This window comes from Aythya fuligula, chromosome 7, assembly GCF_009819795.1.
Source record: "Aythya fuligula isolate bAytFul2 chromosome 7, bAytFul2.pri, whole genome shotgun sequence".
Taxonomy (NCBI): domain Eukaryota; kingdom Metazoa; phylum Chordata; class Aves; order Anseriformes; family Anatidae; genus Aythya; species Aythya fuligula.
In genome coordinates, this window is record NC_045565.1 from 18,059,843 (window position 1) to 18,129,786 (window position 69,944).

Below are 69,944 nucleotides of genomic sequence, written 5' to 3' on the forward strand. Positions count from 1 at the left end.
AAATAAGATTTTTTTTCCATCTGTTTCTCAGATGCATTTGACTTCAGTTTCCTCCAGCACGTACTGCACCTGCTGTCCTTGGGTTTGTGCAGAGACTGCCTACTTACCTTGCTTTTGCTCTTAGTCCTTCCTTTGTCTCCCCATTGCTCAGTTCTGTTTCAGGTTTACTGCAGTGAGCACTGTCCCTAAAACTCTTGGTAGGGAAACCAAGCAGGTGGGTGGTAGTGAGGGGACCCACTCGAGGGGCTCGGAGAGGCTGGTAGCCAGGCCTCAGTCTGCGTCCCTACTGCTGTTTGCTGCCTCAGAGGTGCAGTTGGAAAGCACTGCTCCAGGTACAGCACTGTCTGGCTGCCAGCAGCTTCTGGTATACAGACAGCAGCCTGTCCATGCCTCCCATGTGGGCACATGCTGCTGCAGCGTCCCTGCACTGCTGTTTCTGTTGGGTGAGAAGGCCTCCGGTTTGACAAAGAATTGGAGGGGCAGGAGGAAGGGATCCCTGGGCATGGAGAACAGAGCTCTAATCCCGTTGCAGATAACATCATGTCTGTAGGCTAGGCTTGTGTGTGTTTGGGGGAACTGGAGGGGCAGAGATTGTTAGGCAGTATTTGTTTGTAAAGCCACTTGCTCTGAAGATAATGCTTGCACTAACTTCTATTGAGGGAGCAGTGTGAGTCCCCACAAAGTCCTTTCCCAAAGTGTCTTTGAAGCCAAGAACCCATTGAAAGGAAGAAAGGCCAAGAGAGGGGATTAGTTTGTTCAGCAGCTGTGAATTTCAGTGGGAGGCTGATGAACTCCAAAGTCTTTGTTGAGATTTTTTTTTGTAAGGAGCCCTGCTGGAGGGAGAGACCCACACGGGGGCCGCGGCCTTAGACAAGAAGGAATCCGAAGCGGCAGGGAGCTGTAAACGGGCCACAAGGACTTTTCCCAAACACTTTTCGGAAAAGGTGTTGTGAAGAGAGCGGAGGGGGATTAGCATGTGAAATGACACTTTCCATTGACTCCACAGAGGGGAGGGGAAAAGGGCTGGCTGGCTGATTTATTAGCATTTTGTTCCCTTCTCTTTTCTGCGCCCCCAGCAGCCCCCCTCCCCTTGCTCCCCTCCTCCTTGAGCCCTCTAAAGAGGTTTGGATTGGAAAAGGGAGCGGGGGGCTGCCTGTTTGTGTGTCATCTGGGCGAAGGTGACCACCTGGGAAGCTGAATGTAAATATTTCTCCTCTGAGGAATGCGCCTTCATTAAAGCGAAATGAATACATGGAAGCATCCAATCCTGCCACACAATGGCAGCAGTGCCTTTACTGCCTAGGGCTGCTTTTGCTGGGGAGGGGGACCCCTCCGGGCCCCGACCCGCTGCTGAGGTCAGCACATTTTGCAGCTGCGGTGTCGCCATTTTGTCCCAGAGAAAGAAGCATGTGGCGGTGGGGCCCCTGCTCCCAATGCTCCCAACGCGCCCTGTGTGCCCCCTCGCCCCAGCAGGCCTGGGGAGGGATGGGGACGCTGTTTCCCTTCGCCAACTGGCGTCACCCTGCCCGGTGGGCGCATCCTGGCCTGCGCCACAGTCTTCACAGGGCACTTGTGTGGGGCAGTGGCACAGGCGGGGGGGGAAGGAAACAGCTTCCACGGCTTCCCCTTTTCTTCTTTTTTGAAGCTGGCTGTGGAATGGAGGAGCACAGAGGGACAAGGGGTGGAAGCTGTCCTCTCTGCCTTGCGGTTGCCCCTAAGCTAGCCTGTTCTGAAGCTTTTCTCTGCTAGGTGACAGGCTCTCTACAGCTCTCTACTTTCCTGCATAAGGATGCATCCCCACCCTGGGGAGCAGAGCGAGGTGGTGCCAGAGATGCAAGGGAGACCTGGGGCAAGGTCCTTGTGTTAATAGGAACTTTGTGCACACAGCTGGTGGCTTGTGTCTGGAGCAGAAGTGTTTCAGCTTTCCCTGAGAATAGGCCAAGATTTTTTTTTTCTTCAGTTTTTGAACTGCCAGATTCTTGCTTCATGTGAATACTCTTGCTCTGGTGGGACCTCAGCTTGCCCTAGGTCTGAATTCCCAGCCCCATCAAAATAGCCCTGAGATGAAGGGGATATTTTATAACTGAGACACACATACAGACTGTGGAGTGTCTTCAGTGTGTCACCTCTGAAATGGGCACTTGGGCCTCTATCTGCCCCCTCTCACCTCCTTTTCTTCTCACAGCTGCACTGCAGTTTGAGCTCGCCTGAGGCTGCATCCAAGAGAGCAAAGCCTTTCCTATCATGGTAGGGGTGGAGGTGGAGGGAACTGGTGAGCTGTCCTTGTGCTAAACAGATGAGTAAGTGGCTGTGTTGTAGTCTCCAGAACTTTAACTACATACATCTGCACATGCAATTGGACAAACAAAACACCCAACACAACAGCATTTTGCAAGCACTTAGCTACTGATTTATTGCATTGGCTATTGGTTTACAAATATTGACTACAAGACAGATCTGATGGCCAGTAACTTAGCTCTGCTGGCTTCTCATCTGTCTGAAGGACACTTCAAACAGCAAAGTCAAGTATAAATTCATAGCCTGAGGAAGATCAGTGTGATGATGCAGTAAGTCTCCTCAGGTCCTGCTTCTTCTAGCCTCTTCCCTGCCTACCTCAGCCATGGCAAGGGAACAGAGATGAATCAAGCAAATCTTCCTGCTGCTTGCTTAGCCTATAGAGTATATACAATATGCCGTGGAGGAAAAAATGTTATGTATACATCACAGTAACTGTGCAATAAATTAAACTTCAAAGTGCTTCACTTTCCTATTTACAACACCATTAAATAGAAACTGACATTTTCTCAGACTAGGAGGAAGTATTTAGTTAGTTAGCTGGCAGGGTAAGAGTGCTCAGCAAGTACACCAGGAACTGGGGAAGGGGCTCAGCTGGCAGCTCCTCTCTGGGAGAGATTTGGGAGGGAAAAGGGACTGGAGAAGTATGAGGGCATCATTATGGCACCAGTCAAGGGCTGGGGTGAAAAGGGAGGCCAGACCTGGAGGCTTTGAAGATACAGAGGAAGCACATAAAAAAGCAAGTGATGTGACCCCTTCTTAGGACAAATGTTTAATGGGCAGGTCAAGCAGCAGCTTGAATTTTGCTGCTGCTGTCTCAGTTGCAAAGTGAAGCATTGGAGAGTTTAGCAGAGCTGTGAAGGGATGGGAGGTAATGCTGTGGGCCTCACAGAGGCTGGCTCACTACAGGAAAGAGTTGCACACCTTTTCTCTTTCCTCACAGTGCAGGGCTTAATAAAAAGCAGTAACGATTTTATTTTAAGGCTTTTTTTTTTGTTGTTACTATAAGCCTCTTCTGTTTTAGGGTATACCACTCTGAGTGGCCCACGTTTAGTGGTACCATCTTAGCTTCCTCGTGTTTTCATGAGTATTGATCTTGTTTGCTTAAAAGCCCAGAGCAGCGTGAGCAGTACTTGCTTGGGGAACAGAAAAGCTGAAAGGAGCAGGAGCCACAGAGACCAGCTGCGTTTTCAGCAATAAAAAGAGTCACTGGATAGAGTAAACTTGTGTTGAAGGGCCCAAATCTCACCTGGTTTTGTCAACACGAGTGTCCCAGAGGTCATCAGCCCCTGCACTAGCAGGAAATGCCCTGTATGGCCAAGGCCCAGGGGAGCTCTTCTGCTTTGTCCAAGCCCCAGTAAGGTGATGCTGGGTGAACAGGCCTTGCTTGAGAATGAGACAAAGCTAACCCCAAAGGAAATGGTGCCAGGGGCTGCTGGGGAGGTGGGGAGGGAAGGAGAGGAGGGGCAGAGAGGACCGTGGAGGAGCAGGGGGCAGTTAGAGCTTTCTCTTGAGCTTGCGGCTGGCCCCACCACCCCCGCTCCGCTCCCGCTTCTCCTTGCGGACGCAGAAGTACTTGGTGACCCTTTTGCGGCACTGCTCGCATCTCACAGCACAGCACCAGTGGAACTTGCAGTTACAGCTGGACACCATCTCAGCCCGCCTCTCCTCCACTGCTAGCCCGCAGTCCCCACACAGCCGCCGGCAGCTCCGCTTCTCCCACTTGCTGAGCGCCTTGCCTCTCTTCAGGCACTCCCTCCCCTCTGTGCCCAGCAGCCCCAGCGTCTTGTTCTCCAGGCAGTAGTCAGGGGAGTCTTCCAAGTGGACCAGCTCCTTCTTGGAGATGGAGCTGAAGGTCTCGGCAATGGCACCCCGGCTGGCAGCGCTGTTCCCTGCCCCCTGCAGCAAGTCCACCTTCAGGGCCTTGTGGTACCTCTCCTTGAGGTAAGTGCCCACCTCCCGAAACTCAGGCAGCTGCAGCCAGCAGGTCTGGGTGGTGCAGCTCCCCGACACGCCGTGGCATTTGCAAGTCCGCTTCATGGTCCCTTTGACGGCCTGCAAGATGAGGAGAGAAAGAAGATGCAGGAAAATGCCCAGAGGGCTCACGGGGGTCATTTCTGTGCTGCAGCTCATGGACAGGTCTGGCTCCAAGCTTGTGGAGAGGTCTGCCATGGCCCCTCCTTGTACAATAGCCCTGCCCAGGGATGGTTGGTTAAAAGTTCAGGTTTGCTTCTCCACAGTACTTTACCACTTGAAGAGTGAGAAAGGACAGCAAGAAGGAGTTAGCAGGGTAATCACGGAAGGTTTGCTATGTTAGAACAAACACTCATGTCAGTACTGCTACCCTGCCTTCCCCTCTCCTCAGCAAGGTAATTATTTCTCCTGGGCTTTTAGCCACAGCAAACAGTGAGTCTCCATAGCGAATGACCAGAGCACATCAAGGATGTGCTTCCAGGTCTGGAGGGAGGGAGGGGGCTCACCTTTCTACCCGCCTCATTGTTATGCAGGTTCATAGCAGCTCTGGCATCTTGTCCAGTCTCCAGGGCATCCACAAACTGCTTGGAGATGGCTTCCCCAAAGCCCACGTTATCACTGCAGCCTCCCCATAGCCAGCCTTGCCCACCTAGGAAAGGAGATGAGATGTGCACTGCCAGGGAACCAGCCCCTCACCGTGCTGTGGCCCTAGGGATGAGAAAGGGCGATCACCAGAAGCAATGGGATGGGGAATGGAGGCTGGGGGACAAAGCCAGCCATTTGCCCAGTGGTATTTCCAGTTTCCCTCCCCCTGTGCTTCTGCCATTTCTGCTGAGACCTGGGCAGTATGTGGCTCATGCAGGAAGTGAAGGCACATGTGAGAAACCCAAGGATTTCCAGGCTTTCTATAGAACAGGATTCAGAAGCTGTTAATTATCATATATTAGAAATCTTAAATAGATGAGGCTTTGGGTCTTTAATCACCTTCCCTCTAAACATGACTTTAACCAGACCAGTCTGAAACCATACAGCGAGACACGGCGGGTACTTTTGCTAATCTAGTGTGGGCTTGATAATTTAGCTCAGCTGCCTGGAAACACATTGTGCGGTTTCTTCTTTTCCTCCTAGAGAAAAATACCAGATTCTCTGGGAAGGTTTGAAATCTGGAATATTCTGACCCTTGTGTGCCTCAGTGGTACATTGTGGGCGTTGTGTTTTAATGGCCTTGTGCCTCTTGTCCCTGAAAGGCCTGGCCCTTGCCTGGGTGCCCTCTTGCAGGGAAAGGCGGTGGTGTCTCATGGGAGGTGGATGATTGCAGTGGATGATGAAGTCCAAATCAAGAGCTGGGGCCGAAGGGAGAATGGAAACATTTAACCAGCGCAGAAACAGCAACCCAGAGTCAGTGTGGCAGCACGTGGAATTGAACTGTTATGTTTTGGACAAACCCAAAAATTTCCTTTGCCTGCCAAGTTTTTAAGTTCGCAATGGAAAAATTTCATGAAAAACAGACGTGTTTTGGGGAAAGGAAGTGTAGCATGACTAGCTCAATTTTCCAGAGAAGATAAAATTTGTTGTGTCGTTGCCCAAAAGTCTTGCTCTGCTAGAGATGGGCCATCCCAGGCCTCTGACACCTATGAAATGGTGACTGTTTTAAAAAGTATTAGCCAATAAAGCAAATTACTCAATACTGGGCACTCCAGTGGAGTTTGTCACAAACTGACACGCACCAACTGCCCAGTACAGTTAAGAAAAAAAAGGCTTTTAAAAGATCTTGATAATTTAAAAATCTCACTTTTTTCTTTTCAAAACAAAATGCCCAAATTTCACTGTTTTGTGTGAGAGCTGAGGGGAGAGACAAAGTGGTGAAGCCCTGGGGTTCCACACCAAGGGCTGTGCAGCAGCTAGAGGCTGGGGACAGCAGGGATGGGGATGAGATGAAGGCTGGGCACTGCCAGTGTTTCTCCTGACTGTGATCTCATGTATCTGCCGCACTGATGAAAGCTCCTGAGGCCTATAAATGCCATCCTGCATTCCCCAACAGTAATTCTGGTGGAATTGTGGAGGAGAGGAGAGCTTCCTCCTGCAGTCTGGGGCATGACAGGGGGACCCCAGCTTGTCTGTCCTTACCGAGCTGCCCATTGCGGGAGTCATCACAGCCGCAGTTGTCAAAATCCCCCAGGCTGCAGTTCCGGGTCAGTGTGTACATGACGCCTGCAGAGCTGATGGCATGGACAAAGGCGGTTTCTCGGTTTGCTGTCAAGTGGGAAGACAAGGAGAGCAAATGTGCTAAAGATTTCATGGCAAGACCAGTGTTAGAAATGACTCTTGCCATGCAGGAGACTGGGTTGGGTGAGATTTGCAATGAACAGGGAAGAAAGGATACCCTATATGTTAGATTAGCTTTGTCTTGGCTTGAACCACATGAAGATGAAAGCTGCCAGTCTAAATCCAAAATGACTTGTGCTATTTCCAAGGCTGTGGATGAGTTCATCACTTGGCTGTCGTGGGAGCTCACCAGAGGGTATACAGCACAGACAACCAAATGTCCCCTTCATCTCACTGATACACCCCAGGGAGGAAGGGGCCTTCTCCCTCAAGCCTTTTCTTCTGCTAGACACCAGCCCAGACTGACAGGGGCTCAGTGTGGAGCCCATACCTGCCCAGCAACATCTGTGTGGTGTTCATCAGCTAATGTCACTGGGCCTTTGGCTTTCATTTAACATCAGCATGGGCTGTGTCTGAGCAGATAACCTAGACAGGAATGGTTCTGGGACCCTCTCCCCATCCCAGCTAACACTGGATTTCTGCACCAGGTATCTCTGACGTCACAGCCTCCTGGAAGCTGTGGGGAGATTTTCCTCCTTCTCCTGCTCCTTGGCCAGAACACAGCCTCCACAGAGCTCTGTCTGCTCACTTCACTCCCATCCCTCTGTTCATTGCCCCATGCTGATTCCCAGCCCTGAAGGCAAGAGGCCCCCCTTGGGCATGGTGTGTCCAGCAGCCCACACAGGGGACAGGTAGGGCACTCCTGCACCATCTGGGTCTTGGCTGGTCCAGAGGCAGCACTGGAGTTGCAAGGCTGCCTTGCCTTGAAGCTAAGTCCCAGCACATGCCTGATGGGTGAAGGGGCCTCCTGGAAGATCCCTCCTGAGCTTTCCCAGGAGAGGGACAGCCCAGATGGGAATGGAGCAGGAAAGGAGGCACATGGGAAGAGAGGAGGGGCTGCTGGGCTCTAACCTGTGGCAAGGGGGTCCCGGTAGTGGTGTCCAATGCTTTCCTTACCGCTGCGCAGCCCGCCGTGGCTGGAGAGCTGCAGTGCCCTCTCGGGGCAGTTCCAGCGGTCCCAGGCGAACTGGAACTTGCACTCCTCGATGCCGCTCTGCGCCCCGGCCGCCACGCTGCTGGAGTAGATGAGATAGGCCTAGGGGCAGAGCAGCAGGTCAGGAGGGGGACGGCATCACCCTGGCACTGCATATTGTGGGTCCTGCTGCTGTGGGGTCTCGATGGATGGAGATGTATGGTGCAGAGCACCAAACTCCCTAGGAGGCTGGCATTCAACTGCAAAAGACCTGTGTGCCATCTTATTGAGACAAGATGTACTGAGCTGAAGGGCTGTCCTGGGTTTGGTTCCCCTGGGGTCTGGCAGTTGCCAGCAGCCGCAGGAAATGCATTTTCTGCTGTGCTGGGTCAGAGGCTGAGCCTCCTGGCAGGGAGAAGGCCAAATGGAGCTGTTGGCTAGTAGCCATGTTAGGAGCAATGTGCTGGCCAGCCCTGGCAATGGGGAAACCCTTCCCTCTCCAGTGTGAAAGGAGATGGCTTCTAAAGATGGGTTTATCAGGAGGAACAAAAATCTGGGGGTGAATTTTACAGCTGGTCCTGGTTAGGGAAAAATAAGACTCTAAAAGAGGGATCCAAGGAGGAGGGGAGTCAAAAACACCAAACAAGTTCCTGGCAATTCCAGCAGTGCTCATTGGGGAAGCGTGTTTTGTAGGGCCACAGAAAGTGTCCTTCCAGCTGGATAACCATGGGTCCTGATGCTGACTTGATCAGCGGGAAGCAATAGATGGCAGGTGAAATCCTCACCTGATGTCAATAGACCTATGTCCAAATTCTGACCCCAAGCAGCTTAGGATCCCAGGCTCCTTTGCTGAGAGCTGCGGCTCTTAGGAGGGTATCCCTGGCCCTCCCATGCCTTGTTGCTGGAGTCCTGGGGTGAGGGGAGCTCTGGCTGAGGCTGGATGGAGAGGAGTGGGAAGGAGGAGCCACCCCCCACCCCCTCCCCTGGGTTTAGTGGAATCAGGGACAGAGATCAAAGGGATTTCTCTTACCTTGGGGCCCGTCATCAGGAAATTATTCACTGACCTGGAAGACAGAGACAGTGTCAGCAGGGAGGGGGTGACGGCGGAGGGGCCTGGGGAATGCCTGGCATCCCAGGGCTCTCCTCTCAGCCCCGCAGCCTGCCTGGCTCCTGGCTGCAGGCACCTCTGGTCTCTTGGTGCCTCCTCCTTCCCCCTGCCTGCTCCCCCCTCCAGGTTGGACCCTCTCTGCCTGCACAGCCCCAGGGACCTCCTCTTCCCCTGGTCCCCATGGCTGCACTCTCCTCTGTCCTCCTCTCCAGAGCAACTCTTCAGCCCTGCTGTCTGCACCCCTTTCCCTCCCCACTGCTGCAGTCCCCTGTCCTCTATCACCACTCCTTCCTTTCGCTCTCCTTCTCACAGCTGCCCTTCATACCAATTCCCCCATCTTTTTAGCGCTTCCCTGCTCCCCTGCCCTTGCTTTTTGCCATAACCAAACGCTGCTCAGCTTAACTCAGGGTAGTGTGCGCCCAGCCCCAGGAGATGGGCCGTGCCCCACGGCCTCCTGCATTCCTGTGAAGCCAGCTTTGGCAGCCCATGCTCTCCTCTTGCTTAGCCCAAATTAAACTTTGATGTTTTCCAAGTGAAATGTGAAAAAATGAGATGAACAGTTTCCAGAGCTGCCCTCTTGTAAGTATTCCTGTGAAAATTTTATTTCTGCTACTGTTCATGGAAAACTGCCACTATTCATATAAATTAATTTTTCTACTGAAAATATGTGAGGTCTGCTTCAGTAATCTTAAATTTGGGGCTCCGAAAATCTTCAGTTCTGTGAGCCTCATGATCCCCCTGCTTTGCTCTGTAGATCAGCAAATTCTACTCCTTTTACAGAGGGGAAAAAAAATTAAAATGTGGGCTCTCTTCCTAAGGATATTGCAAAATAAAGGAAAGCATCTCTCATATTTATTTTTTGAATCACAAGTTTTTTGTAACCAATTTCACGCTCTTCTGGCATGTGGTTTTTGCTTGCCGTGACACAACATTTTTAACCGGTTCCTCCTGCCTCCAGGTGGGAGGGGAGGAAAAAGCAAAACAGCAATCTCTTCTCATTGCTCCCACCTGAGACTGCCCTGCCCAAAAGGCCACACCGTGCCCCATGAGATCTGCTGCCTGCCAGGGTGACTGCAGAGCCTGAGCTGAGAGCAGTTTCCCCCTTTCCTCAGGCAGTGGTGGGATGTGACACTGTCCTCAGCAGGGACTGAGAGTGTCCTGAGCTTCTGGTGTTGCTGGGTGGCAGCTGGGGGCTGCTGAAGCTGAATGAAAGCTTTCAGCAGGTTGGTGTAGGATCACCAGCTCCTCAGCCAGGTCGCTGCCAGGCTGCAGGCTTGTTAAGCCAGGCTTGCTCACAGGCCAGCATTCATTGAGTATTTCTCCACTGGAAAAAAATCCCCGCTGGCCTCCCCTGTTCCCTGCAGCCTTGAGCTCCTTTCCCTGCACCAGCACAACGATTTGTAGGATTGTGCTGGAAATCATGGTCACTGAAACCATCACAGTCTCTTTCTCTAGCAAGAAAGGCTGTTTGGATGCAAGTGGTCTGTCAGTATCAAGAGCATGTGTGGTGCTGTGACCACCACGAGAGATCTGGAGGATGCAGCTCAGCTATGCCTGGCAGAAAGGACCAACAGCCAACCCCAACAATCCCTAGCCAGAAATGAAGCAAGAGGAGGGAGGCTTATCCTACGATCAACTCATTCCAAATCTTCAGGTTTGCAAAATAACCCTCATGACTATTTCTGGTGACTGCAGAGAGCCTGTCCTGCAGGCACGCTATGGCTCTGAGGAGATGGGTGCATGCTGTACCCCAGGGGAGGACACTGAGGCTGGAGAGGTGATGTGAGCTGATTGAGACCTTGCATTGAGTAACAGAGCAAAAAGCTGGAGCATAAATTGAGAGAAATTGGGCTCTTACAGAGCCTTAGCACTGAGAACCCCAGGGCTGGCTTGGGCATCCCAGCAGTGCAGGCGAAAACAGACACTACCACCCCAAGCTGGGGGAAGAAGTGCAGCCATGTGGCAGTCCCCTCAGCTGGAGCTGCCCTGACGGAGATCTCAGAGGTACACCACAAAAAGGAGGGCTAAGGAGGGCTAGCTGCTTTAGCTCAGTCAAAACCACAAGAAACCCGATCATTGCTATTACTCACAGTTCAGGGGTTTAAAGAGCTAGCTTGCAAAGTTTCTTTTGGCAAGTCTACTTTTCTATTTTCCTTTTTTTTTTTTTTATTTTGGAAATGTATCCATATGGATGAAGATATGGGAAAGGCTCCCCCGGGTCAAGGTGGGAGGGGGCCGCGGCCAAGGCACAGTGTGAGAGCAGCAGGCCCTTTCCTTTGTTTCAGGCCCAGGATTCAGCCCCAGCTGTTCTTCAGGCCCGGTGGGTGCTTCGGCATGAAGCTGATGGCTATTTTGCAGAGGAATTTTCCTCTGGGAGCCGCTTCTGCATTGTACAGCTAATTAAATATTTCCTGGGACTTGGAGAGACGGCATCTGTAGCCGGGTGATTAGAGCATCGGGTGACCTGAATCACACAGGGGCATGAACCTGGGGCTTTTCAGGCTGTGTAAGCTCTGTGGGTCCCCATCCTCGCGCAACTGGGTAGCAGCATGAACAAGTTATTTTCCGTCTGTTTTCCCTCCTGTCCTTTGCCTTTTCCTTAAGAGCTTTGCCGTGGGGACCACACTAGCTTGCTTATGATGGTGTTGGTATGAATCTGAGCCCCTGGTAGCAGCTGTGAGAAAATTCTGCTAAAATGCCCTCGTGTAGGCAAGATCTAGGGAATTACAATTCCTCTCTTATCTGGCCTTTGTGAAACGAGAGACATCCCATCTGCACGGCTTCCTACTTCTTTGGTAGGGAAAGGCAAATTCACAGTGTGCAAGAAGCATTTGTCTCAAACCTTTGCGGGCCTCATCTTGGACTAGGAACATCTGAGAAGTTGTAAGGGTGGCTTTAGGAGGAGGACAGTAATCCACGGGTTCAGGGTTTACAGAAAACCAGTCTGCTAGCAGGCGTCAGTTGACATAGCTGCATTGAAGCAGTGGGTCTGTTCCTCCCAGGATAAACCTCAAGGTTCACAAAAAGGCCAAGTTCAGGATATGCCAATTCACCATCTGCAGCTGAGCAAATGGAACGGTAGCAATTTCCCAGTAGGATATTCTGAACGTTTTTATTAAGTCGGGGAGACAGAAGGCATTTTCCCTGAGCTCTCCGATCAACAGGCAGGCACGCTGCTGCGTGGGTTTGCAGCACTTAGAGGAGTAAAGGATTTCTTCAGATCAGTATGCTTCCCCCCCACACACACACATATAATTCTTGCAGCTGCAAGTGCATTCAGGACAAGGGGAGATGGGACAGTTTGAATATTGGGGTACTATCTGCTGAAAAGTGGGCCATTGTATGGCTGGAAGTTTTCTTACTTATGCTGAGAGGGAACAAAAGGTAGCAATGGAGACAAACTGTTCACTTTGTCCTCGACCATATGATATAGCTAAGAAAAATGCATATGTTTTTCTGGATATATTCTCTAGCAAGGACAGAAAGCCATTAAGCCACTCATGCCCCAGAAGTAGTGGAGTGTTGGCAATGCCACTGGAGCCATCTCTAAAAGGCAAGTAGCATAGAAATGCATCTCTCTTTGATTTTGTCTCTGTAACATGATTTGTTTATTATTTTTTTAATATTTTCTAGCTATCTAATACTCTTTCCCTCCACCTCCAAACTCCAGGATAGCATTGCACGGATGGGAGCAGAGCACAGACAGACCTCAGTAGGCAGGGAGTGGGGTCCCGCTGAGTGCTGCAGCCACCTCCACAGCCCACACAGGGCACTGGGCAGGGTGTGCTAACTCTGCTCATCCTGAGAAAAAGCAAACCTAGGACAAGTGGTGTTTCATTGCATCTGGTATTAGAAAATTATCTCAAAGCTAACCTATAGCAGAGGTTGTCTGTCACATGGTGTTGGGTTCAATAGGAAATGATGCCACCAAGCATCTGTCCCATTATATTTTACACATATCAAATACTAATAAGCCTCTGATAATTTCTACTCAGTTACAGTGTTACCCAGTAACACGCACCCTGCTCCTCAGTTTAATATGCCCTGAGAGCCTTATCAAATCTCTCATTAAAGAACTTGTTTGATACCTGATCACCCACTGACACTACTCTGCTGCTGATTCAGATTTCTCTCTTTAGAAAATGATACAGCTGTATTTAGATCTTTACTGTCATTGTTTTAAATGCAGAAAATGGATACAATTTCACTTTCAACCTGAATTTCATCCTCAAGCTATTAGAAAACCAGCAACACCAGAAACTAGAGGCAAACCCATATCTGAAGTATAAAAAGCATTTGGAAACAAGTTGTGGCATTAGAGGTTGTTACATTATTCCTACAGGATAAGAAACTGGGAGGTAACTCATTAACATTTGAGGTTTTACATTTGTTATTTCATTTCTCTCGATTTTCTTATATTTATTAACCTTTTAGTTGCTAAATACAACCCTGACACTTTGGTGGTCTAGAAACATGTTGACCGTTCCACCTAGCTTATATGGCAGAATCTAATTCACTATCAGAGAAGGAAAGTGGCCACATATACAAAAAGCATTTATTGTTGATCTAAATACCTCCCCCTGCCCTGCTCCCAATTATAGTGATCAAATCCCAGAAGGAAAAAAAATAAAAAATATCTTGTTGCGTTTTAAGCACTTAGATCAGATAAACAGCAGAAATTGCAAGCAGGATTATTACAATTCCCATTAACCTTTTTTTTTTTTCTTTTTTTTTTTTTTTCCTCCTCTGTGAGAGTTAAAGGACAGGATCTGTAATATGATAATTTCAAATAAAGTTTACAATTTTCCTTTCTCTCAGGAAACTATGACCTATGAGCAAGATGCTGAGAGAAGAAGAGCTATCTTGAGCTATAAACTTTTCTTTTAGATAAAACCTTCTGAAAGCCAAGCAGGACATTTAGACATCCCACTTCCATTGAAAATGTCTGGGATTTCTGTATTTCACTCCACTGCATGCACTGAAAATTCTGCCCTTTGAACTTTTTCTAACCGATGTTGATTTATTTTTTTCCTTTTAATGTATTTTAAAACTATTTATATCGGGGAAAGTAAGAGACATATAAAGGGAGAAGGAAAAGAACAAAATAAATTCAGTATGAGTTTTTGCCTAGCTTTGCCTTTCTGCATAACATACATATTCCCCTTGCTCAAGAAGTAAAATTTAGCCTGAGTTTGCTACTGTATCATAATTAGAGGTATACAAGGGAGAAGAAAACCTCTGAGAGAACACAGATTTCACCCCCACCCTAGCAAGAATGAGTTCCCACTTAGTCTTGAGTTTCCCTTTCTGTAATTTTGTTTTTTCCATCCACAGTAACAACTCCAGAGATCTGCTATGGGGGAGGCAGGGGATTTAAGTAATTGAATGGGAAAAGACTTTCCTTGCTGTTAGAGATAAGTCTGCGATCCACTGAGCAGATTCCCCGGGGCATCACAGAAAGGGAGAATAAAGTTTGGGTACTCAGTAGAAATCACTTATGAAAAAAATACCTAGAGCTCGGTCATTTGAGTCCATCTCTGCCTGAGCATGGGATAGATATACTCCACAAGGGATGATACAAGGACTGATGCAAATGTAATCTCTTTCTGTTCACCGTTATAAAACATTTCTAGAAATAATATAAAGCAACTCTGAGGATGAGCAATAGGTCGTCAGGAGATAGCCACAGGTTTATACCCAGGGGATGCTTCTGATGGGTCCCAGGTGGTTGGGAACCAAACCATAGCAATTTCTACACCAAAAGCTTCTCCCCAGGAAACCCTAATACACGAATTTCAGACATGTAATCCCGACCCTGTGCCTGCATCAGACTGATGCTCCTGTGCATCGAGCTTATCCCTGCTGTCTCTGAGCTCTTAATCAGGGACTGTCTTCTCTGGGGAGAATAAGAGAAGCCCCATTTGATTTGGTTAAGATAAGAGGCAAGCAGACAGTGAGCCTTTGGAAAACCAGAAATCCCTGACTGTCCCAATGGGATATCTCCCCAGTGGGAAGTGAGGGGCTAGATCTTCCACATCTGCTCTTGGGACATCCACTCCAATTTACCCCAGCTCAGGATCTGTCCCATAGAGTAACTGCTGGGAGGTGAGGGGGGAAAAGGGAATTCTCTGCTTAGATCAAATGTCTCTGCCAGTGGTTGTCTTGGGACTTAGTTAAATATCTGGTCTCACTAAAGAGCTGAAGAGAGCTATGTGGAAAAGAGGGGAAGTTTAGGAAGGTGAAGAGGAATATCCTTAGGGTCTCTGGGAAGGACACCTGCCTGCGACACAGGCTGAGGTGCTCTCAATACTCACCAGGCACAGCAGGGTTGGAAGAAGGGAGTGAGGAGGAAGATGCCCAGATAAGGGTCCATGTGAAACATAAAATCCAAGTAAAGAGGGAGAAAGGACATCCTAAAAAATAAAAATAAAAAATTGGGTACCACCACCAGGGAAAAGAAAAAGAAAAAAAAATGCAACAAAATTAGGGAAGGGATGGAGTTATTTTCCACCCAGCGCTCCTGGTGTGATGAAGAGGCGCATGCCCCCTGAATCCCAACTTCTGTGAAGGGTAACCAATCCTAAAGTAAGAGCTAAAGGGGGTTGGTGAAATGGAGCCGCAGAACTTCCTAAGAAGAGATTATCTACTTAATTAAAGATTTTTTTTTCCCTAAGTCCTTCAGCCAATCAGGACTCAAGTGCCAGAGAGAGATTGAACTGATGAAAAGAACACCCCAGGTTCCTCGAAGACAAATGCACCACGAAAGGGATAAGAGGGAGGGAAAAGGGGGGGAAAAGGAGAGAGAGAGAAAGAAAAAGAGAGAGAGAGAGGGAGAAAGAAAGAGACAGCAAATCCCTTAAAGCAATCACTAGACTCAATCTCCACGGCTGCTGCCTTGCCTCTCTGTCCCCCGCTAAGGCAGCAGGAAGGGCTGCTCGCTGTGCCCTCACCTCCTCCTGCCACGGAGGCACCGCCAGCAGCTGGGTGCTCTGGCCTGGGGGCTTGGGGATGGCCCACCTGTGCCTCATCTTTGGAGGTGTCAAGGAGAAGGATGGGGACAGCAATATGCAAGTATTCTCCCTGCCTCAGTCTCCCCCAGAAACGTAAGGGGGATCAGGGCCAGTTTAGGACTCCATCTACTCCTCCCTCATCATGGACACCTGCCCTTTCTTCCCACCTCCTGTTTGCAGTATGCCATCTCCGCCCTGGAAGAAGGCCTCTGGCTAAACCTTCCCTCTCGCCCTCAATTTCTGCATTCAGGGTGTTCTGTGAAGTGCATGCAAAGGGATCTTGGGTTTGGGAGAGTTGGTAGTCACTCAGTGAGCTGTTATCTCAAGCCAAGGGCACCCAGCCCATCCCTCCTGGCCACAGGGGACACGTTGGTGTCACACCACAGCCACTCCAACCAGCCCCAAGCCAACAGGATGGGCCTCAAAGCCCTAGGAACATCCTCTGCACCAGCTCACGGTCACATCTCCCTGCCCTATGGGGTCCATAGGGAAGGTCATTTTCTATCCAGGACGCCAGCCAGCCCAGCATCTCACTGCCTTCCCTTCTCTGTGCCTGTGATAAAACTAGCAAAGCTGCCATGCAGCCACCCCAGATATCTTTCAGACATTCTCCATGCTGCACAGCTGATTTTTGTGCTGTGATCAGCCAAACAATGAGACCCATCAAACTCATTTCACTCAAGGACCAGCCCAGGGCAAGGATGTGGCTAGGCTCCCAAAATGGAGGAATACCCACGGCTGGTGGCTCCATCCACACAGCCAGCAGGGACTTGCTCTCAGATGCCCTTTGGCAGGTCCAGCTGGGCACAGGGCATCATGTGCAGGCAAAACACTACCTTTGCCCTCAGTGCTTTCGTGGAGGGGGCAGGAGGGGGCTCGCTGTTTGCAAGCACCCAGGTGAAAGGAAAATGCAGCCATCCTCAGCTTACCCCAGGGCCAGCTGTGCCTCCCAGGTGCATCCTAGGACAGCCAGGCTGGTGGTATTTGCACAAATTAAAGCCCAACTCCTAGAGCCACAAGAATTTTAAAAAATAAGGTGTTATATATACTAAGAGCTTGAAAAGATATATAGTAGAGGCTAAACCTCCAGAAACTGAAAGGTAAGGGGAATAAGCCCAATTATTTTTTCCATGTTGAACAAAATTTAATGGTTTTAGTGACATAATCATGACTCTGAATGGGTCTGCTCCTTCAGGGTAAGCCGGGGAGAAAGAAATAGCACAGCCACTAGGAGCTTTCAAAATATGTTCTGCATTTGGCAAGCGTTTGCAATAGCAGGAAGAATTTTCAGCTGCTTCTTGCAAGTGTCCAAAGGCTTGTTTCTGTACACTTGAACCACGGTTTTCTCATTCCATGGGTCCAGCAGCAACAGCATTTTGAAACTGGGCAAAACTTCAGTCACATCTTGACCAACTGGAAAGGAAGGATGTACACCAGCTCTGCTGGGGTGAGTTATTTTTATTTACTCCATGACAAATTAAGTAAGGGGATTGCAGAAAGGAGGAAAAAATAATTGTAGGCAGATACAAAATAAAAATGGGGAATTTATGTTTTTAATATCTGATTTCACAAGAGGCAGGCAGGCTTTCCCCCAGGCTCACACAAACACTGAGAGCACCAGGGTGCTTTGGAGCCAGCAGCCTTCCCAGTCAATTTCTATTTTCCATCAGATGCAATAGTAACTTTCCCGTAAACAAGCATGTTCTTCAAGCCAAAGAGGCTGGAGGCAATGCCTGAGGAAAAAAAAAAAAAAAAAAAGTCCCAAACATTTTTAAAGCACTTAATTACTGTTCTTAAAGGCTGTATAATAGAATCTTTGAGGTAGTCTCTAAAGAAATGGGATGCAAAATTGTTTTATAATGTTCACCAAATTTTGTTATTGTTACTAACCAAGCCTCTGTAATTTTTCTAAAATGGGTCCACAAAGCATTAAGATACATTTTATAGCCAGAGAGACTGGTATATTATCCCATCTGACCCATTGTCTAACTCAAATCCCATCTGACCTTTGCATGGAGTTCTGTAATGTGTGTTTGAGTATTTGCTCATCTTTCAGAAAGGCAGGCAGGCTTTGAGGACAACAGGAGATAAAGGAGCTACCACCACCTGTGGTTTGCTTACAGTTTTGTTTAAAAACAAACAAAAACATAAACAAAACACAAATATAAGATGTTTTATTTTCCAGAGTACAGAGAAAATCTCAACTGTCTTTAAAGAGCTTGTAAAAGTAATCACAGAAAACCTAAAAAATAAAGACACTAACACTCTTACTGCTTTTCACCCTGATAACAACACAACTGATAGAAGTGAAAATGAGGTTAAGAAGTGGGGATAAAAATTCCAAGACTGGCTCACAGATATCTCAAAATTTTCTTGGCATCAATGCAAAGTTCCCAAAAGGACAGTTTTTTTTTGTTGTTGTTTGTTTGTTTTTAATAAAATAACCATTAAAAAGATCAGGGATAAAAAATAACTATTATAAAAGATACATGAAAGATATCAAAATAAATAAATTGATCATGCCTAGGGAGTGAAGAGAATTCACTCCTGAAAGAGCTAGAAGTCCCAGGAAGGTCTGCTTTCCCAGAGCAGTAAGCAGACTTTGACTGAACTGAGTGCAACTTTGTCTTTTGCACCAGCTTAAATCCGTCTTCAGCAGTATCTTGTGCTTGTCAAAGCATCCACAAAGGCCCCCAAAAGTGTACATATTACTTGCAATCCACTGCTGAACTTGCCCTGTGCTATTCTGCTCCTGTGGTCAAGTGATTCCAGAAACAAAGCTGGGGAAATTTAATACCTTTTATTAGAAGGGTTGTATGCACAATGCAAGAAGCTAATACATATTTTTTGTTTGTTTGTTCTTACCATTTTGGCTTTGGAGAGGCACAAAAGGTGCTGGTGTGCCCAGAAGCCTGTTATTTTTATTTTTTATTTTTTTTTTTTTAGCCATATCAACCTAAGATTGTGCCACTACAGATGGTATTGACACACCTGAACAAGCAAATGGCTGCATGACCTCTTCACTGTAAGCTTGACTTTGTAACCTTCATGCTTTCTATCGCTGTTCCCTGCATGGTTGACGCACACTGAGGAGGCTCCCATGAGGTCTGCTTGTGCTTTACCAATATTAAATCTGGCCTCATTTTTGCAGGTTCTCCCTTTGGTTCATGCAGGGACAGTTCAAGGGGCACTATTGCAGTGACTAGGCTGGGGACTGGGAGGAGACCCAAAGCCACATCTGAAGCTGATCAGTAAGACTCAACAGTGTCCCAGAGAAAAGGGGCAATTTCTAAGCTAACAGCTTTTCCCCCCTCATTTTTGTTTCAGAAAAACCTTTTCCTTCTGACATCACAAAGCATTTTCCATCTGCATCTCTTGAAGAGCCTCAGCAAGACAACTAGCATGCTTTTGCCTTGTGCAGAATGCAAAGCTGATGTTGTGGCCAGGAAAAACTTTAGGAACAGATCTGGTCTCCTGGGCCTCAGGCTTGGCTCCAGACTTCATCTACCTGGTCTGGTGTTCAAGTCAGCCTGGCTCAGGGGAACTGCAAAGGTTTCCAGGGAGAAGTCCTCCTTAGCCATCACACTTAGAAGGTGGCTGTGCCCAGGAGCAAGGGAGCTCAGAGCCCTTCAAAAGCTCCAGTTCATCAGCCTGTGCTACCATGATTCCACTATCCCATATTATAACAGTAGAGGGTATTTCCTGTGAATGGTCTTCACTTGCTGTGGCAGTAACTTGCATGGGCTCACACTTTTACCCCACTCTTTTGAGAGTCCAGAAAGCGAGTGCAGGTGCAGAGTATCTGTTGCCAGCATGCTCTGAGTGGGCACCAAAAGGGACAGAAGTGCTGAGGGGTGTGTACGTGTGGATGAACCACCTCTTGAGAATCACAGGAAACTCTGTGTGTGCATTTGAGGGGGGAAGAGAGGATGCTGTCCCATCGAAGGACCAGCAGCATCAGCTTGGAGAAGCAGGACAGTCAGGGTGGGAGGGGAATTATGTGCAGCACTCCATGAAGGTGTAATTAGGAAGAGCAGGACTGAGTGAGTAAAAGCACATTCCTTACCAGCTGGCAGGAGACAAGATCACCCTGGACATGAGAGGGACCATGCCAGCTCCCAGCTCGAGCACCATGCCCCAGCTGCCTGCCAGCCGCACCTTGCTCCTGTCCCTACACACCTCAAAAGAAATTTGGGCTCTCCCTGTGGGACCAGGAGCACACGTGCTGCTGCTGCCTGGACACAGCCACTATCTTTCAGAGGCTTGTGTGGGCCACCACAGACTGAGTCACGGGGAGTCAAAGATACCCTGCTGTAGTGGCCTTAGGGCTAGTAGCTGGAAGGGAAAGGTCTTTGGATTCAAGAGGTCCGGAGTGGACAAGAGGATGAAGCAGGAAAAGCAGGAAGGTGGCCCAGCAGAGCAGTGTAAATAATGGCTAATGGGTGTCTTTGACAGGCCTGAGGAACCCGAGAAAACTCTGCATGGGAGCTGCTGAAATAGGTTCCTCTTGCACCACAGGCATGCATTTTGTTTCCTCTCCAGACTCCCTGTGCTCCCCTCAATATTATTACTATCAGCAATATTTGGAAACAAAACCCCATTTCTAACTGAGCAAAATCAAGCCCTTTCATTAAGAAATCTGCCCCGTGGCATGCTTTGATCTTTTTTAGCTGAACCCATCAGCGAGCTCGGCAGGAGCTGCAAATAGCCCCGGCCGGCTTACAGCTGGCCAGCCTGTGCTGGAGCGATTTTGCTTGTCTCTGGTGCCGAGACTGATTGGCTTGGAGTCCCTTTTGTAACACGGGCAGGAGGAGCTTTATCTGCGGGTTTTACATGATCCTGTGATCTTTTCCTTCACTAATTTGCCATGCGGCCTAATGAGCATGCAGAGGCATGTGTCGCCCCGGATGGCTGCAGGCCTCTGCTCAGCAGCCGGCAGATGGTGCTCCCACCTCACCGCACTGCACCGTGTCCAGGCTTTGCAGGGGATCCTGGCATAAAAAACCTCCCCTCTCCTCCAGGCCACAGCACCTGGAGCCCCCAGCAGGGGTAAAACCCATGAAAAACTGAGAGACGTCACAGCAGAGGAGCAGAGACACGTGCGGAGGGCTAGCAGCAGCCTGACACGTGCTCTCTGTGGCCACCACACGTGTCTCATGGCACTCATCCCTGGGCAGCACAGTGGCTGCTGCCGAGTCCTCTATGGACACCTCGGGAAGAGCCAGGTGCTCACTGACCCTCAAGAGGGAGATGGATGCTCTGTACATGAGATCAGGAACCACATTTTCACGCTCGTGCCCCCTGATAGACCCTAGGAAGACCCCCTAGGTCAGGGGCCCACAGTCCTGGCTCAGCTGTTTGCCCTAAAACAGTAGTAAATACTGTGCTGGCACAAGCCCAGTGAGGTCTTTTTCTCTTTGCCTACGGATGACTAACATGACTAACCCTCGGCATTTACCCGCGATGAGTCAGGCCTGCAAAATCATGAGACTGGCTTGAGAATAATACACAGTGAGAGCTATTTGTGTCCAAGCCTTTAAGGTACTCTTGGGGCTTGTTTCCTCTGGAATCGGCAGGGCTGGGAACATGCTGTTCTTGCAAATGAAAGGCAAGCTGAGAGTCCTGAGCTGCAGGCAATGAGGCTTTCTGATGAGCATCAAATGACAAAAAGCTCGCGATAGATTATAGGAGGCGGGAAGGCTGAGAAGGCATACAGACCTCTCTGAGTTGCCCCAAACTTGTTGAGTGGGGGTCCTGGCTGTTTGCACGAGAGATCTCGTGCATTCTGTGTTCATGCATTAAAATAATGGATCTTTCTTGCTCTGTCTTTGGCCAAAATCTTCTCTTGGCTTTCATTGTGTTGCTCATTTCCACCTTGGGAGTGGCTGCACTTCAGCAATGAGCATCAGACCAGCCTATGGGGTGTTGTGACTCTCTGAGCTGTAAGGAAAGCTGAATCCTTTCCTAATAAAATCTAGGGCTCAGGTTCTAGCTCTAGCGTCAGTGTCCATTTGTACCGACCAGGATCATCTCTTCTGCCAAAATAGTCAGTCAGCCCCAATAAAAGGTGATGATCAGGAGTTTGGAGGCTGAATCAGACAGCTGGGATGAAGAAACAGCTTCAAGGCATGCAGGGTAAACTGGCACCATGTATTACAAATCCTTTGCAAATACCATTGCTGACAAAGACAGAATCCAGATCCTGTCAAAATCCTAAGTACGAGGCACTTTTTTTGATGGTTGTTAGAAAAATGTTGTGGACACTGTTGTTGGACAACCTTGACCTCTGTTCTAAATGTCCCAAAAAACAGGCTGCTACATAAATAGCAAAGCAGCACTTTTGTTTGCCTGTTGGGAATAAGACCCTTGGCTTTCATACTGTCAACCTGTTTTCCCCACTGATGAAGGCTGCCAGAGAGAGGAGTGTTGTTGAAGCATAATGCTTTCTGAAGGAGGTATTTCTCTTCCTGTCTAAAGGGATGCGGCTAAGAGCATGGGCTAAGGCCTGATGAAGATGAACAGATTTTCCTTGAAGCCCTAAAAAGAAGACGTCCAGAGACTGAAGGAAAGAGAAATGTGGCAAGAAACAATAACCCTTTGCTGAGTGTGAATGTTGAAGCCCACTTAGGAAAGAGGGATTCATTCTGGTCAGGTGCTGCTGAGGGGTGTCAGTACGTGACAACAAACTGTTCTGGCCATGCTACATTCATTTGTCACAACTGATAGCAGTCAAGCTTGCTTGTACCCCTGTTTTACAAAGTCATTCGTGTCTGACCTCCATCACAGCAGCATCCAAAGACATGGTCCAATACAGCCTCCCAGTACACTTATGAAACATCAGCTGTTGAGTGGAGGCTGGCAAGTGCAGCATGGCACAGGTAACGACTTGCCCAGAGTCGGGCAGTGAGGTGATGTATCGTATGATGCATCTGAGCTCAAAACAGCAGAGCGGAGCCTGCTACCTGGGAGAGGAAGGGGAGTGAGGTTGCTCCCTACACCATGTCAGTGCTGAGACAGGGAACCCTACTGAGGTGGATGCAAGGCCACCTCAGTAGGTGAAATGGGAGACTTCTGGTCAGGGGCTGCCTGGGGCTGAGACCTTGGTGAACTGGGATGGCACCCTACTGGGCGCAAAAGAGGACCCTACATGAAGTGAGCTTTTCCCAAGCACCAGAGTTTATTTGGTGACCTGAATCTGGTCTCAGAGCGCAAATCAACAGTGATGTCGCACCGGTTTTACAGTAATACATGCAAAGTAGGAATGAGCCCTGTGTTTACAGGACAGAGCACTCATTACACCATCCATGTCACACCAATAGAGAGAAGGCAAAAACAAACAAACAAACAAACAAAAAACAACTGCTACCACATTAATCCATCACCAGGTGGTATTTTCTGGAATTAGGTATTTTATGTAACTTTGTCATTACCTGTTACCACCACAAAAGCCATGCTAACTCCCAGTTTCTGCCAGCCTTCATAGCAGTTGTTCAGAAGAAGAATCCCACCCTTCCTCTGCTCAGCTTTCAGAAATATGGCAAAATGATTCAGATCTCGTGTCATCAGGGTGAGCGAAGAGTAAAAAATACATAACCCTTGGTGGCAGTGAAAGCACGAGCTCGGGGAGTGCGGTCCCTGCAGTTCCCTCTGCTACACGGGGATGGCGATGCTGTCTCAGCTCTTATTTCAGCCGACAGTGCACACTGTGCGCTCTGTGAAGGGCTCTTTTTTTAGCACCACAGGGCGTGCTGATAGATGATTGCACATGACAGGAGTCATTCTTACAGCCAGAGTCTGTCTGCTCTTGCTACGTCCGAAGCCTTGCATGCAGCTGCTGGAACAGCCCTACCCGCCTGGGTTCTGTAAGCAGAGAAAGAACAAAATGTCTTCAGGAATTAAGTGTGGCTGGTTTCTGTGAGGCTTTTTTTTTTTTTTTTTTTTTTTTTTTTTTTTTTTTTAATGCCTATTTACAGACTGCATCAGTGATTGGTAGGTGGTGATGCTCAGGGGAGAGAGCACATCCTGCTCAGGAAACAGGGTCTTCTAATTCCAGCTCAGACTTTGACCATGGATAAATTATTCCCTTTCACATGCCCCAGTCTTCCTCCACAGCCAAAGTGTCTACTTAAACTATAAGCTTTTGGAGACAGTGAGTATCTTCCAGTGAGGGTTTGTAGAGCACCTGGCAAAATAGGGACCTTTATCTTGATTGCAGCTTTCACTCATTATCTTAATAATAAGCATCAAAGTCTTCATATAAATTAATTTACCTGAACACTCCCTTGGCATTATTGCCTCTAGATCATGTGTGATAAGAAATGATGGAGGAAACTGTGTGTGTGTGTGTGTGCACGTGTGCATGTCAGTGTGTGTAAAACCCCTTTCTGAGTTTGGTGTGACTGGAGGTGTGACACCTGGGCTGTAGGCGGAGGTGACTGCCCTCCAAGTGGCAGCACTGTACCTCAGACGTGATGTGTGTGCCATCTCCGCTGCCTGCTGCAAGATTTCTTCTGTGTGGGAAGAAGGAGTCAGCTCCTGGGCTTGGATCCCAAAGGATGATTTTTTAGCAGTTGTGGTGGTTCTCTGCAGAGAGCACCTCCTCAGAGAGTGGGGCACACTGGCACTGGAGGGTGAGCTGGTACCTCCATTACACATGGCTACAAGGGATACTGGTTGATCCATCTGATAAAATAAAATTAAAAAAAAAAAAAAAAAAGGAAAGAAAAAAGGTTTGTGCAGACAGGGAACTCCAGTCCCTTCCCTGTTTTTCATTGTTCATTAGAAACATCACTGGAAGTAGGAGGTGTCAGTTCATAAGAGAAACTCCCTTTTGAGTAAAAGAAGCCTGGCAAAGGACTTTTTAAACAGGGACATTTGTCATTTTTCTATGAGTAACGTGAGGAGCATTAGTGCTGCTCTCCTGTTATTAAGAGAGCAAGCTTCCCCTCTAGCACTGCAGAAGAGTGAACCCCACTGTGCACCTCACCTCCAATGGGATGTTGTCCAGCTTTGCTAGGCTGCCTGGAGTGTAGAGTCTCTACCAGAGAAAACCAATTTAATTTGTGTATTCCTTTTCTTGATGAAGACACCAGCCAGTCATCTAGAAGACCTGGTGTTTCTCACTGTGCTTCTTCAGGCCACTTTTGTGTCTTCTGTGTCTCTCTGCCCCAGTTTAGCAAACCCACATCAACACTGCACAGAATCTTTCTGGCGACAGCAGGCATCCTGAAGCAACAGTGAAGCTCTGTTCCTCATCTGCCAGTTAGTTTCTAATCCAGGCCCTGCTATTTTTATCCAGTTAGGATTTCTCCACTCCCTTAATAAATATATATTGTGGCACTCTATCAAATGTCTGGCCAAAGGAAGAGCAGTTTGCAATCATTTCTGGACATACTGACCCTGAGCAGTTGCACTGATGATGATGAAGGGGAGAGCTCTGAGGAGTCCTACCAAGCCCGCTGTCTTCCCCATGCACTGAAGGAGTAAGCACCCTACATGTCGCAAGAAAGCTCCCTCAATGTCCCAACAAAACAGGAACCGTCCCCACTGCCATGTCCTCTCGTGACATCAGCCCCAGAGTGTCCTCCGTGTGCTTTTTCTGGTCTAGACTACCACCAGATGTTGCTGAGGCTTCATCCAAGCTGAGTCAAGGCACACACTAAAAATGTGGTAAACCCTATAATAATGGGGAGAAGGTAGCCTCAAACATGCCATTTGTAATAACAGCTAAATAGTGAACTGTTTGAAGTGGAGTGGAGCTTGGAGCTGTTCCCCCCTCCCCTCTGCTGGGTTATCTTTAGGGGAAGAAAGCCAAAATTTTCAAGGTATTAGTGACCGCAAGTGAGTTTCCAAGAGCAGAACTCCTAAGGAAAAAACAATAATCAAAAAACCTCTCTAATCCTGATTTCCAGGAGGAATAATAATAATAATAATAATAATAATAATAATAATAATAATAATAATAATAATAATAATAATAATAATAATAATAATAATAATAATAATAATAGTGTCCCTGCTCTATGAAAACTGATCCCTTCACAGTATTTTTGGCAGGACTTCTAAAATCACCTTCAGCATATGTAAACCTAGGGCTGGATGTCTTCTATTCAGGGCTAAAATGGTGATTCATTCTCTTATGTTCACCCAGATATGTTAATAATTTGGGGGGGGGGGGAAGGGGGCATTGTTAGGTCTCATCTATGCCTTTTGGATAGCTCATACTGAAATGAGCACCAGTTTGTAACTTCTCTGCTGAGGAAAGGCAGACTGAGCCCTTACGTGGAGGCAAGTAGACCCTCAGCTGTGCCTCCTTCCCCCTTCCAGGTGTGGGGATCGAGGTGCTGGGGGATGGAGGACAGCTGAACAGTGGGGCTCTGCTATAAAAGGAGCCTGCTGGGACAGGAACCTTTAAAAGGCTGGAGGGAGGAGGAAGAGGGTTGAGAATAAGACCATATAGGCTGTTGCTGATGTGACATGCTAGGGAGATGATAGGCTACAGCAAAACTCTTAGTGTACAACTAGAGACTGAACGTCAGAAGTTGTGTCTGTGGGTTAGGCAGCTGTTTAAGTCCTGTAAGACAGCTGCTAGATAAAAGGGGAAGAAGATGTATTTGGAAACTACCTATTTTGACTGGTACCATGTAGGGGAAGGGGAGCATAACAAAGCACGGTCTGCTCTCAGGACAGAAAATATAATTTCTCTGAGGAAAGAGTTATCTTTCGCAATTCTCCCTAGCTTCCAGCTGTTTTCTGGGATTAGGTATGCTCTGGTGAGAGAGGAAAAGATTTTAGGGTATGGGATTAGGAATCAGAAGCAATCCTGAGGGTCTACAGCTTGTGTTTCTGAAAGTCGGTAATATCCTGTCCCTGGGGAAAAGAGTGGCTTTGTTTCTCTGGCCCTATATGCAATGAAGGCTTCAGAAATCTCTCCTGATGATGTGGTAATCTGATCTCCTACATGTCATGTCTCTGCCTATTGCTGGGATACCATTAGGGTTTCAAAGCTTGTGAATTGGTTCTGTGGACATAGCCCCTGCCTGAAGTGCTTCTGTGTCCCCTCCCCTGTCTGGGGAAGCTTTGTTTCTTAGGTCTCTGTGCATTCTAATGGTGGATCTGTAGGCTCTTCCTACACCAGAGCAGCTCAGCTGCAAGGTCCTGTTGCCCAGGCTAGGACACTTCTCAGCTGGTAACCTTGCAGACACTGTGTTGGAGGGCAGAGCTTAGGCAGTGTCATCTGAGGAGCTGGAGGCTAGGGCCACTCTGTGATGAGATCTGTCCCTGAGCTCCTATCGTGGTTGGGTGATTTCAGACTTAGGAGTGTTTGTGTGCTGGCAGTGCCTGGCCAGTTCATTTCACTTAGGTAACCCCTGCACTCCTCCCGTGTCAGAGCGTGTGATGTGCATCCATCAGCTGGCTTCCTTGTTGCCTGGTATCAGTCTTATCGCCCGTGAAGTTTACTGTTCTTTGGTTTCTGTGGTCAGCCAAGGATTCAGCAACTCTCTGGCCCTGCTGTTTGCAGACAAACAGAAAATCTGGCGCTTTTGTTAGTGTGACCATGTCCCTGTGGTAGCTGACAGGCTGTCCTGTCTGAGGTAAACTTACAGATGTTTGATCTTCAAACAGTGTCCATAGGGAATCTTACAAGCTCTGAACAGCTACTGTCTCCTTTGATATCTGAAGAGTAGATATCCTAGCTGAAAGGTTTCCAATAGCTATATTTTCCTTGCTGTTTCCTCACTAAGCAAATAAAGCAATAGCAAACCTTTGTATTGCTTAATTATCTATATTTTTTAAAGCATTTTGATCCGGAGTTGACTTCCCATCTCCACCTGCAAAACGTTCTTAGGCAAAAGTGCATAACCAAATAGGCCTTGGGATGTTTCAAAAAAACCGATCCCCAAAGCCTCTGGTGAGGGAGGGCACTTCCAGTTATTCCTTTAACACGTGCAGCAATGTCACATAAACTACAGCAGGGTGTGTTGCACAAGGCTCTGTGAGGTGGGGACTAATCCCTCCTGTGACGAAGGAACGAGAGGACACGGCTAAGGTTCCTCAGTAGGTCACTGGCAGAGTGCAAAGGAGCATCCAAGCTTCCTGCGCCCTGGACTAGTTCATGTTTCATGCATCAGGTGGGGGGAAAAAAAAACACTTTGATCTTCATGAGAACGAATGAGGCAAGGGGGAAGTGGGAACTTGTGCGCTGCTGGTGGAGGAGCTGGTATGTTCACCTTGTTGCATGTAGGGCCAGACCACAGACACTTCTCTGGGGCGAGGGAGTGGATGTCCCTGGAGTCTAACTTGAGTGGGTGTGTTGTTTGGTACAGGCTCCCTCGTCCACTCTATCTGCACTGTAACTAATTTAGCTCCTAAACTGATGGCATTTAATTGCGAGGCTTCTCTCTAGTAACTCTGGTGGCATGGCCTTGGAGAACTCCCACGTGATACTTGGGGCTTTCTCAATGCCTCCCTGCCAAAGTGCCCTCTGCTTGGGTGCCCAGCTGCTGGCAGCAGGAGTTTGGCAGCATTAGAGGCATGGCAGCCAGGCCATCAAATACCCACTTGCTGATGCATAGGGGGAGGCTTTCCTACCCTCAAGCGTGTGTCGATCTGCTTGAGGGTAGGAAAGCTCTGCAGGAGGATCTGGATAGGCTGCACCGATGGGCTGAGGTCAACTGCATGAAGTTCAACAAGGCCAAGTGCCGGGTCCTGCACCTGGGGCGCAATAACCCCAAGCAGAGCTACAGGCTGGGAGAGGAATGGTTGGAGAGCTGCCAGGCAGAGAAGGACCTGGGAGTGATGGTGGATAGTCGGCTGAATATGAGCCAGCAGTGTGCTCAGGTGGCCAAGAAGGCCAACGGCATCCTGGCTTGTATCAGGAACAGTGTGACCAGCAGGGCTAGGGAGGTGATCGTCCCCCTGTATTCAGCTCTGGTGAGGCCGCACCTTGAGTACTGTGTTCAGTTTTGGGCCTCTCGCTACAAGAAGGACATCGAGGTGCTTGAGCGGGTGCAGAGAAGGGCGACAAAGCTGGTGAGGGGTCTGGAGAACAAGTCCTACGAGGAGCGGCTGAGGGAGCTGGGCTTGTTCAGCCTGGAGAAAAGGAGGCTCAGGGGCGACCTTATCGCTCTCTATAGGTACCTCAAGGGAGGCTGTAGCGAGGTGGGGGTTGGCCTGTTCTCCCACGTGCCTGGTGACAGGACGAGGGGGAATGGGCTTAAGTTGAGCCAGGGGAGTTTTAGGTTAGATGTTAGGAAGAACTTCTTCACTGAAAGGGTTGTGAGGCATTGGAACAGGCTGCCCAGGGAAGTGGTGGAGTCACCATCCCTGGAAGTCTTCAAAAGACGTTTAGATGTAGAGCTTAGGGAAATGGTTTAGTGGGGACTGTTAGCGTTAGGTCAGAGGTTGGACTCGATGATCTTGAGGTCTCTTCCAACCTAGAAAATTCTGTGATTTTGTGAGGCAGAGACAGGTGTTTTCTTCTGAAGTAGCAAGGCTTCTGTTTGAAACTGGGATTTGGCACTGATAGGGAGCATTTGGAAAGGAGTCCCCTTAGCATGTGGGGTATCACCAAGCGTAAAGCTTTCCATAAAGTCTGAAGTAAAGGTGGAAGTGTCAAAGCTAAGCAAAATGTTCAGGACTGTCTCAGCACAATTCACATCACCTGTTTCACACAGACAAAAGAGATAGGAGGAAAAAAAAAAAAAAAAAAAGAAAAAAAAAGAAAGTGAGCTTTGAGAACTCTGAATGAGTAAAAACTCATGACTAATACCATTAAAGCAGAGCTGAGCTAGCTCACTTTTCCCTTTATCTCTGATCATGCCTGGCTTGATTCCTTTTGCTCGGGCATTAAATGAATTCAGTGGCTGCAGGCATCTGTGGGCTCAGAAAGTACCACAGGCTGGGGATCTTCTTTTGCTCTCCATGTTGGGGTCTGGGCAAAAAAGTGAAGTGCTTTGTGGTCTGCCTGAAGCCAGCTGATAATTGCAAATATTTGCTGATTGCAGCTCACTTGGGCTGCCAGAACTGGCTGCCCAAACTGAGAAAGCACTCACAGCCAGGACCTAACCTGGGATGACGGTGGTGGCGGAAAAACAGCAGAACAACACTGCTCCGTGTCTTAATAAATCATGCTGTTGCTCATATCAGCTTGGTGGGGTTGAAGGAGCTATCAGAGATGACAGGAACCACGCTTGCTGAAGCAGAAAGTTTTGCTTGAGTGCTGTTTCAGCTAGGCATGTGTTAGCACCGTGCTCACAAGGGTCAGGTGTGCATGTGAAACTTCAGTGATCGAGCCTGGAACGTCACCAGGAAATCTGGAAGCATGTTTCACCTGTCACAGCCTTTGTCTCTTTGGTTCAATCATTCCCATCATTGTTTAGACAGATGGTTTAGAGACTATAACCCAGGAGCCAGGCTCAAAATACCGCGTTGGGTTCTCAGCTTTGCCGTGAATGCCTTGGGCTGCTTAACATGAGGCACTTCTGTGCCTGCATCAGAATTTGGGGTTTTGCCTCTTGGGCTACAGGCTCTCTCTAGGGCTGGAGCCACTTTTATGTGTGAGACTGTGTGACCTGGTTCAAGCCTTTCAGCACTTAAATGGGAGGAGTGATCATCACAGACGATGAGACTACTGGTAGTCATTAAAAAGAAGGGTCTGGATGTAATATGACTGTTCTTCCTTAGGCCTCTAAGCATCTGCTGCTGGCTGTGGTTAGTCAGAGGATGCTTCTGGTGTTACTCAAACTCATTTTGTTGCAACAGTGATTCAAACAAGCTCACGTTCTTTATGTATAATCTGGAGAAATCTGTTCCTTAAGTGGAGGCACAGACATGACAGCCCTGGAGAGATGGGAACACAGATTACCTGGAGGCAGATTCGGGGGAGGCTTACAAGGAAAAATGTTGTTGCGCCTTGCGACACTTGTTGTTTTTCCGCATTAGAAGCGCTGAATCTGCATAGTTTCCCTGGACATCAGTGGCAGCCCTGAGACATCACCTGCGGAGACACATGAAATAAGCACACACTGTAGAAGAATTGCAGGCTGAAGTGACAGGCTGCTTCTGTAGAAAGTCTAATGGCGAGGTTGTGTCTGACAGTCTGGGGTCCCCCGCCATGCGCTGAAGCATGCAGAGAAGACACGTAGGTGATGGAGCAGATGGCAGCTAGCTTGCTCTCACGTGGGACCTCCTCCCTTTGCCCTGACAAATATGCATGTGGTTCCTGTCAAACCCCTCTGCAGGGCTGGTTTTGGCTGAATTTTTTACAGCACGTTTCAAGGGGAGGAATATATTCCCCACACCCACCAGCTCCCTCTGGCAAGGATTTCACATGGATTTCAACAGACCATTTCATGGCCACTGGCTTGGCTGGTCAAAGAAGCTGCCCTATGATAACACCATCAGTCCTACCTGTGTCTGCAGGACACACCACTGATGTCTGGGTGCCACACTGTCTTTAATATGTTTCTTCCAATCAAGTGTTATAAATTCCTTTTTCCTTGTTAGCAGGAGACATAGATCACAACTTCTATTTCTTAAAATACTTTTTATTAGCTGTTGTTATTAATAGAATCATGCTGTTATGTGAAGAGTTACCTGCTATTACTAATAACACGTTCACTTGCATATTCATTCATGCTCACTGTTACCCAGCTGGAGCAACTGTTGGGAGGCCAACCCCAACATGCACACTTGGAAGCAGAAGGTCATCCTGATGCACCAGTGGTTTCTAGGTAGGTGTTTAGAAATCCCTTTGGAGGGCACTTTGCTTCATCAGGTGTGCACATAACTCTGTAGTCTTCACCTGCATATAGCAGCCAACGCCCTCCTGGGTGTGTGAACAAAGTTATACAACCTGTTGTAGATGCTAATGTCTGCTGGCAGCTGTGTGCATAAGTTTAGACCACCATCAGGCCCTGGTGGTCTAAACTTATCAGTTCTTGCAAATTCATCAGGATTACTGGCCTGCAGAATTAATCAGTCCTTGGGAATCTTTCACATAGTATCTTCTTAGCACAATTCTTTCTTTTTGGCTTGTGATGTTTCCTTGTCGTTATTTCTCCATTCAAATGTATAGGAACATATAGAACTTACACACAAAATTGCACAAAAAGGGCTTTTACAATGCCAGAGGGCATTGCTTTACTGGCATGGTGGAAGGCAAACTTACCTGGCCAGGAGGTGGGACTAGGGAAACATGCAGCCCACTAGAAATGAAATCTGTGCTGTCAGTCCCTGTAAAATCCCCATGCCTCTGAGCTGAAATCAGGAGCATCATTGCCCCTAACAGATACCAATATGCATAGCAATCAGCCCTTGCAGCATGGACTTGTTGCCAAAGTATGTCCTTGGCAGAGTCCATGATATTGTGGCATGAGGTAGGCTTGAGTTCATTGGGAATAAGGTGGATGATAGGTAGATAGATTGGCACGTGGGCATGCCAATGCTACCATCTCCATCTTTCTGTGGATGGAGTCCATATTTATCTATTCCAGCTGGCCTCAGAGCCTCTATGCCATACCTCCTGACTCAGAAAAGCCTCCATGCCACAGCTCTCCTTGGTGTTTTGCAGACTGTTTGGGTTCCACCCACCATCTTTGCCGCCCTTTGCAACAGGTTTTTTTTTTTGCCCTGGATCTCTCCATCCATGGGGATGTAATTCCCTTCCTGTTTTACAGCCTGTACTTGGGCTTGTGACCAATCCTACTAACCTTCCTGTTTCCCCTTCTGACAAAAACTCTTTGGTTACATACTCTGAAGATGTCTAAACAAAACAAGTTCAGGTAGAACAATGCTGGTTCCTGACTTTTTATAGTATCCATGGATTTTTGTCTCCTGTCAGCATTTCAGGGCATTCCTTCTGATGCTTGGGGACATGCAGGGGTTCTTACAGGTGGTCTGGCTGTCTCATATATGGAGCAATGACTTTCTTCACCAGCTGTGTTCTGTGTTGTAACGTATGGGTGCCCAGCCTGGATGCGGGTTGGATAAGGGAGCTCCTTGCAGGCTCTGGAAGGGTTAAGAGGAGCATGGTGACTACGTGGCACAAAGCAGCCAGCAAATTACACACCTGCCCTATGTGGGAACCTGGCAGAGCGAGATGGCCCAGGCCTCCAAACCCGGAGAGCTTTCTGGGATCTTAGCCATATGGCATGCTGCACTGGTTCCTCGTGAATAGGTTCGCTTGGGGCTTTCCTATACGTGTGGTTAATGAAACCGTCTACTCCTTCAGCAGGTCTCAATTAGTCTGGCTGCTCTGTGAGAGGCACTGGCTCAGTCTGGCAGCTTCGCCAATGGTCTCAGTTCGCTTCTCTTGCTTTCGCCCAGAGGAGTCTGCTGCTGAAGGAGGAAACACCTTTCCTGGCTGCACAGCGAGGGTCTCCAAAGAAACCTGGGCTGTAGTTTGTGAATAGTTGGCAAGATTGAATATAATGCCAGCCAGCAAACCGGGAGAGAGGAGTTATCATCTTGGGTGTCTCCACAGTGGAGGAAAGGGGTGAGTGCTCTGCAACTCTCCTTTATTCAAGCCCTACCTTTTCCCCTCCACGGAGCCTGAACCTCCAAGAGGTTCCTGGCCTGAGCAGCCAAAGTGGCTGGGAATAAGTGTTGGGCTATGGCACACTGGAATAAAGAAGTCTGTGAGCTACCGAAGAGGCTCCTGAGCACCATCCCATGGGCCATGCCCTTCCCTGCTGCAGGCTAGCTTTCAGTGCGACTCAAGCAGCCAGCAAGGAGAGGAGGAACCAGCCTGCCTGATCGCTCAGCAGCTTGGTGCTCTGCCCCCTTTCATGGTCAGCTGTGCAGGAGCCACAGGGGGACCTGCATGGTGTAACCAAGAAAACGGAGGGAGTTGGGTTTTTAGAAGGAACTGGTACCGAGAAACAATTTGTGCCTCTATCAGGCATGTTGTGGTGGGGAAGGAATGACTACAGACACATTTTTTTTTTTTTTTTTTTTTTTTTTTGGAGAAAAATGAGAGGGTGTGTTGCTGTGCTTGGCAGATAGCTGTGTAGGTAGCTGTTACCTGTGATGGTGGGGGAGAGGTCAACAGTGTGCAGGTTAACACACATTGCACATCTTTACATGGATGGCATTTTGTGGTAGATTTCAAAACTGTTCAGAAGTTCCACACAATTAGAAGTTAAAAACAGGTGGTGGCTTGCAGTTCATATGATAAAATGCATAAACTAGGAGGAAAGTGCGAAAAGGCTAAGCTGACGTGTCAGTAAAGCAGAGCCACTAGCTGTGGATTTAAGTGCTAAGATAAGTGCTGGTTGTTTCACAAAGTCAGGTTCCTTATCCAGTTATTGCTGAGCTTCCATTTGGGAAATCAGAGCCATGTGCAGCCCTTATTGACAGATCTTGCTTTGCATGAGCTATGCTAGAGTTTGCAATGCCAGGTGCTTTGTTTTTTTTTTTTTCTTTTTATTTGCCTATGTCACTGATTGCCATTGCTGGCTGTGTCTATTGTGCCATTTGCTATCTGTCAAGCTCCCACCCACGCTACCCTGATGGCTCAATCAAAAGCTCTCCAGCAACTTGGTTATTTCTTGTCCTCTGCTGCCAGTTTCTCGTAGATGGTACTCTTGTAATGACTATCTTTCAGTAAGAACAATTTTGCACCAACATCCCCATCTCCCTCAGCACGAAGAGCTGCCTAGCCCTGTCCTCTCAGCCACGAAAAAGCTATTTCCAGATGCAGTAGAAAGGAGGCAGATTTTCAGTAGCTGTAAATCTGAGCTTCTGCTGAGAGGTGCTTTAACAATTCAAGCTGGCCTGGAGCATCTCAGGATTTTTCACTGAGGATGGGGGAATTATCTTGAAACTAAAGGGGTGAAGGGATTGTATTTAAACTAACACACTGTCTAAATGAGCACTGCTCTCTTTTACTGCTGCACTGGGGTCCTTCGTGACCATGGACCAGCTCTTCGTGTTGAGGGAAGCAGCCCTCTCTCCACAGTAGCTGTTTTACAGAGGGGATCTGAGGACATTTAACAGGCTAATGTGCTCTGAAGTGGGGTTTGCATGAAAGATACAATGCCTGATCCCAGCCTGACCTTGTAAATATTTACTATTTGATATGCCCTGAGCAGTCCTATACATGTGAGCATCGCAATGGGCAGCAAGAACATTTTTAAGTATGTGGGTGTTACTGCCCTTTGTGCTCAAGCTGGTGCCAAAAGGCCAGAAAAGCTATATCTGCCCTGCCTCTTGCAGACCAGAGGTCAGAGGCCATTGGCACGGACACCGTATGCTATGCCCAGGCAAACATTTGGGTTAGAAATGTCTGTATGTGCTGGCCATGCGCAATGGAGATGTATCGTTATTGTGCAACTAAAGGGCAAAGAGACTGTCCTCAGCATTTGCTGAGCTTAGCATTCGCCTGTGGCACAGCTCAGTGATGTGCTGCCGGGCAGTGCAGCAGTCAGGAGACAGGAGGATTTCTCCAGCCACGGAGCAATCTGTTACAGCACAACACGATACCGGGACTGAATGAACCTAATTCAGCAGGGCAGGTAAATGCAGCTGAAATGGTTACTGACAACAACCTGCCAGGCGTGTAGTGATGCTTGCAGTATCTGCTGTACCTGCTCAGGTAGAAGGGGCTGGCAGTAAATGTGCTGCTGAGGAATGAAAGGCCTCCAGTTCCCGTGGCAGAGGCATTTACTGTGCTGTTCTGTTAGCTCAGGACATCCAGATGAGGATGCAGGCACTGAAGAAATATTACGAGAGCTGTACCTTGACCCATCTACCATTCAAAAGCATTAAATATTTAGATATGCAGTCAGAAATGATTTGAATCTCTTGACAGAAAACCTTCAGGGAGAGGGTGCTTTTGTTTTGGTGCTTACTGCAGTGCCCTCTCGTTGCACAGGAACTCAGTTCTGTTAAGGGTCTAGTTTAAAACAGCAAAGGATGGGATATTTTTTGAGTCCAGTTTTCCTCAGAGGCTGAGGGATAGCCAAAGGCCCTGCCTTGTCAGCATCATATAACAGAAGCAGCTGAACTCCAAATGCAGCAGATAAGGCAGAAGTTTCATACCACAGCCATAAACATCCCTAACCAAACTCTGGCTCCCCTGTGCTAGATGTGAAGTCTCTTCTCCAGAGACCACAGCAGAAAATCTAAGCAGCAGGAAAGCAGCATCTGTGCCAGTTCATGGAGGATGAGGAGACATACCCAGTGTCATGGAAGAAGCCAATGGCAGAGTGGGAAACAAATAAATGCATTAGTTAGTGACTCAGACTCCAGGCTGGCCCAGCCCAAGGGGTGTGAACCTGCGTCATCCTCCTGACCAGCTAAATTCCACTGAGGGGACCTCTTGCCAGCGGATAATGTGGTCCCATCAGAGCTGAAATGTTGCCAGAAACCAGAAATATCATCTTGAAGAAGAAAGAAAAAGGGAGAAAATCATTCTGTCCATATTGAAATGCTGTGGTTTGGGTATTTTCAAAATGAAACGTTTCTAGCTTATGCTTGGAAAAGACTTTCCAGCTGTATTTCTGTACAAAAGAACTGCTTGTATTTATTATAATGGAAGGAGTCAAAATCTAAAATTAAGGAAGGGAAACACTCAAAACTCTCTCAGAAGACAGAACTCTCTCAAGAACAACCAACCAGACAACAACTGGGAAATCCCATCTCTTTGTCTGTAAATCAATCTGAAAAGACTGAGATTTTCCTTTGATTTTTCACTGTCAGGTTCATCCTGCATCCAAACGAAAGCTCTTACTGGTATATGTAAATTCTGCAAAGCAGAAAGGTCCAATTTTATGCACTTTTCACACATCCCCTTATGCTTTGCCTTCATATGACTCAGCTGAATTGGAATTGGAGAGATTAGAGACAAAGAAAATTCTCACAAACACATAAAATAAATCCCATATGGATATTAAAACAAAGCTAGTGCATTATTAGCAGTGCTTTTAAAGAGCCTTGATATTTCCTGAAAACTCCCATGTGTCTGCAATATCTTCCACAACATCAATCCTAGCATGTTACATGGTCATTAGTCCAAAGAACATACTCATTCATTTATGAGTTTGAATTATGAGCTCTATTGCCAAAGATCTAATGTTTATTGTGTACCATGTTGGTAATTTGATGGCTTGACTTCTCAGAAGTTCGGAGTATTAAGGACAAAGCCTGGGGTAACTGAACTGGAAGAGCTGGGAGGAGTGACAAGGAAGGATAGGAGTGCTGTCTTCAGAGCTAGGTGGGATCCTGAGGCTGGGATTCCAGCTCTCTGTATCCCCATGCTGTGGCTGAGGCCATGATGAGAGGAGAGGTTACAGCACTTGATAGTGGTGTGAAGCTTTCCAAAAAACCCTGTACTGTGTCACAGCGATGGTCCACCTCACCCCATGTCATTGGTGGCAACCAGAGAGGCTGTGCAGGGAGAGGGCGCAAACCTGGGTCCTGCCTGAGGTCTGCACCATCAGCCCCGTGTCCAAAAACCACGTGTGTGTGTGTCAGAGGGCACCTCTCTGCCCTTAGCAGCTGGTTATGGACCTCAGTGCCCATGAGTCTCTCTAAATTCCTTGTCAACACGCTGGTGTTATCTGCTTATTGGCAGGCAACTGGCAACATTTTCCAGAACTTTATAAATCTCCTGTGTGAAAAAATGTACACTTATCTGCTGAGCACATCTAAAATTTCCAGTTTCCTGTAATTCTTGGGGCATTTAGGACTTCCTCAGCTCACAAACAAGGGAGGTGAGTCACAGACAAAAGCCACCACTTTCAAGGGACGCCTCGGATGACATTGCTCACGCTGAGCACAGAGCCCATGTTTTTGGGGATCGCTGCTGGAGAGCTGAGGTCTCTCCGCAGCTAAAATACAGGAGTGGAACTCATCACACCAAACTCATTTAAAAGACAGGCATCCAGCAACTGAACTGGATGTCTGGATACAAAAGTTAGAGATGCACCACTAGGGGATGATTCACCCTCTCCTAACACAGGTATCTCAGATTGCTGGTATGAGTCACCCTGGGAACCGCCTCCCTGTCTCTCTTGACTATAGAAGATGCTTATTTAACCAGCGTGGATCTCATACATAAGGCTAAAATTGCTGAAGTTTGTTGAAACCTGCCCCCGCCATCTTTGCCCTGTGAAAAAAGATGCCTAAACTCCAGTCACCTTGGAAGAATTTTGGCCGAAGGGGAACACTGGGCGGGTGAGTGCAGGGCAGCCTGACGCTCCACCACCTGCTCAGGGTGGGAAAACATCCCAACCTCTCACAGCTGTAATGCATCAGGATTTTTTAATTAATTATTTTGGTTTGTGGAATGATGCAGTTCCTGGTGGTCACCCGAGAACCATGCATCTAAGTGTAGTTGCTTTGGGATTCAGGGTCAGGCTAAGCCCATTTTAGGTGACAAAACGGCAGTTAAATACTTGATATTTGGATCATCACCATTTAACTTGGCACCTCAAAAAGACAATGAAGAAGTGCAATACTATGACTGTGTAGGTCTCCTTCTTTCTGAGTGTTAAAAATCACATGGCAGGTGTCACCAGAATTGTGTCGGTGGCTTGTAAGCCATGTATTCCATATATCCATGTAAATGCTACAGCCAGAATGTGAAAGCTCTCTGTATATGAAGGAACAAGTATTTACAATTGTTCAGGCAAAATGACAATTCGGCTTAGTCAGCTTATAAAGTGACTGAAGGTCACAGGCATTTTGAAAAGGGATCGGCATTTTTTCTGTTTGAGGGCTAAAGACCAGGGTTTTGTAAAAAGCTATTTTAGGAGGGCTGAAAAAATGTGAAACAAGCAGATGTGTTTGTTACAGAGCCAAATTGGCATGTAACAGCTGTCGTCACGCTGGTCTCTGTTATGAAATACTACTTATTCTGAAAAGTGCTGTGTTTTTGCATATAATTTAAAAAGAAATAAAAGTTTTACAGGTAGGTGTTGGTTTGTTGTTTTTGTTTTTGTTGTTTTGTTTTGGTTTTGGTTTTGTTGGTTAAGAATTCCAAGCAAGGGGTTGATTGTTTTCATGCAAAGATAACTTTAAATATGCAGTAACAAAAGGACCAGAGTCACAACACAGGTGGCGTTTATGTGTATAAAATCGTGATTTTAAGCCTCTCTCCCAAGTCCAAGGTGTCCTGCTTTGTGACCGATCCTTGTGAGTTTATATTTATGTACACAGGCTGAAGTATGGCCACGCGTGCCCGTGCGCACACCAGGCTGCATTTTCACCTTCTGGGCCGCGTGTGCCTCCTTCCCCAGGCTGACCCTAAAGCTCACTTTTGCAGGACAAAAAGCTTCCCGTGTTTCCCACGGCTGCAGCGCCGGGGCCGGGGCTTTTCGGGCTCGGTTCCCCCGGTACCACTCCCCCCCGGCCGGCACCGGGCGCTGGGGCCGGGCCTCCCGGGGAGGGCGCGGCGAGGCCCCGGGGCCGGGGCCGGGGCCGGGGCTGTCTCCATCTCCGTCTCCGTCTCCCCGCGCCTCCGGAGATGAAAGGATTGGGCCGGGCGGCATCAGACAAGGCTGCAGAGCCGCGGATTGGCCCTGCCCGCGTCAGGCGGCTGCACACACACGGCCGGCACGCTGCTGGAGGCCGGCCTGACCGGCAGTAACCTCCGCGGAAACCCAGCCTCTTTTTTTTTTTTTTTTTTAATTTTTTTTTTTTTTTAAAGCACCGTCAGCCTTGGAGGGCGGCCCAGCCAATGCCCGGGAGGGGTGTGCGCAGGGGCCGTGGTGGCATCTCCTGCGCGCTGCGCCCGCGGAAAGGGCCGCGGAGCCTCCACCTGGCCGCTGCCTCCCTCCCTGCGCTGGGTGCCGAACAAGCAGCCGCTTGTTTCCCCGTCCTCCCCTTCCCAGCAGGGCTGGCTGCCTCGTTAACCCGTCCCTTCCCCGGCCGCTGCGAGGTTTTCGGGGAGGCAGCGCTGGGGCGCATCGGCATGGCAGCCCTAATTCATAGATTACACGGGGAACCAGGAACAGGAATCGTGCGTGGGACACTTCCAGGCAACCAGCTCAAAGTGCTGAGCTGGCAGTGCTGAAGGGCTTGATAGTACAGGAAAACATTCTGGGCAGGGGATTTAATAACAGCCTTCAAGAAAGAGGGAGAGGCAGAGATCTGAGTTCCACTCTCATGAAATGCAGGCAGAGGGATCATTAACTTTATTTTTAGGCTTGGCTGAATAATCAAGGGGTTTGAAGATTTGCCTCCTCTGTCTTGCTTGTTTTAGAAGGGGTTGTGCGAGCAGAGCTCAGATCAAAGGAGCACCAAGGCACCAGAAGCTGCACCTCTCACACTTCAGCAAAGTATTTCTGGGACCAGCTGAAGAGCCAGAGCACTTCATGTGCTTGCTGTTACAGCTCAGGACAGCTGCACAGTACCACACTGCTCGAGCTGGCTGCTCACCTCCGGCTGGGGGAGCGCGGAGCAGCCCAGCCCTTCCTCCCTGGTGACCCCCTGCTCCCTGCCGCAGGCACCCGCTCCCACGCTCTGCGGCTCACCAGGCTCTGGCTCTGCCCTTCCCACCCAGCGAGCTTTCAGGCAGCAGGAGCTGCAGCTGGAAACCCAAGCGTGGGCCCGTTTTGCTGAGGAATTCAGCACGCTGCGTGCAAGGGGCTGCCATTTTGCCCAGCAGTGCCTCAGCGCTGCACCCCCTTGCATCCAAAGGGAGCGTGCAGGAGCCATGCGGCGACGGCCTTGTTCACTGCTTCTTCCAAAAGCAGCGGGTGGGTGGGGGAGCAGGGAAGGAACATCAATTACAGCAATATCTGGTCCAGGGATTCCCCCCTCTCCTTTTGTTTCCCTCCAGCTGTGAAAGGGATGGGGAGAGCAAGGGCGCGTGCACTCACAGGAGGAAAATTCCCCCTGGCCGGGGCTGATGAACCCGTGTGACGCGCTGGCGGCTGCACCCGGCCGCAGAGACACGCTGCCGGTATTACGTGTTGTGCTGCATGTACATCCGTCAGCCACGGGCCCTGGCACCGGGCCCTGACTGGAGGTAACCTGCAGTAACCCAGCGGCGCGGGCAGTTGGCTCTGCAGCAGCAGGCGTGCCCGGCCACCACCGGGCGCTGGAGTATGAAAGCCATCATAATCCGCTCATTCACCACGCTTAAAGAGGCAGAGGTTTTTCTGCCCTTTCCTGCTGCTCGGGGAAGGGAGGAGGCGCTGAGAAACGGGATCGCGTAGCCCAGCCCGCCATGTCATCAGCCCAACACGCCTTAAAGTAACATTTTTATTATGAACAAATAAAATTTCAGATCAGCACAACCAGATGTCTGTTTCCGTATTAGTAGAAATTATTTCAAAAAGTTTTTGTTTTTTTCTTGTCCAGTACACAAAACAGAGATACTACTATGCAGAAATCCCTAAGCTGTGAAAAATCGTATCCTACTCTCATTTCAACAGTGACAGAGCTTAGACAATGTGCAGATTCAGCTTTCCAGTCCTTCCCCGAACACCCAACGCTTGGACAGCTGCTCTTCACGATACCATCAGGACTGGGAACGGTCTTGGAAAACAAATGCTTCCGCCAGCATCGGTGTGCGTGTGGTACGCCTGCCTCCTCCTGCTCCCTGCGCCCTGGAGAGGCAGGGTGTAGCCCCATGTTTCAGACAGGGAAACTGAGGCACAGAGAGGTTTTGGTTTTTTCTTTTTTTTTTAAGTGACTTTGTCCCAAAGCACACAGTGAGCAAGTAGCTTACCTGGGAGCAGAGCCCAGGAGAACTAGAAGCTCTAGTCATGAGGTCCCGCTGCTGCCTCATCCACTACCACCTCTCACAGACTCATTTACACTAAACATACAGACAATGCGTCCAGGATACAAACATGCCACCAAAAATATATATATATATTTATAGGTGTATATATAGATATATATATATATCAAACAAAGTTCTACTTAAAGTGTTGTATCTGTTTCTTAATCTAACAAAAATTTCTAACTCATACATTCAAAATCACCTGCACCCACAGTTCAATGTAGGCAATTAAATAATTAAGAAACCCCTCAAATGTTCATAATTCAGCAAAAAAAAAATACGGCAAATAGCTGTCAATACTCCTATGTATATTAAAGAAAGATTTAAGGCACCCAGAGATATTTGCCAATCTACCTTTAAAGTGACTGGGCAAACACCAGGACTGTTTGGTTACTGCTCCTCAGCTTCCACCCTAATTCCAGATTCTGGACCCAAATCAGCACTTGAAATTTGAAAGGAACCCTTGATGTCATACCTTGCTTCTCTGCTGAGAGGATGTGGGATATTGCAGCATGTCACAGCACGCTTCTCTACTGTAGGGTACTATCACACAACACGCTAAGGGCACCAGGAGCAAGGACATTGTTCTCCTCACCTTCTCCCCCCCCCCAAAGCCCCTTTCAAATTACTGGCTGGAGCAAACTCATCCTCTCTGGAGACTTCCAGGACCTCACAGGGGTTTAGATGGAAGTGAAGTTAGCCCACAGTTTCAGAGCTAACTATTTCTCCTTTTTTGAGTTTTGTTTTGTTTTTTTAATGGTAGGATACGGTTCCAGCCACAGCCCCTTTGCAGAGCAAGGGGGCTGTAAGGATGCTGCCTCCAGCCAGCTGCTGCCTGCCTTCAGGATGCCAGAAGCCAAGGGGCTCCCCTGCTCCATCCTCCCATCACATCTCTCAGCCGGAGACCACATCTCTCCCGATGGCTCAGAGCCCTAAAGGGTCCTGGTGATGAGCAGTAACAAGGCTGTGGCAGGGAGGCAAAAGGAGAGGAGGACTGCTTTTCTGAGTATCAAGCTAAGGAGAGTTAAGGAGAACATCACAGAGCTGTCCTGGTTCCTGATGTGTATCACAGCAGCAGGAGAAAGCAAAGCTGCAGAGGCTTGCTCCAGCGAGGCTTGCCTGGCTGCTACGTGGCAGAGCAGGGCAGGGAACTGGGCACCTGTGCCCCTCTGCCCTGCCTGCCCCCAAAATATGGGAGATGCCACAAACCCCACTCCTGCATCACCCCTTCCTGGTCACCTCTTGTGCTTTCCTCCAGCTCCATTGATGCGTTTAAGCAAAACAACAGATACTATTGCTACAACTAATAGCAAAAAACTAAAAGTGGATAATGATATAGGGAGTTAAAAGGGAAAAAAAAAAAAAAAAGCACATTCAGCCTGGTGAGGGGCTCAGGGCCACTGCACCCACAGCCCAACCGCCTGAACTTCTCTGCAACTTGCAGGAAACAACACCCACAAGGACTTCTTTTTCCCAACACACCCTTCAGCTGCTTGCCCACACTGTCTCGGGGCCCTGGTGATATAACCGACCTTTAAGCTGCCTCAGCCACCCGCGCTGCCCACGCGGCAGACGAGTGGCTTGCTCTCCAGGCTGAGGAGTGAGGTGGCGGTCGCGAGGGTCTGGGAGGCGAGCTGAGGGACTGAGGAGGAGCTGCTTTCTCTTCCCATGCTCTCTTGGGAGCGCACCCCCATCCCTTGAGGAGCTGGGGGCTGCAAGCCACCTTGGTTCCTCACCGCCTGGCTCCGTCTCAGTGTTTGTCAGGCACTTGTTAATCGACCGAGCAGAGCCCACGTGGACAGAGAGACCTGCTCCATCAGTCCTCTAAGACGTCCTCACCCCTTCCTGAGCCCACAGGCGCTCCCTCACCACACTGTCCATGTTCCCTGCATCCCTGCATGCAGCATAGGCATACCCACAGGACACGCACGGACACCAGGACATCTACCTGCCACCCTGTGGGGACCCTGTTCCTCCAGCACATAAAGCAGCTTAACACCTTGGTGGAGCTTTGGTTTACATCCTTTTCCCCCTCTCCATTTTGGCACAGTCCCGTTTGCTGGCACAGTCTCGGTGGCGCCCAACAAAGCCACCTGAGGCTGGTGGCACAGCCCTCCGTCCCCTCCGCTCTGCGGCTCTCCAAAGGGGCCGCGCGGTCCCGAGCCAGGCTCTGCCTCCAGCCCCCACGGGACACGCCAGAGGGAGGAGGCCGTAAGGCCGCTGAGGCTCCCCTGGTGGTGCCCACAGCCACCAGCAGACCTGCCTGGAGCTCTCAGAGACTCTTGGGGCTCTCCTCCCACCTGCCAGAGAGGCTGAGAGGCAGGGAGGGGAAGGCAAACTCCCCGCGCTCTACACCTGATGGCAAGGGAAGGGAATGGGGGTGCTTATCTCAGGGAGCGGTTTGGCCGTGCCAAGCATCAGCAACCCATGAGAAAAGAGGAGGGACAAAGGAAGGAGGGGAGGGAGTTTTTGGGAGAGGGTCACTGACTTTGGCTCAACTCTTCAGCTGGCTGATACGGGCATCCCTCAGCTCCGTGGTACAGCTGGCTGCGATGGCCGGGCTGCTTCCTACCGGCTCCTCCACCGGGGGAGGCAGGGACAAAGTAAAGCAGAGGAGAGGGCAGAGGGGTTAGAGAGAAGAACGAAAAGGGGAGGAGGGAAAGGGGTGGCCTTGCGTTACAAAGGCAGAGCTCCAGATCTTAAATACATCACGTAAAATACAGTGTGGAAGGGGGTTAAAACTCATTATCATTATCGTAAGCAAACTGGTAGCATTATTCAGTAGTTAGTAAACAGAACATTAAACCTTTGTCCAGCGTGTTCGGAGGGGTCAGGAAGGGAGAAAGGGAGAAAAAAGGAGGAAGGAGAGGTGTGGATGTGTGTGTGAAGGGGAGTAGGAACTCAGCCACTCTTGTGACTCCCATCTCCAGTCCGCATTTTCCGAGCCAGGATGACTTCCTTGGAGACCTTCTTGCGATCACTGGCCAGCCCCAGGAGGCACATGAAGTCGATGAAGGCTGTGGTTAAGTTGAAACGCCAGCCAAACTCACTGGTAGAATAGTCATAGGGGAAGGTGTGGTGGTAGTTGTGGAAGCCTTCTCCTGCAAAACAAGACCATGGAGAGGATGTTGCAGGGCTCTAAGGTTAGGGGTTAGGGCCCCTTTCACATGGCCCAAAGCACTACGTTCCTGGAACAGACTCTGGATTGACTCTAAATTGCTTTTTCCTCTCAGCCAAATTTCTTCTCCCTGTGATCTACCCCATCTCATTTGGGCATGGTCCAGCACTGGGAGAAGCCTGGGCTGGCCCAAAAGATGCAATGACAGCCATAGAGGAGCAATGGGGCTTTGGAGGAAAATGAGCATGTTGCAAGGAACCTAGAAAGGCTCTGGTTCACTGGGGGAATCCTACTGCCTTTTCTTCTGCCACAATGAGAAACCTCTTAGTATAGGTTGAGCTACCAGCTAGACCTGCAGCAAGTCCATGACAAGCCGGGAGAGGCCAATCAATAATCCTACAGTACCAATAATCCTAATGCCAAAATCCAAAGGGCATTTCCAGATGGCAGTAATGCAGACAGACTTCTACAAAGCAGCCTACCCTAGACAGCTACTCTCTGCTCTGGAGAGTGTCAAGGCAGGCTTCAGTGCTCACACCTTCAGTGACACTGCCTGGACTCCTGTTCTAACCCCTGGCTCTCTGCAGTTCAAATTCTTGCCTACTAAAAATCCATGAGCAGATCTTTCAGTGGTGGTAATCAATGCAGACCCACTAATGTACAAGGATGCAAAACAGTTTAGGGTTTGGGAGAACAGATCAGGGCAAATGCTGACTCTAGGATATACTTTCCTAGGTTCCCAAAACTTCAGAAAACATACAAGATCTATCTCATCCCATCCTCAAGTACCCCAAAAATCACCAGCTGCCCTAAGAATATGTCCAAATATGTGCCTGCTGTCTTTCAATACAGTAAGTCTAAGAGAGATAAGCAGAGACTGCAGCACAAGTTTTTCAGTCTGGTAAACAGGGCGGAGAGACCTTGGAGCAGGGTAAATAAAATATTGCTATTGAGATAAGGAGGTGCTAAGTGTAACAGAGCCCTTTCCAGGCTGCAGAAAGGCTGGTGGAAGCTGATAACCCCACTGCCCTTATGTACTCACTGACCAGTTTGGGAAACACCCCCACATGCAAAAGCTTCAGGGCTGGAGGGGAAGATTGCAGAGGAAATGGGGACACCTGGATTCACGGAAATTCCCATAAACACCTGCAGCACCAAGGAAATGAAAGACATGGATGCTGAACGTACCTAGGGCCCCCAGGCTGACCAGGGGGTTCTCCCGTGGGTTGATGTTCTGATCATATGGCCGGTTGCCAAACATGTGAGCAGCACTGTTCACTAGCCAAGTGGCATTGAGCCCTATGGTGTAGCGCAGGATGGCTGGAATGAAGAAGCTGATGATGATGGATTCGTCCCAGAAGTACCAGGGCACTACAGTGGGCAAGGTGAAGCACAGTAACACCACTGAGGGCTTGTAGTATCTGGAAAGGAAGGGACCAGGAGAAAATGGTTCAGTGACAGAGGTGGGGCTGATTCAGTCCTCCATTTGGATGATTCACACTTGCCTGATCTATACAGGGAAAATCAAGTGCAGAAATACCTCAGCCCTGAGCCCTGCATCTTTTACCCTGAATGCACAGAAGCCATTCCTGGAGACTTCAGATTCCCATCCCTGCAGACCTGGTGACAGGCTCGCATCCTCTGGGGATGAGCCCCAGTACAGCCGCAGACAGCTGAGACATCCCACACAAGAGGCATGAGTGAACCAAGACTGTCTTTCCCAGTGACTGCCCCTCTCACATCCCTATTTTCAACTCCCCTTTCACCACACCATTTCCAGCACACTGATGGGAGAGAGGCAGAGGCATGACCTGGAAAGCATACCACAGCTCCTCCAAGGATGGCCTGGAGGCACCCGCGGGTGGGCTCTGGGCCAGCCAAAGCAGCAGCTGGGCTGGGGGCAAGCAGGTGTGAAGGTGCTTTGTGGTGGGAAACTCAGGCTGCTGCTGGCGAGGTACTACGGGAGAAAGGGGTGTAGGAGGGCTGGCAGCAGCACCAGCTCCCAAATACTTCCTGCAGGAGATGCACGGCTGATTTCTCACAGAGCTCATCCCACAGCAAAGGCTCAGGCAGACCAAAGACTCACGCTTCTCTCATGACACCCTCAATCCCCTTCATGCTCCAAAGGTGCTTGTGCTCCCTGGCCCACCCCATCCCACCCCACACACCTCCGTGCTGGGGCTCCCCCCAGAACTCACTTCCGCTGGAACATCACCACTTTGTCAGCCTTTATGTCGCTCAGGTCCAGCTTCTGACCCTTCTCTATCACATCTGGGTGCTTGCGCACCAGCAGCCAGCCGATGTGGGAGAAGAAAAAGCCCCGCATGGCGTTGTGGGGGTCTGCGTCTGTCTCGGAGAACTTGTGGTGGACACGATGGTCCCGGACCCACTCGTAGATGTCATTCTGCAAGGCAAGGGGAGCAGAGACTTAGGGCCAGGGCTAGAGATGATCCCTTCAAACTAACAAAAGGGCCTAAAATGTTTAGACAACTAAATCCTGTTGACCTGAAATTGTATTGGCCATGCTATCTTTCTTTTTTTTGTTGTTTTGCTTATTTTTTTATTTTGTTTTCTTTGACTTTTAAAGCAGGCATTGGATCTTCTTTGCTCAACCATTTTACTTGTCTTCAGAATTAGTTTATGTGGTGGGTCTTCTTTTCTCTCTTTTATTATTATTCAAAGTGATTAACTTTAGGCTTTGGTTTGCATATTCTCCACAGCACCACAGGCTCTGATGGGTCCATTTGTTCCCCCACCCCTGCAATAGCCGGTCCCAATTGGGCAGTCAATGCCTCCTCCCTCACACACTCAGCACTTATTGGTCATATGTCCCTGTCCCTACACGCTGCCAGCTGGGATTGACCAACTTGCCCCTTCCCTCCATATCGACACTTTCCATGGGTCAACCTGCCTTACTTTTCCTGGGATTGCCAAATCTGTTTAATTTGGGGGGCCTTTTTTAGTTTTCTTGGAAATCAAATTATCTTAAAAGGCAGGTCTCACTTTAGAAATAGAATAAACACACAGTTTCAGTGACAATTACCAAAAATCATTGCCTTTGGCTCCTTTACCCATTCAGTTTAATCTGCAAGATCAATACAATTTGGAAAAGGTCAGTTTTCATCATTTGTATTAAGAAATGTTTGTTATGGCCAGTTTTAAGAATAGATTCCTGTATTTATTCCTTTACACCAAGATTTTGATGTGCTCAAAGCTGGCATTTTTTTTCACAGTAAACTAGGAAACAAGAAACAGATCCAAGCACACATCTTATTTCTTCTACTACACAACCAGCTCCTTAATCTCGTAAGTGCGTAGGACTTCTATGTACCTTGCCTTCTGCTGGAGGCAGCAGGCACAAATCTGGAAAGAGATCATGTACCCCAGCTGGAGCATGGTACCTCCATCACACCATGTACACAAGCATACCAGGAGGCTCAAGGCTGAAACATCAGAATCTTGACACAAACTTTAGCTTATACCTTTTCTGCAGATCTTAGCTTGTGGTGACCTCTAACTGCAACCTTGGCTTTCTCAGATCAGCATGCGAAGCCTATGAGAACCCTCCTTGCTTGAGTGTCCAGCTACAGGTTATAACTACAAGAGCTTTTACTGTGCTGCAGCTGCCTGGTCTTGCAGGTGAAGGAGCTGACTAGATGTACAAGTCTCAAATTCTCTGAAACCACAAGTCCCTGAACAGCCAACAGGCATTTTCTGGAGGACCTCAGATAATCTGTGGTCTTCTCTGGCCTTAAAAATTATCAGTCTGATCTTGGAGCTGCTGCCACTAACAGGAATGAGGTAAATTGAAAATAAACTCTGTCTTGAGCTCATTGAAAACAACTACAAAAAGAAAAATTCAGGAGGAATGGTAATGAATTTTCTGTAAAACTTTGGATTAGTTCCTACTGATGCTGAAATATCTGTCTGTCTCTCATCTTTGTCTATTCCTATCCTCTATAGCAATAACTCAGCAAATTCTTTCTCCCCTCTGCCCTATAACCCTGTGAAAGATGTTTTTTTTTATGGGACTGGCCAATACAAAGCAACCCATCCTGTTCCCATGCTGAGTGCTGGGCCAGCAGCTGGAATCAACAGCTTGGTCCTTCCTCTTCCACATGGAAGACTCTGGTTTGGTACTAACAGAGAATAGGAGCGTGAATGGTGTTTTAGAATGTTTTCCGAAGCTGGAAAAAAACATTCCCACACTGTTGCGTTCACACGTCAATGAGATTATATCCTTTACAGCTACACAGTGAGCAAAGAGATAATGGCTTTAAAATAGGTGGTCTCACTCGGGCTTTACTCTTCTCCCCACACCTCGACTGAAAAATTATTTAAGGGCACGGCACTGGCACTTTTCTGTGCACTGTTTTCTAGCAGAAAGTACTGCACCCTGCTGCACTACCCAGTACTTCCTACACAGTAGCAAGCCTGTATGAAGTCATTTTGAGTACAGTTGGAAGATGGAGTGCATTAGAGCTGCATCACAGCAGCAAACAGGAGAGACTGCCACGCTTTTTATGTGCCAATCCAATTGGGGTTTTCTCTCTAACTTCTTCAGGGCCATCTCTGCTACTATTTACAGTCCCTAAGGACTTCCCAATTTGTTTGCTTTGTGGATGGTGAAGTGCTCCCATGAGTGGTTAAGCAATATCCTGAGAAGCTTATCAGCTGCCTGCAGTCACTTGGGCCACTCTGAATAGGCCCAACCCTTCTCTCCTTGAAACATCACTGCCCTGGGATGACTCTCTGGAAGCCAGTGGCATGACTTAATAACAGGGTTATTCCTAACCATCACTCTTCTGAACCAAAGAAGCATCCCCCTAAATGCATAACCTCAAGTTCTTGCTCTTTCTGCAGCAGCAAATTCCACAGACTGGCTCCCCAGGCTGTGCAGATGTGTCTCCCCTTGTCAGCAGTGCAACAAGGGGAAGGTGAGGCACCAAGAGAGTACTTAGCACTTCCACACCTCCTTTACTTCACAGATCCTCCCAGGGCAAGCACAGGGGACCACACTTGACTGAAGGGTACATTCCTGCTTTGGAGAGGTTTCCTACCCCTGGCCTTGGTGAATAGTCCTTCTCCCACCTCATTAGCAAGGTTCATTTCACAGTCACCCTCTGAAGGGATAAGGTGAAGACAAGATGGACTCTGGCACTACAGTGTTAGATAGAAAAGGCAGGTTGTTTGCTAGCAAGATGTAGTAGGAGAGAGGAATCTATCTTAATCTTGAACCCTGTGTCCAAGACACAGATTCAGGGGAGCACTTCCTTCTGAGGACCAGCAGCAGCACATGGAGGAGATGCTTACCTGGAAGGCCACAGAGTTTGCAATAGTCAAGAAGATCCGCAGGGGCAGCGTGGCTTTGTAGGACCGATGGCTCCAGAGGCGGTGAGATCCAGCTGTTATCCCCAGAGCGCTCACCACGAAACACAGAACGGCTGGAGAAGAAATTAAAGTGTTGGAGCAGTTAGAGCAAGTAAGCCTGCAGCAAAGTTTCAGGCGGAAAAGCAGGCCTTCCCCCACAGCTATGTATGCAAGAGAAAAACCCACAGAAGGAACAAACTAAGACAGTTAAAAAAAAAAAAAAAAAAAAAAAAAAAGCACTGGCCAGAGAAAAGATCTAATCAACCATTCCATTGATGCTTCACCTTCACCCCAATCACAGACTTAAAACTGCCCACAGGTTCCCATTCCCAGGCTCTTTCTGATCCCTCTTCCTCAAGGCTGCTTCATGTATTCCCTTTCCACACAGGTCAGGAGGGGAATTCCTTGCCTCTCTGAGAGCTGGTGAAAAACCACATTCTTCTCCCTCCAGATCATGTGTTTCTCTCTCCTGCCTTCCTTGGGCTTCTGGAGATTAACTTGGGTTCCAGCATTTGGTCCTAAATGGAGAAATGATCTTAATAGGGTCATAACAACAGTATGCTAGGAAGCTGGGGCTAATAAAGAAACTGGATCTGAAAAGTGACTCTCTAGGAAGGAAGGGTCAGGAGATTTGGCAGAAAGATGGAGGGCATTCAACAGCTGATTTGCACTCTAAGCTCAGGAATCGAGAGGGAAGGGTGCACATCTGTGCACGTGTCAATTGATCCACCTTCAGTCTGCTAGGGGAAGGGACATCTTCCCAGTTCCCATAGGAGTAACTCTGTCCCTGGTTTAAATTTGCAGATTTCAGCCATTTGGCCTGCTGCAAAAGACACTGCACATCTCAGGTCAGCACACCTCTGCCTCCTGTCTTCCAGGGCCTCTGCAGTCCCTCGGAAGTACAATCACTGGCCATAACTGACTTCCAGGGCATGAAAAGAGATGAAAAGGAAAGCAAATGCAGCAGGATCTGGCCTTTGCAGAAGGTAATGGAGCTGAGCAAAGATCACAAAACTGGTCAGACCTGGAAGGAGAGAGGGAGGGATGCTGGAGCAGGGCATTCTTTTCAGGTCTACCTTCAGCCTCACTGACAAGAAAGTACTTATTCTGGACACCTTGAAGGCCTCCTCTAGCCTGGTGATGCTGACTCAAAACCATCTCATGATTAGTTTACTGTTGGTTTTAGATTTCAACTCATTTTAAATCAGTCACTATCTACACAAATTCATCCAGAAAGCAAACCTTGAGAATACACCTAACATTTGACTCCAATCTGAAGAACCTCAGACACTGCAGTAACAACCTAACCCACTCCTGGATGGGTCAGACACATCCTAGTGGCAGTAGGAGTGTGACACACCACCATTCTCCCTTGGACATAGGCTGCTATACCCTGCAAACCATATTTCATAAGACCTCTGGGCAACTTTATACCTACTCTGCACACCTCAGCAGCTGAGGTAAATTTTGAAGAGTGACAAGAGGTTTATAGCAAAGCTGAGAGCAGTGTCTCTCAAACCTGTGCGTACTTTGTGTGTATATACTCCATGAGAAACACCAAACAGGAAGTCAATGGAAAAAACAATGGCACCTTGCAACAGGTGTTGGATCAAGGATGTGGGAGGCAACTTTCTAGTGAAGGAGCCCAGCTCTCCACTGCGGGGTAAGTAAGTGAGAGTTAATGGTGCACTGAAGACAGAAATTGAACTATGCAATCTTTCATCATCTTTAATGGCACTAGAAAGTAAATGCCAGGTTAGGAGAATACAGGCCCTATTTTATAGCCCTGAGTTCAAGCTTCTCTTTCTAGTTAACCCTCACATGCTGACCAGGAATTTTTTGATTAAAAAAGGCTTCTGGGAAGATGGGTCTGGCTGAAGGCTGTGGTATTTCAGTTTTGCAAGAAGGAAGCTGTCCAGCATCTCTTTGACACAGGCATTTCTCAACATTTGCCTGTGGATATCTCCATCCCCCAGCAAAAACTGACGCCAACAATGAACACATATCAGTCAGCACAAGGAAACACAGAAGAGACATGGTGGGGACTGAGACAGACCCAGAAACGAGATAACCCAGTACTTTCTCTGGGTAATCTTAACTGAAAGACTTTGTTACAAATCTGGAAGAGTACCCGCAGCTTTCAGGTGCTCTGGCATGGAACAGTCAGAGCCTTCATCCAAAACCCACAAGCAGCAGCAGCTCATGCTGACTTCTTAGATGAGTCCCACAACTCTAAGCCTGTGCTGCCCTGCCTCTTGCCCCTCTACAATAGCTGCAGTTTGTCTAAGGAGCAGACATATCCTGTGGGAAGGGACCTGATTCTCAGGTTCTGCATACGTGTCACTCAGCCCCACAGAAACCTGAACTCTACTTGGGGGCTTTTAGCTCCACCAGATATGTAGGTCATGACAGTGAGAATTGCTGCAAAAACAGGATCTGGAATCTGGAACAGAGAACCCTAATGATTCAGAGGGTTCATTCCCACAAACAGATAACCATGGCATAGCCAGGGAACGAGTATCTCACAGGGAATGAAGAAGTAAAGCTTCTCTAAGATCATTCACTAGGACAGGAATTGGAAAGAGAACAGAGAAGGCAAGATAGTGTAGCCCAGGTTTTCATAGTAGCCCCATGATGTTGTCCCAAACTGAAGGACTTGGGCACTCCATCAGATGAGGTTTCAACATCATGTTCTGTACCGTGACATGACTGTGGCTTTGAAGTGTCCAACATCCAAAACATTGTCACCTCACAGGTGATGTTGTCAATGACCCCTTCAACTGGAATACAAAGAGTTATGACCACTAGCAGTAATATGCACTTGGTGGTCCAAAAAATGAATCCAAAAACATTTCAGCTTCAGTCATGCCTATGTGACTCAATAGGCTTCACCTCTTTGTGGCCTGGATTCAGACCTCAAGTTATGATAGGAAGCTAGGAATGTGCTAAAGGCATTGTCACCTGCATTCAACACTGAGGATGTTTACTTGAAGAGGTGTCCCTGCTCCAACAAGTGTCCTTGGGCTTCTGCTCACTGGGAGGGAAAGCCACAGCTCAGGACTGTTTCCTCCTTGCCTCCCAGTCCTCGCTAGCCAGATTGTTCCTAAGGATAACGAGACAGCTGCTGCTCTCAGGAAAAAGATACAAAGAGCAAAGAAATGCATACAGGCTGCATAAGGGGAACAGTGTTTAGAAGGAGCAATAGGAGCTACTGTTGCTAAATTTTGACTTCCCTGTCTGGCAAAAATCAGAACTTCCCCTCCGTGCTAGTAAAGCCTGGAGAGGACACTAAGAGAGGTGTTACCAGTAGCGGCCTTGATGGGAAAGCAACAACAGACTTCTGTAAACATTTTGCTGGACACATTCCTGTGGCTAGTGCTGGCTGAGATTTTCAGGCTGCCAGTTACCTAAATTATCTAGCAAGACTCTCCTTGGTCCAAAGGTGATGCAGCAGTAACAAAAACCAGTATCAACCCATGTTTCTGTCACCACTGGTGCTGCAAGAAGTTATGGTATTGTCAGAGCACCAAGCCAGGAGGATCTGTCACTGTTTTATAAACACTGCTAGCCAGACCAATAGGGGTTTACACATATATTATCTCTCTGCTGCACCTGAGGGCCAGGAAGACACCCTACAAATTGTATTTTGTGTGAGGCCGAGAGCAGTGAAAGAAGAAGCTGTCAATCACCTTTGCATTCTGCCCTTCCAGGTTCAGTCTGGCAAATGACACAAAATCTGCTCGTGATCCCTGAAGAGAAGGAGAACGAGCCAGACTTTGTCAAGTGCAGTGGAGATGAGAGTAAATAAAGATGGGAGCTGGCTTTCTAGCCAGCTTAGAGAGCTCTCGATATGGTGAGCTTTCACCTGATCAACAACCCCAGCTCGTTCTGGGAAGCTCTGTACCAGAAAGAGATCAGGGGATACAATGCACACAGCAATGCAGAACAGCAAACAATGATGAAGGCAGGGCTGGAGAGCTTGAGAGACAAAGAGGAATTAGCACACAGAGAAATGAAAACAAAAGAGGACACAGTCACCAATATAACTGGTTTCAGAGGGACAGAAACATCAAGGAGACAGTGGCCTAGATGAAGAGGATATAAAGCAGGGAATTGCTCCTTATAAAAAATACAGTAGGTAGATCAGCTACCAGGCACTACAGCTGCCTGCAGCATCACAACAGAGAACATCTGGGGCCATGTTGGTTTTACATTGTATGTACACAGCCTAAGGAAGAAATGGTCTGAACAAACAAACAAAAACAAAACCAGCAGCTCCAAAACTACCACTGGGAGAGCTGCTCTGCCATGAACCCATAGCATATGGTCAGGAGCAAAATAAGTCCCTGCTGTTCTATCCTTGTGTGTTGAATGGGAACTGTAGTACTCTTCTCATTAGCTCAAATGGGAACTGCAGTCCTCACTAACAGGGGGTGCTGGGAAGGTAACAGCAAGTCACTGAAAAGACAGTCACAGAGGCCTGTATGTCCCAAAGAAAGGAATCAGCTGAGAAAGCTGTGTGTGTGCTAAATGGTGGTCCTTTCCCAGAACAAGTGACCTAGGACAGGGAGCTCTCTTGTGCTACTGCAGCTCTGTTAACACAGGATGGATCTTCGGCCAGTGCAAGACAATACAATTCCCCAAACTCCATTTCCTTCTCCCCATCCCAGGGCAATTGTCACTTCAGAAGCCACTGAAGAATCATGCAGTGCCTCACAGTGGCCAGACAGCCACTGGCACTTCACATCAGATTTGGCTGAGGGAGGGGAGTGGGAGGGACGGGAGCCAGGAAAAAAAGCAAGGCAGATTCCCAAGAAGTGCCGTGGGATGCCATGCAGATATCCCAAACTTGCACATGATTGCAAGGACACTGCTTCAGAGATCTTTTTTTTTTTTTTTTTGGGGGGGGGGGTAAGACATCACTAATCTTCTGGATCAAGATGCTTGAGCCCACTTAAGTATCGCTGGGGAGCTCAAGAGAGAAGTGTTGGATGGATTTGGAAATTACAGAACATTTCAGCAGAAATAAAACCAGTATGCCCATCTTACCCTCTGCCTCCTCCTTGCCCCATAGCCCTGAGGATATTTGGCTGGGGGTTGGATGACCCTGGCTGCCAGCACAGTGTGTGAGACAAGTCAGCAGCCCCTGCCTGAAGCTGTGAGCCCGGGAATGGGACTTCCCACCACACAGACAGCCCAGAAACACTTTTCCAAGGCTGTGCTGAGGCTGAGTGTTTTGCCCAGCCTTGCCAGCCCCAGGGAAGAGCACAGCCCGTCCTTGGAGCCTGTCAAATTTTCACAAGGGAAAGGTCAGCAAAGTTTTCTTTCATAACGGCCCTGTGAAAGGCCACAGTGACTGTGTGGGAAGAGGGAACACTGCCTCTGTCCCCGCTGATGCTGTAGCCAGCATCTGGGTCCCGTGGCCTCCAGTGATGCCCATCCCCAGGCCCCTGTCTGTGAGATGTTCTGGTGGTTGGAGAGGAAACCACCAGCTCTCAGTCTGGCAGCCCAGAAAGCCATCTCCTTCCCGGCCCAGCTGCAATGCTCCTAGCTCACAGCTGTCAGGAGGACAGGCTTTGAGACCATGACTGTCCCAGGGTCCCATCCAGCAGGGACACCAAGGCAGAGCAAGAGACTCCAGGAGGACATCTCTGAGGCCTGTCACCACACCAGGCTTCAGCTCAGCACTTTGCAGGAACACCACTGAAACTAAAATCACTGCTGCCATGCCAGCAGGTCTCAAATGTGACTAGGGCTTTTTATTTCAGGATGCCCTGCTTCACAGAAAGGCCAGGGCTGGATGCAGTCTCTAGACCTCCCCATTGGGAAGAGTTTGGCTTATTGAACCCTCTGGGAGTCCACACAAAGCCTCATGGAAAGTGAGGCTCCCCAGCAGCTCGGGCCCTGGTCCCAGCTGCCATTCAAGCAGTCAAAGGAGAATTTTGGTTCCTGCCCAGGGCAAGGTCTCACAGAAAGGGGAGCTTCTCCTAGCTACCTTCTGCTTGGTTGTGCTTTCCATTGGAATTTGCTGCCTGGAGAGCCACTTATTTATTTTTTGAAAGTTGTCAGCCTTAATTCTGGGATGATGGGGGCCAATCTGTGCTTTTATAAGAATGGTACAAGACTGGACTTCACACTTAATTCTTGACTTTTACCCTCAGTATAACTGTATTTTTTCCTCTTTCTCCTCACACACACATGGAATCTCTGCAGGCTTTATATCCTCCCTTGGTAAGGGCAGGAATGGGTCTTATTTGTGGCAGCAACCTCTCACCAAATTCCTTGTATCTTGCATTCCCAGACGCTCTCAAAAGTGCTCTCGCTAGTATCTTTCTTCCTAACTTTCTGGGACTGTCACAGTGCTCCATCAAACATTTTCTGTGCTTCACCTTGGTAGTGGCTGCATATTCAGGTATGAGCTACTTCCAAACCTAGCTGACCAGAATTGCTTCATGTCAATATTTTTTTTCCACTCAGTGTCAGGAATATTCCTGAGAGGGCTGCATGTACCAGAAAACCAGGCCCCCACCTCTGCCAGCTCCCATTGTAAAAGCCAGTCAAGCAGAGGACCTCCATGAGACTGCAAGGATGCTGTAAAATAGGAGGAAAGATCTTTCCCACATCTTGTCTAATGCCTATGCACCAAGTTTACCCTTTATGCAGCCAAGCAGTCCCCTGCCGAATTCTTCCCCCTCATGACCTTACAGAAGACACCAATATGCCTTCCCACAGCTTGCTATGAAGCTGTCTGAGCACCTCCTTCTAACAAAAGACCTCCAATTCTTTCTCCTCCCTGAGTCTGTAGGCCTGGAGGAAAAAAACATCACCACCCAACAACAATATTTGCAGATGTCAAGAAACAAGTGGAGGAATGTGCTTACCCCATGCCAAGGTCTGGATCTTTGCAGAAGGTATCAGTGTCAACCCGAATATGGCCCCTAGATGCAGCAGGCTCATGAGGATAATATTCCTCCAGACGTATCGCAAGGGAGGCTTGGGGCCCTCCTTCTCACGGTAGGTCTCATCAAAGATGTCATCTACCATGCCCCGGGCTGCTGCCAAGTCCTCATGACTGAGTAAGTCCTTCTCCATGACAGCATCCCCATTCTTGGTCACCCGGGAGGTGACAGTGCCGACGGTGGTGGTGCTGGAAGCGGAGGAGAACTCCTTGGAGAGGTGGCAATGGATGTATTTGAGAAAGGAAAAAAGGGAAACAAAACAAGAAATCAGTGGTTACAAATGCAGGAAGCTGAAAGGTGGATGGGTAGGCTGGCAGTACCATGACTCGCAGCCTGCAGTTTCCCTGGCAGGTTCCATTTGTTCAGCTTAGCCCCTGGCACCAACAACAGCCACTCTAGCCCTACCAAGGGATGGCCTGCAAAATGGACACAGCCTGTTCTTTCCTGGGGGAGGAGGTGAACAGCAGACACCATGCGGAAAGTAAAGAAAAAGTCTTGAAAGCCAGTCTTCTATCCACCAGTTGCTTTGGTGAGCTCTTTTGTAGGCTGCAAGGATTTTTATTTTCCTTCAGTTTTATTAGTGGGCGTTTTTAAGGTGGGTTTGCAGTCTGGGCATGTGCACAAGCAGACAACAATAAAGGAAACCTTGTGAATGAACAAAGAGGTGGGAGAGAAATATGATCTGAAATATGATTTTATTTTCAATTGTTGGGCTGCTCCTGCCCTCCCGTGTCTTTGTGTCACCCCACTAGGGATCACAAGGGAGCATTGGGAAGCATCCATGGAGGGTTTCTCTGGGGGGCTCTTCACATCCACGTGCCTCACCACCCGGGCTAGGATGCGGCAAGACCTGTGCATGGAGACCAGTCAGACCTGCAGCTCCTATTTCACAGCTGCCGTTGAGCTTCTTATCCCTCTCCCGTTTTTCCACCCACAGGCAAACTGAGGCAAGGGAAGGCAACCCCGTGAGCCAAGGCCACCAATGCAGGGATAAGAAGTTTTAAGGAGCAAGCTCGTTGGGTCTGGCTCCCGGCTCCCTCCTGTAACCATGACACAACATTCCCTCTCCACATGCTTGTTTGCCCTGGCGCAGTGACAGCCCGCCCGAGCAGGCACACATGACGAAAGACGCAGGCAGGACTGACCCTAATGAGACAGGTCACTGAACCCTGAATCACCGATTTCCATCTCCATCCTGACAGCCGCGTGTTTGCTGGCGCTTTCAGCCCTTCCTCGGGCCAGAGCCCAAGCAGACGCCTGGGCTCGACCCCAGAGGTGCTGGGCATGTGGGACGTGGCTGGTAGGGGCATGCTGCCCCAGCCTGCCTCCTCCCTGAAGGCCACGGCCCTGCGCTGCCTGCTTCTTCGGGCAGCCGGGCTGAGAAGCCCCCCGGCAAGAGCAGGAGAGACAGGGTGGGGGGGGAGGCCGCGGCAAAGCCGGGAGCCTGCAGCCAGGGAGCTCCTTTCCAGACAGAAACCTTTCCCAAATCAAAAGCAGATTGAACCCCAGGCACTCGGGATTCGTGAAAGACCACCGCTCTGCCATGGCCTAGTTTCCTGAGGGAGGCATTAAAATCAGGCCAGGCAGCTTACGTGGCCACCCCAACTCCTCCCTTTCCCAAGGGTAGAAACTAGAGGGTTACAGACATACCTTCCTACAGGGAGGAGCTGGTAAAGCTGGGAGATTCCCCACATTTGGGAAGTAAAACAATTGCTACACGAGGAGCTCTCTAAGTTTTTCCTTCTGGAATCGAATTTATCCGAGTTAGAAAGGAAAAACCCTGGATACTACCAGGCACCCTGATGTTTCCAGTGAACTCAGGCACCGCTGAGCGTGGGACCAGCCACCTCGGCATCCCAGCTACGGGCCGTCCCTCCCTGCTTTTCTATTTAACGTCGGTTTGAGGGCGTGATATCTCCAGCTGCTGGAGAATTCAGCAATCGCCCCAAAAAGAGCCATGAGAAATGGCTTCTAATCCGGAGAGCATAAGTCCTGCCTATTCCAAAGTGTCAGATATTCTCGTCTGACATTTTGGCAGGAAGGCACAGTTTTCTTCCTTGGCTGGGAGACAATCTACCAAAAAACCTAAGGCTTGTCTATGCAGGAAAAATTCCCAACAGAGAGCTGGTGGTATAATTAGAAGGGTAACGCTCCCCATATGGACATGCTGCTTCCAGAGTAAGAATGTGGGGTTGGAGATGCATTTTTTCTCCTCCGTGATAGCTTATGTCACTGTCAGAGTTACACGGGAGCAGAGGAGGAGGAGGGAGAGTGCAAAGGAAACAGCAGAGAGGAAAAAAAAATCATTCTTCCAGCATCGCAGTAGCCACATGAGGAATTTTACCAGCATGCCTTTGCTGCTAGAATTACCCTGATATAATTGAACTGGTCATTTCTCACATGTAAACTAACCTTAAATCAAAAGGGCTATAAAACAGCTGTGAAATACAGCTCTACCTTTACAGCCTTGATGAGGGGGGAAAGGGAGGGAGAAGTGGGCAGCTATTTAGCTGGAGACCAGGGAAACAAGGAGAGAAGAAAGGATTTTTATCCCCTTATGGCCACAGTAGCTCCAGCAGCTCCTATCAAGGAAAACGGGATGGGAATTGATCTGGGGTCTACAGACGAGAGGGGGAGGGAGCCAACTAAATCATTTTCATGAGCTCTCCCTCCTTTCTGAATGACTTGGCAGCTCTCATCTGCAGAACAGATGTGCTCCCCCATCTCCACGCCTCCCCACATACCCTACCCAGCATCGAACACTCAATAGGTGATCCTGGCAGCCAGCCAGCACTACAACCAGCTGCAGCTCAAAGGCTCCAGTGCTGGGTTCAGCCTAGGGGCCCCAGGGCACTGAATCTCAGGTCCACTATATTTAAATATGCCCAACGTGACCCAGGGACAGGATTCTTCCCAGCCTCTAGGATATGCCCCAAAGTACACGTCAAGACCAAGGAACGTGGTCCGAGCACACTGTCCTTGGCATCCATTTCGGGTGGTGAGAAGAATACAATTATTTACATCCCAACATCCCTGGAAGGTCACAGCACCTGCACAAAAGGATGGGGAGAGACCCTGTCTGCTGGCGACAGGCAAGGCAGCGGGGCTGTGGTTTACCTCCCACTCTTTGGCACAGGCAGAGGTGGAAAGGATGAGAACACAAGAGCAGGAGCATCAGGATCAGCCCCTGCTTCCCCTCGGGCAAACAGTGATAGCCAGGAGGCAAAATATAAAAATAATAATACAAAAAAAAAAAAAATCTCTAGAGATCCAACAACTCTACATCTCTTCCTGTTGCCGGGTTGTTATTCAGCCTGTCTTATGCCAAAAATGGGCTGTCTCCCCATTGTATGTTTGCTTGGCTCTGGCACTGCAGACACAGTCATTCATTTCATCTGGGCAGCTGGCCACTTTCACCTTGCGTCTGTCCTAGAGACGCTCCCTGCTGCAACATTTGGCTTTAAAACGCTGTTAAGTAAAAGCCCTTTCTTTCGGAAAAATAAATAAAAATCACAGCCTGAGCACTACCACGACCTCACGCCACAACGGACCTTCCTCAACAGCCCCGACCAGCAGGCTTGGATCGTTGTTTTTAAAACAAGCCTGTATTTTCTGCCCACTTCATTTGAGGGTGCCCCCCATCCCCCCGAGCCCCCTGCGAGGAGATAACCCCAGCGGCGGATGCCTCCGCTCCCCCCGCCACCTCCCCACGAGCCTCGGGCGCGCACCGATCGCCTTCGCCCGGCGATGGCCCCGCACATCGGCGCCCATCGGAGCGCGCACGGACACGCGTGGCTGCCCACGCCGGCAGCAGCAGCAGCGCAGGAAGGAGGCTGCGAGGAAGGAGGCCGGGGCGAGGCCGAGACAAAGCAGCGCAGCGAGGCGCAGGGCCGCCCGCAGCTCCGCGCTTACCTCCTCCTGCAGCAAGTGCGCAGGCATGGGGCAGGGCTCGGTTCCTCGGCGGCGGCGGTGCGCGGATGTCCCCGGCGGCTGCGGGACTCTTGCCTCCTGTCGGCCCCCTCGCCCGGCGAGCTGTGCGGCTGGGGAGGCGGGTGCGGAGCTATTTAAGCGGGGCCGGGCTCTCCACGCCCCGGCCTCCCGGTGACCCCCTGCCCGCGGCGGAGATGCGCGGGGTCAGCGCGGCGGGCGGCGAGGCGAGGCGCAGCGGGGGCCCGGCTCTCGGCGTGCCCGGCAGGGGAGGCGCGGCGGGGCGGGGCGGGGGGCGGGAGGAAGGATGCTGAGGAAGAGGAGGATGGCGAGGGCCAGGCAACTCGCATGATGCCTGGCTGCTTTTTTTTTTTTTTCCTTTCTTTCTTTTTTTTTTTTTGGTTTTTTTTTTTTTTTTTTTTTTTCATCCTCCCTCCCCCTCGCGAGCCGATTGGCTGCGGGAAATTTGGTGCCACCTCGGCTTGCCCTCGCCATTGGCTGCCCGCAATCTGCTGTTCGCTCCCCGCGGCGCGCACCCTGCGCGCCCGCTGCTGCACGGCTCCGCGCACGGCTCCGCGGGGAGCGCGCCCCGGCCCCGGCCTTACTAGGGGGATGCTGCGGGTCCCCCGGGGATCTCAGCGCCTGCAGCCGCCCCCCTTTGTGTCCCTTCCGCTGGTGCACCCGAGGGGCGCAGGGCTCCCCCGTCATCCCCGGCCGGCGGCAGGGTGCCGTGGGGAAAGGGGCTTCACCCCAGAACAGCTCCTCGGTGTAGGGATCTCTGCGGGGAGCATTATGTGTATATATATATAGTATGGTTTTTGCAGAGAAAAGCACATTCGCAAATGTGTGTCTGGATGGGCATGTATATTTGTATGGGTGTTTGTCCTGACATGCACAAAGAGTCGGAAAAACGTTGGCTGTAACCTTTAAGATGAATCCTGGCTATTTTCTGCCAAAAACAGTCCCTTCTGGTGGAGGGTGGAAGGAAAAAAAAAAAAAAAAAAAAAAAAAAAAAGCGCTCAGTTTCTATCAGTTATTTTCCATAACAAGTTTCTCACCAGCCCCAGTAATACCAGTAAGAGGGAAACCCAGGCTGTTTCCCAGGGAGACCTTCCCCATTAAGTGAAGAGGAGGGCAATTCAGATAAAACCTTGGTGGCAGGGCTTGGAGGCAGCTCTCCCAACCCCACCAGCTGGACACCATGCCAGGCTCCCTGAGATGTTTAGCAACGAGGCCTGGGGTGCTTTAGTGCCATTACCCCAGCCAGGACAAGCTTCAGCTCCTTCCCCGAGTCATGGTGTGTCCCATGCTCAGTCACTTCCCACCCGTGGCACACGAGTCACACTGGAACAGAGATGTCAAAAGCCATACTGAAGTGTGCCCATATCCCCTGAGCCACGTCCTATGCAGGCAGCTATCCTGCGGCCATGGAACCGACCACACAAGGTGCAGACACAGCCACGTCCCTGCAGAGTCCATCCCCGGGCTGATCCTGCTCACACACAGTGGGGCTGATTCAGTGGCAGCTGTCAAAAGTGAGCTGCATTGTAATTACTGGGAGGGAAAAGTGACGCTGAAAAATAACAGTAGGCCAGTTGTTCTCCGTTCTAGAGGTGTCCGGCAAAGGGGAAAAATGTGTCTCTCCTTTTTCATTTCACTGTAATGAATGTAGAGGTCTGAGAGGGGTCTGTGGTTTAGTTTCATATTAGAAAATTGAGTCTTGCCTACCCTCAGACACAGGACCGAAAAAGAGAGCCCACATAAGAAGACACTCCTAGACAGTGAAAGCTGGCATGAGTCAGAAAGGGAATTGTAACCATGTCTTAAGACTCTCCCTTAAATGTTTGGTTAACAGTGCTGATGGTTACTGAACACTGGGGAGAAATGATGTTTTAGTTAAAGATTCTGCTTTCTATATGAGTGTTGGAAGAACCATAAACAGTGATAAAAACTACCCTAAGGAAATAAGACTCCTACTATCGTCAAGGGAAAGAAAACAACGAGAAGAACAATAAACAACAAAACAATGAGATAAATATAGAAGAAATGAAAAATAATAAGGTGGTGCTTGTTGATTAAAAAAGTATATATAACACCTCATGCCCCGTGGTGAAAATAATCTCAATGCCACGAAGCAAGGAGAGAACTGGAAATGCTGCTGGTTGATGAAAAGGAGGCTTCTGGGGATTCCAGGGTTGTGATTTAGCAGATACCCGGACCCACTGGGGCCTTTTCCTTTCCCACCAGTTCCGTTCTTCAGAAGCAGACCATGGCTAAGGGGAATTTAACAGGGAGAACAGACTTTGCCTCTAAAATCAGCTCTGTGCCTGCCTGCTCCCAGCCGACAGGGCTAAGTTATCTGAGCAAACCACCAAAATTATCCTTGCCAGATGATCCCGGGAGGTGACCATCACACCCTTTCCTTGCCTCCCGATCCCGATGGCGAGGCTGGAGCACGGACACCTTGGGGGGCACGTTGCCCTCCCGTGCCGTGCCGAGCCGAGCCGTGCTGAGCCGTGCCGTGCCGGCCAGGCTCCCCCTGGCGGAGAGCTGCTGCCTGGAGGAGGGGGAGCGAGGACAGGGAGATGGGGCTGGGGGTCCAGCTAGGGGTGGAGGCCCCCCATCCCCTGCCCAGTGCATGTGCAGCTCTGCCACACCGAGCTGGGAAGTGGCCACACGAGGCTCATTGATGGGACCTGTTGTGCTGGAGCAGCTCCGCTGCCTCCCTGGAGCGGGGTCTGGGGGCAGGAGGGTCTGGGTCAGGGAACTCCCATCCATCTACAGGCTGGTCTCTGCTGCAGGTTCTGCCTCAGCTCTGCTGCTCAAGGCTTGAGACAAAAGGGGTGATCAACGGGCAGCCCAGGTGGTAAAACAGACTTTTCTAGCACACGTGCAGCAATACTGCGTAAACCAGGCTTTTCCTGCACCAGTTTTGTATCTCTTCCCCCCTCCGAGGGAGAGCTGCCCAGCTGAGCCTTCAGTAGAAGCATGTCACTGGTGGAGTTCACCAATGCTTCAGGAAAGATTCAGCTTTAGTCATTGTCCCCAGGAAACTGATTCAAATCTTCTGCATCTGGTGACTGCTGCCTAAGGTCATGGTCTTCTATAAACGCGTTGATGCAATGCCAGAGCTGGGGCACTGGGCAGTGAGGAGCAGCAGCTGTACCACGGGCAGCACAGACCCTGAACTTCAGCACAGACTTTCTTCAAAACTGTGTGGTGCTAACGTGAGGCTGCTTGCACCTTCCTGAGAAGTTCTCCCCATGGAGGCCCAGTCAAGGCATTGTACTAGGGAAAAGTTCTTGCAGAGTACTTTTTGTCAGCAGGTCTCAAAGTGGGTTGTCAAGGCTGGGGAAAGAGAAGCACAAACCATCAGCAGTGCCACCAGTCACAGTCTGTGAGCAGTGCCCTTATGAGAAAGTGGTTGCATCTCTCTCATGGGATGCGCTATCCAACCTGATTTTCCTACCACAGTGCCACTGGCAGGATGCAGAAAAACATTTCGTCAAAACATTCTCCTTTCCCCTCAAAAAAATAAAAAATATATATAAATGTATTGCTTTTCCACACAGCAGTAAATTTTGCAAGAAGAATCTGTCTGGTGTTGACATCTTGGAAATTTTGGTGAATCTCCTCAGTTACCCCCTCCAAATGTGTTGAAAAATCCACACACAGCAAAACTTGCTGCAAGGGCTTTGCTTTATTTCATGTTGTTTGTTTATCTTCTTTTACAGCATTCCCTGCCCCCCACCCCCCCCCCTTTTTTTTTTTTTTTTTTTTTTTTCTATTTCATCACTGGAAGTTGAAAAAAAAAAAAGGAAGAGAATCAAAGAAAGAAAGAACAAGCTGAAAACTGGGGAAGAGTTGACCCATACCCCTTCTCCTCTGCCAAAAATAAAGGTTTGCAAAAATTATCCCAGGACTATTTTCTGCATCTCTTGCATTGTTTTCCTGAAGAAGTGTGAAGCAAGCTTAGGAGCATTTTTTTTTTTTTTTTTTTTTTTTCCTAGGGATAGGAGAATTATGCCAGGGTCTTTAATCCAAGGAGAAGTGCAGGGGTTGTTTATTGTCATTTCATCAGTTCTGCTTTCTTCCTTCTCCCTCCCCTCATACAGAATCTGCCCTTCAAAGGCATTGAGCCTTCCATGCAGAATGGATGGATACCAGTGTGGTTCACTACCGGCTGCCAGCAGTTTCATGGGTTAATTGTTCCCCAGGTATTGACAGGGGTGCGCAGTTATGTGTTGCTGGAAATGAGGTAACGGCCCCCAGCTACAGAATGAGTTGGGACAAGAGTCCAGTGTGAACACCTCTGTGAGGATAAGGTGGTGGCAGCAGCTGGTCTGCCAGGATTGTCAGCTCCAAGAGCTCAGAACCGGGAATCAGACCCAGCTCGTTGGGTTGCCATCCTGGTTTAATGTTGCTCTCTCCCCATGTGCTCCCTTTTGGAATCTGGTGTCCCTGGCTTGTATTTACACATACCTACTCTTCCTTGGCCAGGAGAGGTGGCAAATGGCCTTCTTCTTTGAAATGGAAAGCTAAGACTGTGTATTCACCTGGCTCCAGAAACAGGGAATTGAGGAGTCTAATATCACGGCATTCCTCAAAAGTGAGGTTTATGTTTACATGGGCTGGCATCACCTCACTTGCTTGCTTTCTGTCAAGTTTGCCCTCTCCTTAAAACACCATCTGCTGCTCCATAAACTCAGTGGATCCCACAGATCCCTGAAGATCCCCTGCTCCATCCTCTCCCTTCAGGCATGGCAATGTTCAGGGTCTGTTAGCTGGGCTCTTTAGCTAACAGCTGCTCTTGGTAGCTCCCTGAAGAGAAGCAGTGGCCAAAGCTCCAGCTGCTTTCCCACTACAGCCTGCAGAAAGGCTGGGGCTGAAAGAAGCTGGTGCTCACTTTGCCACCCTGCTGTGGCTCAGTGGGGGATGTGAGGTTAGCGGGAGGGGATGACGTCCCAAAAATCGCTACTGTCTGATTGCCAGGGTCAGAAGGGAAAGCAGATTCAGGTGCTTTCAGGTGATGGACCATGCCTCCAGGCTGTGACTAGGTTGGCTGAATTCCCTGCCATTGGTGCAGAAATCTTATCAGCACTGAGAATTAGGCGGATAACAGGATGATGACTGTGATAGGGTGCTTATCTCTGCACTTTGTCCCATCCCTTGCCACCCGCCTTGGTGCCAGCCCCCCCGCCCATCCTCCTCCCCTCCTGTTACCCCAAACAGGCTTTGCTTGCAGCCCTCGGGCTGCCAGCAGCAAGAACCCAGCCGGTATTGTCTAAACAGGGCCGTACAATGGGCAGCATTGTTGACACTGGATTTTTGCCCTCATTAAAGATGACCTCACAGCCCACCCCTTGGCCACTTCAGCCAGCCCCTCGGGACTGTAAGGCTGTCTTTTGAACTCGGGTAAATAAATTGGGAGGGGAGGGGGAGAAGGGGATGGGGAGCAGAGGAACACAGCAGCCTTTGTGCTGCCACCCTCTCCTCAGCACTGGTGCTCTCTGGTGTCTTTCTACCCACACCAGACATGGCAGGCCAGGTGCCAAGGAGCCAGCATGCTGAGCGCCCTTCTCCACCCTCCCCAGCCTGCGTTCTGGGCAGTGACACCCTCTATGATCCTGCAGCCTCCTTTCTGGACATTTTCCGGACATCTCTCCTTGCCCTGGTCATTTCAGCTGTCCTTTCTCGTCCAGCCTTTCCGTGCCTCCCTGCCCACACCTCCTGCCTCTTCTCTTTAGGGCGAGACCATCCTCTCAACTATCTCCTGCTGCCAGCACTGTGAAAGTGCCAAGAAAGGACAGGGAAAATGCCACCTACTAGTGGCAGGTCTTCTGACCCAGCTTAGGTAGCGTGGGACACATTGTCTCCATGGTCCTTCTGGAGACAGACTCCTGGCAGGGGAAGCAGACATACGCTCATAAAGTGAAACTGGTGGGCTGCCCTGAGAACATATACACGCTGCCAGGATGAGGAGCAGGAATGACAGGGAGAGAACCTGCTGGATCCTCATCCCATTCTTCCTCACTCTATGCTTGGAAGTAGCACTCGAAAAAAAACAAACACCCAAACCTCAAAGATGGGGTGTGCCTCTTCCTGTCTGCCACCCTCAACTGCCTACATCTATATTTCAGTTTCCTTTAAAGTGAATGTTTTGTTTCCTCTTGGGCAATGGGACTAGAGCAGAGACCTGCCTTTATATTCCTCCAGTGGGCAGCCCTCATGCCCTTCCTCTGTCTCTCCATTTATCCCGGTGAAAAGCTATGTCTTGGGAGCAGAGGTAGGAAAAGCTACTGTCTCGACACAAACTCTCCAGAATGCTGCATTTTCCCAATATGTGGTTTTGTTACCTAGAGTTGCCTTTCCTGGAATATTTACACACATACAGCATTGTGGCTAGAGGAGGAATAATCTTGGTTTATCCCAAGAAGATATTCAGACCACAAGTTTAATGCTCTTCCTTTCCCCACCCAGAGGATGAGGGCCAAAATGGCCTTTAGACCATTATAACATTATTTGGTTGTGAAATGTGACAGCAAGTGTCAGCATTTGGCCACCAACTTTGCATTAACCCAACACTAACAAAGCTATGGTGGGACCCCACAGGTATTTCGAGGATTAGAGAAGTGTCTTGATTTATGCTTCATTATCTCTGTCCACACCAACTCTTTGGTAAAGCAGGATAAATAAAAGGCATCATTCCTCACAGCCAAACAGATGACTGTTGTTTCAAGGTACAAAGTCCTCATCTGCTTCCAACTGGTCAGCACTAACCAGGCTTCAACCCCATGACTAGGGTGCAGCTGGCCTTCTCCACAGCCCTCAGCTACTCCCCAAAACAAAGCTTAATATTATAAGTAAGGAGAGCACAGCTGAGCCCTGTCAGAGCAACCCCAAAGTTGTGCTCAGCCAGCATAGGCAAGTGGCTGCTCTCATCTTCTTTTGCTTTTTTTTTTTTTTTTTTACCGCCTATAAAACGGAGGTGGTACTCATGTGCTTTGTCACATTCACAGCTGAAAATCCCTGACAGTTCCCACCTGAGCAGAGTGCCTCCCCACTGTGTCTTATGTCAGGCTGCAGCAGTGTGCACGACTGCCCACGGAAAGGACATTCAGAGTCCTGAAGGAGAGAGGTGCTACAAGCTGCTACATTTCTGTCCGGGAACATTTTTAGGTTTGCTTGCTGGGAATGAAGCCCTTACCTGCCTGCCTGGTTTTGCTGCCTTTCCAGGTCTTTGAAGAACCTGTCTACCCTGTCTCCTTTAAAGAATGGAGCTGGAAAACACACTCTTCCCTTTCCACATTCATTTCCTCACTTAAAGAAAAGGGCTGCGGACATGTGGGATCATGTCAGTTTTGGAGGCTAAAATGCCCCAAGTTAACTCGTTGATTGTGTTCTGAGTGTTAATAGGGGGAGAGATCTGTTGCAAGTGTAAAAGAAATCCTCAACAAGTAGCACTTAAGTGACTCTGCAGCCCATTATCTACTCTCAGTTATTTCTGATCACCTTTTTAAAGCCTCCTTGTTTTGTCTATTAAGTCTTGTGACAGCATCAAGATAGAAGTCCCATTGAAAAAGTCAAATTTACAAATACCTCTCACAAAGTCTGGACCTTATGGCACTGGAGAGCTGTGGCAGATGACGGACCACCACATGCATTCACACATTCACACAGTGTGCATTTGGTACGTTCTGGAATACTTTCTGCTTCCTCCATGCTTTGTTTGGGTCATGTTTCTATGGGATTCAGGTATAAACTTCAAGAACCCATATGGGCACAGAAATTACTTTAACTTTCTCTGATAAGGACAGGCCTTTTTATCCATGAGTCTTTGACAAAACACAGCTAAAGGCAAAGTAGCAGAGTTGCTCTCTTCACTATGACTTTTGATGTAGAGTTACACAACATTGTCACAGCTATTCTTTCCCTTCTAGCTTTACCTAAATGAAGATGGTTTGCTGAGGTTTTGGGAAAATGTGCTACGAGCCTACACTTACAGGTTGCTGGAACAGCACGGGGATCCCAAACCACAGTAGGGCTGCTCAGTTTTCCTACTGACGTATGTGATAGAAGATAGATCAAGCTTCCTACTTCTGTGGACTGTACTTAACTAGGAAGAGTGCAAAACATGTTGGAGGTCACTCTGCTTAGATTTCCAATAAGATCTTGGCAAATGTGATATGTGAACTGAAATAAATAGGATGAAACTCACTAAACAAGTACAAAGTTCTAGCTTGAGGGGGAAGAGAGTCAACTGCCCAAACCTACACTTAGAGGGCAATTTGGTGAGGTAGCAGTTCTAGAGTCAAGGGTCTGGGGCAACAGTAAAGCATGTGTTCAAAACCTCATGCAACTGGGAGCAGAGCAAACTGTAGATGTAGAAATAGTGGCATAGGAAAGACACGTGGAGTAACCATCTGGTTCTGCTTAGCACTGGGAACACCTTAGCTCTGAGGTTTTGCTCTGTTTATCCATTGTGTCACTGCTCTTTTTCTTTTTAAGTCTGCTGGCTCTGCGCTGTGTCTTGGGAACAACAACTCTGTAAAAGGAATTACATATAAAGATTAACCTTCCTGAACACACACACACAACAAACAAACAAACAACAACAACGACACATAGACAGAATTCAGGCAAACTTACTCTGTCCTGCCCCAGCCAATCTTCATTTGCACATGAGACATTGACATGAGCAGCTCTGGGAGATGCCTGTCATGATGGCACCACTCAAACCACTAGCAAGGGACTGCAATGTTCCCCCACTGAGAAAGTTCCCATCTAATCACAACATCTGAAATATTCTGAGACCACCCCAAAGGGACCCTGGGACACCAGCTAACAGGTCTGAGTGCTGGGGTAGGAGGAGTCTGGAAAGTGCTGGAACACAGATAACAACCAATTGGTGTGCCAACATGCAGTGTTGCCAGTGCTAGGACCCGGACTCCTCTTTCACCACCTCTTTCTCAATCGGTCAAGAGCTGGCTCAACCAGGTGATTGGCTTATCCCTGAATATTAAGCACATGTAGCATCTAAGCCTAACAATGATGCCAGCCTCTGGCTTATTTTAAAAGGCACTTGAGCCCTTCTTATTTTTCTACCTATAAAACAGGATACTTATGGATTATATGGAATTACATGAT

The 69,944-nt window shown here is 48.9% G+C and overlaps 2 protein-coding genes across 2 annotated transcripts; both read right to left on the reverse strand.

Moving 5' to 3' along the window:
- Nucleotides 1-3,792: 3,792 nt before the first annotated feature.
- Nucleotides 3,793-8,612, reverse strand: WNT8B (Wnt family member 8B). The gene is made up of 5 exons (XM_032191173.1): nucleotides 8,598-8,612; nucleotides 7,552-7,690; nucleotides 6,397-6,522; nucleotides 4,776-4,918; nucleotides 3,793-4,350 (listed from the first exon to the last, which is right to left on the reverse strand). The coding sequence occupies exons 1-5, from the start codon at nucleotides 8,610-8,612 to the stop codon at nucleotides 3,793-3,795; spliced, it is 981 nt and encodes a 326-aa protein (XP_032047064.1).
- A 32,271-nt stretch (nucleotides 8,613-40,883) lies between these two features.
- On the reverse strand, nucleotides 40,884-61,013 carry SCD (stearoyl-CoA desaturase). Its single transcript, XM_032191006.1, has 6 exons — nucleotides 60,783-61,013; nucleotides 56,793-57,078; nucleotides 49,855-49,985; nucleotides 46,740-46,945; nucleotides 45,730-45,962; nucleotides 40,884-44,524 (listed from the first exon to the last, which is right to left on the reverse strand). The coding sequence occupies exons 1-6, from the start codon at nucleotides 60,807-60,809 to the stop codon at nucleotides 44,325-44,327; spliced, it is 1,083 nt and encodes a 360-aa protein (XP_032046897.1). The 5' UTR covers nucleotides 60,810-61,013; the 3' UTR covers nucleotides 40,884-44,324.
- Between the last annotated feature and the right edge of the window lie 8,931 nt (nucleotides 61,014-69,944).

Bases quoted from the DNA above. Each gene is read 5' to 3' on its own strand.
- WNT8B (XM_032191173.1), bottom strand. The intron at 4,919-6,396 runs GTAAGGACAGAC...CTCCTTTCCTAG, and splicing joins CTCCCGCAATGGGCAGCTCG to GTGGGCAAGGCTGGCTATGG. The intron at 4,351-4,775 runs GTGAGCCCCCTC...CTCATCTTGCAG, and splicing joins ACAATGAGGCGGGTAGAAAG to GCCGTCAAAGGGACCATGAA.
- SCD (XM_032191006.1), bottom strand. From the start codon at position 60,809: ATGCCTGCGCACTTGCTGCAGGAGGAG. The intron at 46,946-49,854 runs GTAAGCATCTCC...CTTGCCTTGCAG, and splicing joins CAAACTCTGTGGCCTTCCAG to AATGACATCTACGAGTGGGT. The intron at 44,525-45,729 runs GTACGTTCAGCA...CTTGTTTTGCAG, and splicing joins GGTCAGCCTGGGGGCCCTAG to GAGAAGGCTTCCACAACTAC.